Here is a 72,089-nt window from a genome sequence, read left to right as displayed (position 1 = left end):
GGAAAATTCTGCAAATGTACATGAAGCTCTCCATTTCCAAATGTGTATAGGGGGTCACAATGAAAGGTGATCATATAAAAATGTTTGAAACTTTCTAATGCTTCAGGACCCAAGAACCCATCAGAACTGATTTGGGCACTATACATTCACAAATTCTCCTTGAAACAAATCTCAGATGGTTTGTACCTCTCCAGTCCAAAACCCTAAACCCTAGTCTAAAGCATGGGTTCCGGGTTCCTCCATCTTTATTATCAATCTCTGCAAATAATCTTGATACTTGTGTAACATTTGGGTTTAATTTGGGCCATTAAATCACAGCCCTGAGGTACAGGGCGAGGGGCAATGAGATGTTGCATCTCTTAGCAGGATGCAGTGAGCACTATTCTCTACATCTGGTCAGTTCTGCTGGCTGTAGTAAGGAAGAGGCGGGGCTACAGTTCTCCCCTTCCCACCTCTTACCCATAAGCGAGTACTCAAGGTAGCTCTACCTCAGAGCAGCCCTTGTGCTCTGAAGAGCTGTAATTATACCTGATCTCTGTGCAGGGGACATCAGGGAGGGCAAGCTACTTGTATACCCCTCCATCCTGTGCACCCATTCTGGTCTGAAATGGTTAACCACTGCTGAACCTTATGTAGTATGCCGAATACTAATGGTCTTTGTTCCATTCGGCATTGCTTTACGATAGCCCATTTTATGCATCTGTTTATTTCAACAAAGATTAGCTAATACTGTTGTTTATTTTCTTTAACCAGAACACTAAAACGCTTATTATACATAGTTTAAATAATTAATTCCTAGACACCACATTTTTTAGGCATAAAAGCTTGGAAAAAATAGCTCATTTTGAGTGGGAAGGGTAACATGATTTTATCCACATTTGTGTCTTATTGTTTTAAACGTGGAATAGGAATGACAAAACGCTGAGACAATTACACATGTAAAAAATTACTTGTTCATTTGATTTTTCAGGCTGGTTTCACTTGTGAATTTATTCAAATTTGTTTGGATAAAGCTTCCCCCTCACATTCTGCTTTATATACAGTAAAAGCTGTTTTATCCGTCACTTCACTAACCGGAAAGCTCTATAAACCAGCATTTCTGATCTTCATAGGAAGTCCGGTTTATAGTCCGGTTGGCGTGGGGGCGGCAGGGGTTTGGGGAATGGGAGGGGGTGCAGAGTGTGGGCTCTGGAAGGGAATCTTGGTGCAGGAGGGGGCTTGGGGCACGGCAGGGGGTGTGGGGTGCCGGATCCAGGCGCCGCTCACCTTGGGCGGCTCCCTGCAAGCGGCAACCTGTCCCAGCTGATCACTCAGTTTGTTAAAAATGACTGTCTAATCTGTCCCTGTACGTCATTAATGTAGCAGAAGAGCTATCTAGGCCTACATTTTCAAATGTGATTTGGGTGCCCAACTTAAGATATCTTAAAGAGGCTTAATTTTTAAGACACGGGGGCTCAGCATTTTATGAAAAAATAGAGCTCTCCAAGATTATTCAAGATCTGCATCTAGAAATTGAGGCACTCGAAGTATAGCCCCTTCTGAAATTTTAGGATTAGACTTCTAAGCATGTTTGAGATCTATAAACACCCCCCACAAACTTAAAACAGATACAATCCAGTATTCAATACAGATTTGCACTATGCTTGTAACCTAAATTTAAATGCCTTTAAAAAAAATATTCTGAAGGTAATGGATGCCTAAAATACATCAGCTCCGTTATCAAAGGAGTAGGTTGTCCCCACTGAATACACAGTATCAGTGTTTCCTGATATGCATATTATCGACATTCTTAGCATTTTCCTAGTGCTGTTAGTTTGGGTTAGAACGACTTATTGTATGCCCAGTGTCGAAAGATGAATAGGCCTATCAACCAAGCAGCATAATAAATCTGTTGGACTGTGTATGTCACACTCCACCCCTCCCTCTTTCTTCTTAGTGTATGATATAGCTTATTACACCATGACAGCTGTTAGCAGAAAAATGGTGCGGTGGCCATAAAAAGTGATTTACACCGTATTACCAAAGCAGCTACATTTAACAGGGTGGGGGCAGCAAACAAGTGAAATGTGAAGTATACCATATATATATTCATGAAACACGGGAAGCTGTGAAATGCTCAAACTGACAGTGAAATTCTCCCTGGGTCTCCACCGCAAGGTTGGACTAACAAAGGGAGTAATTGGTGGTGATAGTTGTGGGTGTTCAGAATTTCCTAAATGCCACAGCTGCTTTCACTGGAATATCAGAAGGGTATTAAATTAATCTCCTAATATGAATGCAAAGATCCTTCCCATCAAACTATATAAAAAACAAAGCAAAACCCTAATTCAGGGTGGAGGCCTGCAGAAAGAGAAAAATGCACCAAGCAGGAAAGTTAATGTTAACCTTCCGCTACTCAGAGGCTGAATAGCAACCACAGCATAGAAAAGATGAGCTAAATACAATGGGACAGATTCTCTACTTCATCACCCCGTTTAATGCTGATGTAACTCCACTGAATTGCACTAACATTAGGGTGCTGTAACTCCTCCTTGGATGTTGAAACTGTGAGCGCTGGGGAAGTCTATGAGCTTTGGTTTACAATATATCTTCTGCAAATCAACATGGTCTAGTAACATCTTTGGCATTCTTGCAAATAAATGATATAAAACATCAATCTGGGACACAGAAGTAGGTTTAGCGCCTCCGTGGTCAGATCATTCCTTGGTTTCTGTTCAACATATACTGTGTACATACACTATAAACACACACACAAATATATACACACATACTCAGGCATCGACTAAATGTGACGTTTTTGATGTTCTTTCCGCTGAGTCAGTACTAAACCAATACTCCACCCCATGGTGCCTAATGGGTAATGGAATTTGGTCAGGTCAAGGAGGTTAATAGCCCTACTCTTGTGAAAAGTGTCATGGGATCTTTCATCATAAGTGGTCAGGACCTCAGGTTTCAACTCATCTGTATAAAAGCACACTGACTCCCTAGAATCATGAACTTTAGGTATAGATATAGTACTGAGATAGAGGGAAATGAGCCAGGTATTAAAGCTTTTCTAGACAAACAGTTAGTGCACAGTAAACTAGGATGTAAAATCCACAGTGTGCTCATATGCAACACATTAACTGCCGACATGGACGCTGCTAGCGGGCACAAAAAGTTCCCTAGTGCACATTGGCATAATCCTGTTTCAAAGCAGAATAGATCAAAGCACATTATGGATCTTTTGGTGAATGGTAACAGGGTCCAAACAGACAGAATGTAGCAGGCTAGTGAGCTGTATATTTACATCCCATTTTGCCACTCACTGGGCGTTAATCTTGACAAGCCCCGAGTCTCCCTTCCATATACTTATTAGACTCAGTGAGCCTGAGTTGATGGACATTGATGAAATAATAGTATGAGGGGGTATAGCTTAGAGAGGAACCAAAGCATCTATTTTACTTTTTGATTTGAATAACTATGTTCACGGAACTGCAGTCTGATAGACATATGTGCACAAATGCATCTCATGCCACATTCTCATCAAGATTGGATTGTATTAATTTTGCATACAGCAGTTGCCTTTAAAAATTTATCACAATATTCCTTGTAATATTTACTAAGAATAAATAATACCATGCTTAACTTTATCTATTTTCAAAGGTCATATTAGAAATTTTTAAATGATAACTGCTGTAGCCTGCCTAAATTTCTGCTGTACAAAGAAACCCAAAATGACAGCTGAGGAGACATAGAGCCAGTTACAGAAGGTAGAAGCTTTGGACCACATGCAAAGGCATACCTGTGACTGGCCATAGATTATTATGATTGCATGAACAGTCAGGTACAGTACTTGCATGTACAAATAAATGGCTAGAGAGAGGTGTAATAAACCATTTATGCATGCAATTACCTAATTTGTGCACACAGTCACAGGGTAGAGGAGAACAATGACTTAATCTTCCACTTACTTTCCTGTTGTTTTCGTGCCACAACTCTTTCTTTCCTTCTCGTTGGCTTTATATCATTTTACCATAGCTTACGCTGGCTTACCAACTTGAAAGCAACAGAGAGTCCTGTAAGACTAACAGATGTATTGGAGCATAAGCTTTCGTGGGTGAATGCCCACTTCGTTGGATGCATGTAATGGAAATTTCCAGGGGCAGGTATAAATATGCTGGCTAGAATCAGTCTGTAGATAATGAGGTTAGTTCAATCAGGGAGGGTGAGGTCCTCTGCTAGCAGTTGAAGTGTGAACACCAAGGGAGGAGAAACTGCTTCTGTAGTTGGCTAGCCATTCACAGTCTTTGTTTAATCCTGATCTGATGGTGTCAAATTTGCAAATGAACTGAAGCTCAGCAGTTTCTCTTTGGAGTCTGGTCTTGAAGTTTTTTTGCTGTAAGATGGCTACCTTTACATCTGCTATTGTGTGGCCAGGGAGGCTGAAGTGTTCTCCTACAGGTTTTTGTATATTGCCATTCCTGATATCTGACTTGTGTCCATTTATTCTTTTACGTAGTGACTGTCCAGTTTGGCCAATGTACATAGCAGAGGGGCATTGCTAGCACATGATGGCATATATAACATTGGTGGACGTGCAGGTGAATGAACCGGTGATGTTGTAGCTGATCTGGTTAGGTCCTGTGATGGTGTTGTTGGTGTAGATATGTGGGCAGAATTGGCATCGAGGTTTGTTGCATGGATTGGTTCCTGAGTTAGAGTTGTTATGGTGCGGTGTGTGGGTGCTGGTGAGAATACGCTTAAGGTTGGCAGGTTGTCTGTGGGCGAGGACTGGCCTGCCTCCCAAGGTCTGTGAAAGAGAGGGATCATTGTCCAGGATGGGTTGTAGATCACTGATGATGCGTTGGAGAGGTTCAAGCTGAGGACTGTAGGTGATGGCCAGTGGAGTTCTGTTGGTTTCTTTCTTGGGCTTGTCTTGTAGCAGGAGGCTTCTGGGTACACGTCTGGCTCTGTTGATTTGTTTCCTTATTTCCTTGTGCGGGTATCGTAGTTTTGAGAATGCTTGGTGAAGATCTTGTAGGTGTTGGTCTCTGTCTGAGGGGTTGGAGCAGATGCGGTTGTACCTCAGTGCTTGGCTGTAGACGATGGATCGTGTGGTGTGTCCGGAGTGGAAGCTGGAGGCATGAAGGTAGGCATAGTGGTCGGTGGGTTTTCGGTATAGGGTGGTGTTAACGTGGCCATCACTTATTTGTACTGTGGTGTCTAGGAAGTGGACCTCCCGTGTAGATTGGTCCAGGCTGAGGTTGATGGTGGGGTGGAAGCTGTTGAAATCGTGGTGGAATTCTTCCAGAGTCTCCGTCCCATGGGTCCAGATAATGAAGATGTCGTCAATGTAGCATAGGTAGAGGAGGGGCGTGAGTGGACGAGAGCTGACGAAGCATTGTTCCAGGTCAGCCATAAAAATGTTGGCATATTGTGGGGCCATGCGGGTGCCTATGGTGGTGCCACTGGTCTGGAGGTATATATTGGCACCAAATTTGAAATAGCTGTGCGTGAGGATAAAGTCACAGAGCTCAGCAACAAGTTATGTTGTGTCATCATCAGGGATACTGTTCCTGACAGCTTGTATTCCATCTGTGTGTGGGATGTTTGTGTAGAGAGCCTCTACATCCATGGTGGCTAGGATGGTGTTTTCTGGGAAATCACCAATGCATTGTAGTTTTCTCAGGAAATCAGTGGTGTCATGGAGATAGCTGGGAGTGCTGGTGACATAGGATCTGAGCAGAGAGTCTACATATCCAGATAGTCCTTCAGTGAGAGTGCCAATTCCAGAGATGACAGGGTGTCCAGGATTTCCAGGTTTGTGGATCTTGGGTAGTAGATAGAATAATCCCGGTTCAGGCTCCAAGGGTATGTTGAATTGTTCCTGTGTAGGTGTAGGGAGTGTCCTGAGTAGATGGTGCAGTTTCTTAGTATATTCCTCAGTGGGATCTACACGGGAGGTCCACTTCCTAGACACCATAGTACAAATAAGTGATGGCCATGTTAACACCACCCTATACCGAAAACCCACCGACCGCTATGCCTACCTTCATGCCTCCAGCTTCCACCCCGGACACACCACATGATCCATCGTCTACAGCCAAGCACAACTAGCCAACTACAGAAGCAGTTTCTCCTCCCTTGGTGTTCACACTTCAACTGCTAACAGAGGACCTCACCCTCCCTGATTGAACTAACCTTGTTATCTATGGACTGATTCTTGCCAGCATATTTATACCTGCTCCTGGAAATTTCCATTACATGCATCCGACGAAATGGGCATTCACCCATGAAAGCTTATGCTCCAATACATCTGTTAGTCTTAAAGGTGCCACAGGACTCCCTGTTGCTTTTTACAGATCCAGACTAACACAGCTACCCCTCTGATACTTGATACCAACTTGAAAGTTACTATCGCTTACATCACCCCTGAAAACACCTGTCTGTGTCTCACGCAATCCCCTGAGCCATCCAGTTCCTCTGTCTGTCTATCCTGGGTCTCTCTAATGTGCCTAGCACCATCGTAAATAAATACTGTACAAGAATGTGGGGAATATCTAACGCAGTGGGACAGATGCTGGGGTCTTTACTTCACCTCAATGTGAGGTTACTTGAATAAAGATTAAGGACTTCAGGATTTGTCCCACCGTGCTTAAGTGGAATTCAAATGCCCCAAAACACTGTTCCTACCATTCCTACTTTTTCATAGATGTATGGATGGATTACATACTGTAATTAGGGTATTGTATTACTGTATGTAAAACATTTCATCAGTGTGTATATACTTGTACCAGAAATCCTACATAAGAGTCAGGATCCCAAAAAACCCTTTAGGTTTTAGCTAATCACATTCCTTGAGATGATGGCAAAATAGTATTGCTACATTTGTTTTCACTGTGTCCAATCACAATTATCTTCTCTTGAAAAGAGTGTTCAGTTCACGTCCTAACTACATACATCATGTCCAGCGACATAAATACTTACCAGTATAATAAGATCTTATATTTACATAGCGTCGGTCATCTGAAAAGGCTTTAGAAACTGAAATACAAATCATATGCAGGATACTGAAGTGCAGCAGTCCTTAGAGTAAAATGCAGCAACTATTTAATAGCACAGAATGACATTACACAATAATTTGTCAGAAAGTAAGAATACTCCATGCAATCGACACTTTAGATAGCACTTGCCTACATTGCGACACGCTGCCTATGTGATTTTTAATTACCACAAGTGTTTACACCCCTACTTGGACAAAAAGAGCCAAGAGCTTTTAAATGACCACAGATGGCTGAGACTTAATTTTTATGCTTCATGCCAAAGTCAGTACCTCCAGCAGCATAGTGCCACTTTCCACCATACTAGGGCATCAGTTCAATACTGACTCAGAAGCAAAAGTAGTCAATACCACTCCCTGAAATGTTTATGGGTTACTTGGAGATCTCTCATCCAAGAACTGACCCGCCCTTCCTAGATTGTAAGAGCTGATGCCATGTGGCTACAAGTAGAACCACAGTATATAGCTAAAATCCTATGTATGAGAATTCTAAATGTATTGTACTGTAATTGTTTGCAACTGCATTTCCTATATACTACTAATGTATCAGCAGAATATTCTCTATAGCCTGAGGTTAGAACAAAAGGAAAGATACCCAAACAATGTGTAAAATACAATGAGCTCACAGTATAGCTGTCATCATTCCAGAGACCTTTTAAACCTGACAGTGTGTTGCATCTGAATTAAAGCAAAATGTTAGTTGTGCTGCCAAAACCAAAGACTGTTGAGAGAAAACGCTGACGAATGAAGAACATACTGTGTTGTAATTTTGAATATATTTGGGGGTGAGGTGTGCACTGATTATATATATATTGAAAAACTAAAGGAACTTTCATTTCTCTCTTCTTCATCTTGGTTACTGTGATGTGGTCTTTTTGATGTAGGAATATATATTCATAGATTTTAGGCCGGAAGTAACTGTTCTGATTATCTTAGTCCGACCTCCTGCATAACACAGGCCAACAGAATTTCTCCCAGTAATTCCTGCAACAAAAATAATTATACTTGCCCACTACAGAAATGACACTTAGGATCATTAGAAAGGACTGTGTGGTATCAGATTAGAAGTTCTTCATGCAGATTGAAGCAGGAAACATTTCTTTTTTTGTTATTGCTTTTTATTTTGAATGGCTGTGTAAAGTGTATAGATCAAACTAGATGGCTGTGTGTTCCAGTCCCCATGTTTTTCCTGTTATGCCAAGTTACAGGAAAGGGTTTCGTAAACCAAAAGACTGGGCCAAATGGAAGGTACTCTTTGTATTGTGAAGAGATGCAATCAGTTTTCTGTTCAATAGTACAGACTTTCTGTCCCTTCATCTCTATTCAGTAATTGCATAAGATAATGTAATGGCCAAGACTGCTTCCAGAAGAGGGGACGTATTGATCCATTCACTATCTTATGTTGATTACCTGTGATTTAAGAATCCATGTCCTTTCTGGTTGGTGAAGTCCCGTGGGGAAGTAGTACTACATCCCTTACTTGTCAAGGTCTCTCTTAGAGAAGACAGGCTACTTATTGCTTTGAAGGAGGTCATTGCTAGACACTGACAACCTTGCTATTTGTTTGCCAGGATGATATCTTCCCTTTTTTGGGTAAGACTGTGGAGAAGGTTGTGGTGAGACAGATCTCACAGTATCTAGATGCCTTTGATTTTCTTCATCCTTGTCAATTGGGACACAGACTTAGCTATGGCACAGGGACTGCATTGGCCAATGATCTCCTCCTGGCAATGGATGAAGTCCAGGTGTCCATGGTAGGATTATTCGATCTCTCCACTACCTTATACCTAGCTGATCACAAGATGCTTCTGACTCACCTGTGAGAATGTACAGGATTGCTCTTCAATGGCTTCATTTTTTTCTCTCTGAGAGATTTCAATGGGTAGTTGTGGACAACTGCTTCTCTTCCCAAAGAGCTCTTAAATGTGAAGTGCTGCAGGGGCCTTTCTGTGACTCCTCCTGCTCTATATGTATATGAAGCCATTATGAGGATGAGTAAGGAGGCATGGAGTCCAGTGTTTTCTGTATGCTGACAACACCCAACTGTATGTCTCTATCTTGTCTGATTCGGATGCTGCACATCAGTGCCTCAGACACTGTCTAGTCAAGATTGGAGCATGGATGAGAGCGAGCTGACTGAAACTCAACCCAGGCAAGAGTGAGGTGATGATCGTGGTTTGGAGGAAGCATCCAGAGGGGAAAACAGAGGTAATATGAGTGTCTTTGATTGAAGGAGTACATCTGCCATTAGTTACTAAGGTTCACAACTTAGACGTGGTTTTAAATCCCCAGCTGCTGTTGACAACCATATTACAGCAATTATCCAGTCAGTTTTTTATCATCTGCTTCTGGCTAGGAGGTTGCAACCTTTCCTTTTGGAAAAGGACCTTGCCACTATTATCCATACTTTTGTCATCTCACTGAAGCTGGTGCAGGACACAGTGCCTTGCTTATTGAGTGGTGCTTCTTGCTGGCAGGGTATTCTCTGTGAGAGCTTCAAGACACTGCAACTTCTTCCTCCACTGGTCCAAAATTGCCCCAAATACATCTGTTTGATAGGGGCTCTGGAGAGGGCTGAGGGTATGCTGGCTGAGTTCCTGTGGAACTGATCTGAATGCTGCTGAGATTTAATTTAATTGTATTTACTGTATACATAATTCTGTTGGGCTTCCTACAGCCTTGGATAGGAATCTTTATGATTTTAAATCTAGATAAATAGATAGATAGAAATACCTGGGCTTCCTGTCCAGCTCCAATTCCAATTCAAAATTGGTTTGCTGGTTTTCAAAACTCCTCAGGGACTTGCTCTCCATTACCTCTCTGACCCCATACTTACCTACCTTCTTGCTTGCTGAATATAACTCTACTGTTGCCAAGCTCTACTTGGCACGTCCGAGAAGGGTAGCTTTAAGCACTCCACAAATCCCACAACTTTCTGAGGACTGGTTTGTCCCTCAGCATAACCTTGAGGATCCTCGCTGCTCTAAATTAGGCAGGCTTGTACAGAAGTCCCTAGGTACCTTACACCAGCTGGAGATTGCCAGAGCGCAGCATACTTGAGTCCCTCCCACTCCTAGAAAAACACACTCCCATATGGGTGTGTGTGTGTGTGTCTAAAGCCAGTGTTCAGAGGGAATCCTCAACTGCCCACCTTGGACAATTTTCTGGTCCTTGAGTCCCACAGAGGGGCCCCTATCTGGCTGCCCTGTGTCTTCCTCCTGCAGTTCTTCATAATGTAAGGTTGCTGTGCTTTTGCTTACTCTTTTATAGAAACTCTCCCCCCTTTTCTCTTCTGGCTACATTCTGATCTCACTGATACTTGTGAAAATCAGGAATAAATCTAATGAAATTACTCTGGATTTACTCCTGTGTAACTGAGATCAGAATTTAGGCCTCAGATTCATTTCTCTTAAGCCTAGCCTTTAAAATCTTCCTTTTCTCTTTAGCTTAAGAATGCCATAATGTTCAACTGTGCATTAAGGTATGGCTTTACTCTGAAAAAAGTGACACTAAAAATGGCATAGTCTGTAAATAGTTTCTGCATCAAAAGTGATCATTTTATAAGTAAAAAGCAGTCTTTTCTAAATACTAGCTCTGCAAATGCACTAGGGTTTGAGGGTCAAGCTAGGTTCTCTTTTCTGGCACATCGTCATCATATACTGCAGGCTAGTTTAGGACTTCCGAAATTGTAACCCCATTGACCACCAATTTCTTCAAATGATGCTTTCGTGGATACCTGTCAACCCCATTGTCTTCAGTGAATTTGCGTAGGTGTAACTGATTGGAGCTCAGTAAACCTTTCTAGGGACTGTGCCGAAGATGAAACAGAATACAACTCATTTATGGTTCTCACTCAAGACTGGCAGGGCTAATGGAAGTAAAAAACAGTAAAAAAAGACATTTTTGTTATCAGATATAACTGTGAATACACAGAAGAAATAGTTCTGTTGAGAACAAATCGCTCCTTAGGGATGTACCTTCACTTTTCACTGCCATCTGAGGCCTATGTGAGATGCTAGTTCTGCATATTAATGATTAGCAGTCTAAATTACCATGAAGGATGTCCAAGTCCCAGTCCCTCAAGGTCTTTAACATGCAAATCTGACTACTTCATCTCTTCTGTGCTGCTAAATGTACCAGGCAGGTCTTCATTCTCCATTGCTGTCAATAGAATGTCTATGAATTTAAAGCAGAAGTACCTGGTTTGGGGAAGCGGTAGTCTGTCCAACTACCCCGTCAATCAGGGATATGCCTTGGTGGCAGTCTGTCTGTGAAGGCATTAAGTGGAAATGGGGGATGGAGTATATTATAGCATGAAGCAAACTTGCACATCTCCTTGCAGTCAAAGGTCTGTCTTTGATTTTCCTTTAGAAATGTATCAAAAATGTGGCATAAAAAGTACAGCTTTTGTCATATTGAGAATAATAATGTGTTAGGAGACAAAGGAACAAAGGCTGGAAGTTGAGGGAATTTTTTTAAAAAAAGGAAAGAAACAAAGAAAAAATGAAGATATGAAACAGTTGTGTTTAGTTTGAAAAATCCTTCATCTTTCCCCTCTCCTCTCCTTCTCATTTAATATACTTGAAAATGCTGTGTTTGGAAACCTACATGAATCTAAATTTAGGCCCACTGTGACTTTAGTCTGCATTTCTTTATCATGGCTTAGTCTTTCATATATCATTTTGTGGAAAGACTGTGTGGCAGGCTAATGGTCTATTGCCCATGTCTTGTTTTATAAATATTTATTGCCCACTGGTGTGTTCATATCTTTGAAGTTACACCCATGTCTCCTTTTCAGTCTACACTCCCTCCTTTTCCCTATGGAAAAAAAAAACACCCTTGTATAACACTAACACTTATGTTTATACAAGAATGCCTTAAAGGCCGTTCTTAATTTTTTTCTTTTATCTACATCTTCCCACATCACTCATCTTTGTTTTGTTTTGGGTTGTTTTTGTTCCCCCCTTCTTACTTCTTAGACGGTGTAGGCCAGGAATAATAAACTAAACAGCATAATCTCTGCTGCTGTTGTATGAATGCAGCAGGCCAGATCTGGTCATTCACAAGTTGACTTACTCACAGATCTGGCTTCCAACGGGTGCCTACAGCCTGTTTGACTAGAACAGCTAGCAGGAGTTGAATTTGAACTTGCTGGAGGAAACACTGACTAGCCGTTGAGTGAGAGATACTCAAAAGATCATCATCAGAGACTGAAGCTGACTGGCCTGGGGGATTGTGTCATTTTGCGATTCAAAAGAAAAGGAATTTATAAAAATGTCATTAAAATGAATAATATTTGGATATAATTAGATGGGTAACAAAGCTGGCTGATTTTGCTGCACCATAGGGGGGAGGGATAGCTCAGTGGTTTGAGCATTGGCCTGTTAAACCCAGGGTTGTGAGCTCAATCCCTGAGTAGGCCATTTAGGGATCTGGGGCAGAAATCAGTACTTGGTTCTACTAGTGAAGGTAGGTGGCTGGACTCAATGACCTTTCAAGGTCCATTCCAGGAGATAGGATATCTCCATTAACTTATTTTATTTTATTTATAGTATCATGCCAACCTCAGAGGCAGGGGGACCAGATATTAGTCCAGTTGTGTTGCCAGGAAGCGAGCCAGCGTGTTTTGGTAGGATCCCCGCTGACCCAGTGGCAGGACCACCGGCCACTATTAGGGTACTGGGTGGGGACCTGGTGGAGTAGGGGGGACCCAGGTTCCCCAACCCCTCGGGTGGACCCCATTCCCCCAACCTACTCACCCTAGGCCGGAAGTCCTGTGCCTTATTTGTGATCTGCCCCAGCCAGGAGGCTGTGGGCTCCTAGACTGTGATTGCTGTGTGTTCCAGCCCAAAGGATGAAGCTAAGGATTACTTGCTGCTCTATCCCATCTAGAGGGCAAGAGCTTAGGGTTGCTGTCTGCCCTAGACAGGAGGCTCTGAGCTAAAGACTGCTCCTTGCTCTGTCCCACTCAGAGGTCCAGGCCTATAGACTATGTGGCTCAGCCCCAACCAGATGGCCAGAGCCTCTAGACCACCAATTGGAGAGGGAATAGACAGTCCTCAATAAGTTTTACTCCTGGGAGAAATCTGTGCCACTACACAGGCGCAGAATTCATATCACCTGCAGATTTCTTTGCTCCCCCATAGAAAAATGAGGAAGCAAAAAAATTAGCAGGGGACACATGCCTCTTCCCCCGTAGCCTGGCTGCTTCTGTTCATGTGCCTGAAGCAGCTGGCAGAGATGTAAATCACCACAGGGGTGGAGGGGCTGGGTGTGCATGTCTGGGGAGACGTTAATCACCGCGAAGGGGCAGGGCTGGGTGGGAGTGTGTGCAAAGGAGCAAGAAAGACTCTCTCGCTCTCTATTGCATAGCACCCAGCGTGAAGGGGTAGGGCTTCAGGTTGTTTGGAGGAAGGCCTGAGGCAGGCTCTGTCCCCTGAGGCAGAGCAGAAATATAGCAGCCAGCCTGCTTAGTTGTTTGTTAGTTAATAGGTTCCTATTGTTAGTTAATTGTTCCCATTCATGGTCAATTCCCCAGGAGCATAAAACACATTGTAAAAGTTGTAAGGCTCTTTTACATTCCCAGAGTGGTCTAAAGGAGCCTTATTGTAAATGACAGTAAAGGAATCCTCAGCTAGGAAGATCTGTGTGCTTTCTGGCTTTTTTTAGTCCTGTGCCAGAGAGGCACAATGGGGTTAGATTACAGCTCGGGGTCTATTTTACTTACCCATTTAAAGAAAAAAAGACTTTGATAAACATTTTATTTGCCCTCTAACTGTCAATAAAATGTCAGGGCAATCAGAACCAAGCACTTTCCAAAGTATCCAGCCAGGATTATAACTGGAATGCAGGGTATTGGTTACCAAGTATTTGTAACTTAACTCTCATGTGTTTAGGAAATGCTGAATAGTTATAGTGACTTTTTTCTGTATTGTAGTTTAAATAAATTACCAAAATAATTGAAACTGGTTTGATTATATTGCATTATTTTGACAAATAAAATATGCAGAATTTTGCAGAACTTTTAACTTTTTAGTGCAGAATTCCCCCAGGAGTAAAGGTTAGAGGCAAACAGTAGAAGGGAGATTGGAGATTGTATTTTACAATGGAGATAAAATGGAAGCTCTTTCCACAAATAACTTAACTCTTGGTGATCTTCCTGCTTTTCAAAGGCTTAGGCAAATGGCACTCAACTTTGAATAGCCACTTGCTTGGTTTATACTCCTATGTATGTTGTCTTCTGTTAGATTCTCAGCTCTTTGGGGTTTCTTTGTATTCAGTTATCTTATTGAAATATAGGACCAAATTCTGCTTTCAGATTACCAGTGTAAATCTGGAATACACCAATTGCAACAGGACTGGGCCATAATCTGTAGCTTAACGAAGTAAAGGAAAGACATTCTTGCTTTTCTGTATGTTGTGGAGAAGCAACCTGCGCATGAGCCTTTCTTAGGGAGCTGTGTTGGTTCCTGAGGCCAAAGTTCCTCCCAATATTGTTCTGAATAAAACTGTTACAGCGTTTTAGAACGCGTTTTGGTCTCTTGTCTTGTGAAAGCACAGCAGGTGACAGATATTTGTCTTGTAAGAGATAGAACAACTTCCTCATCAAATGGACGCAAAATGGCTAAGACACACCAAAAAATTGTGCCATAGCTCCCTGGCATTGAGTTGCTGTGTTTGATTTGAATTTTTGACATTGCGATAAATTGTGATAGCTCTATTCAATGATAAAGTAACTGTTGAGCCCCTCAACTTCTGGTGGGGAGGCTTGGCGGCATCTCCTCTTTTTCAATTCCCCATTATAGATGCTGTAAGCCAAGGTGCCCTTCTTGGCACCTTGATTACTGAGAGGGAGATAAGGGGTGTTCATTCTCTTTTTCTCTGGATGTGGGAAGGATGAGTGGAACCTTACAGTTAATTTAGATTCCTCTCTCTCCACAGAGTCTAGCTGCTGGCGTCTTGCATGCTACCTTCTTTGTCACTCCCTATTCTGTTTTGTATACAGAGCTATAGTACAGCTATAATGCTATAGTATTCCATGCTCCATTTGCTCTACTTTGAATCTCCAGCAGAAAGAGCAGGACAGTAATGAGGCCCGTGGAATCTTTCAATGCCACGTGTAGGACCAAGAAGAGATGCAGGCAGCACATGAGACACTGATTTAGGTCACTCCTGTAGCGATCTGTGTGGAGCTTGGAGGGTGGAGTACAGGTTGTAGGAGGAAAGAGTTTGGAGGAGGCACCAGCAAGTTAGTCCGTGTGCACATGGCTTCAGTGATAACTGCAGTAGCAGAAACTCTGTAAATAGTTCTCATGATAAAGAGCTGGTTTAGTTTTAGCAACATTAAATCCTCTCATATTATTACCGACTATATGGTACATGAAACAACTCCCACAAGACAACTAACCCGCAGGGCCAGCTCCAGTAGTTTTGCCGCCCCAAACGGCGAAAAAAAAAAAGAAAGAAAAACAGAAGTGCCAGGATCTGTGGAACCATTCTTCAGCACCACTCTGTTAATCTAGTCATGTCTATTTATTAATTGTTTAATCTCTCATTAATATTTGGCAATTTGTTCTTATGATAGTGTACTGAGCATACTTAATTTTGCCAGGGATTGCTCCATCAGTGTGGAATGCACCTCCTTGGTCTCCATTGTTCATTAGATGAAGCATTTCAGCAACAGTTAAAACAATAGCAACCATACTTAATACCAGTGTAAAAGATAAAGTGATGTACATGACCCTCAATAGTAATGTAAGAATTCTGGATGACACCGTGCTCCTATCTATTATATGCTTCCACCAGGGGTAATGGCCTGATGCCTCAGAGAGAGGAGAACATGCCATAATACACCAGCTCAGTTATTCAATACTAGGGGAAAGGTGTGGGGGTACATTTCTTCCTGACCCCCTTGAGTGAACAATGTGAGTTAGATTTCACTTTTATCACTGTTAGTCACTTTGCACCTTGGAGCATAAAGACTGATAGCCCTCATAGCCTTGTTTTGCTAGTGCAACTGCTGGTACCATTTAGATTTCTTTTGCTGGCACAGCTGCAAATGATACATACATATTAATAAAAGTATTCAGTCCCTTATTGAAGTCCTGCGGCATTGTTAGTGCCAATGATTTTCTCTGGCAGTTACTGTTGATTTGCTGAAAAGTGGCATTCAAGTTAATAACCTAGAAGAAAGGAAGTCAGTTCTCCTGGCTCTGCAGAAAAAGTTCTGATTATTGAAAGGCCAACTGAAAGCAGCATGGAGTGCACTTGAACACCAGGCAGGCAATCTATCATAAAGATGAACCTCAATATTCCTGCTCCCTGCAGCTTGTTATATTGGAACATTCCAATGGTCCATCTAGCCTGGACTAGCTGTATTCATAGGCAATAAGGACTGCTAAATAAATAAGATAAAACCCCAGAGTTTATAGTACTGAATAGTGAAGTACTATACCACCAGGGGAATTTCTTCTTTAGCCCAGCTGGTTAGTTGATTGTTTATGCCTATTTGAGCAAATCATGAAACTGTTGATCAGTTTATACTTTAATTCATATAGACTAGTAGACCTTGTAGTTTTATCTTGCTATGGTAACTCCTAATTCTCTTTGTTTTTGTATGTCTTCAATCCTTTTGTAGTTGCAGAGAAATATGACATGGAAGAATTACCAGTCTCAAAATGAGCAGATGTCCTTTGCTTTCTTTTTCAGACGTGGGTATCTTCCACTAGCTAAAAAAATGAATGAATGAAAATATCCCATCACCCCTGGGATCATGTACTTGAATTAATAGATAGTGCCGGTAGAATTCCCAACTTTAAGATCTGTTTTACACGAGGAGACATCTGCCTGTATCACTCTTCTGTCTCCCTTTTTCGGTTATTTTCCCATCTCCCCACTTTCCCAACTAGGAATCCATATTAAGGGACGAGTACACAAAGCTCAGTGAAACTCCCTTTATTTATTTCACTTGTGTTGTTGCTGTTGTTGTGTAGGGAAAGAGCAAGATAACAAAAGGAACAATGTAAAATAAAATTGTACCGGACCCAAACATTTTAACACATGAAAATCCCTTCCCAATGCAAAGACTCTTCCTCTTCTCTCGTTCTGCCTTTTCCTTGCATTCTCCTGCAGCACAGGCATTTTCTCTCTGTAAGCCAAATTCATCTGTGATGTAACTTCACTGAATTCATTGGACTTACACCAGGGACAACTTTGGTCCTCTGTCTCAGGCAATTACAGTAGGAATAAATTGGTCACGCAGGCAAAGTATCTGACAATTAGTGCGCTGAGTTATTCCTGGCAAACCAATAAGAAAGATTTAAAATAAAAATCCCCGAACAGGTCTTTTATTTAATGTAAGGCGTAAGAATCTACTGGGAGCTGATGAATACTGCCCACTAACTGTACAAAGTATAGGTAGCATGCCTTCAAATATCAAAATATCAGATGGAATGCCATGAAAATAAATAACTTCTAATATAAACAAATGAGAACATATCAAACTGTTACCTCTTTAAACATATTGTACATTTAAAAAACAGTCCTTCTACACAATAAATATTAAGAAACCATTGACATAGTTGAAATGTACTCATATAAATTAACAACTTTAATTACATTAGCCAAACAGACATTGGTTAAAGCACTGCATGTAATATGCAAAATAATAATAATAATAATATCAACAACAAAACACAAAATGATAAAAACAAAATAGGCTTCATAATATCTTGGCTTTCATAATTTATATATATGTATATCTATACTGGTGTGTGTGTGTGTGTGTGTGTCTATGTGTGTGTGTGTGTGTATATATATATAGTAGATATATATAATACACATATATACATATACATATATATCTTCAACCCATCATTAATTTATGGTTTTCAAAGTGTTTAAATACAAAACCCCATTAAGAATTAACACAAATTCATTGTACCTCCAAAAAAAAAAAAAAAAAAAAAGCTATATAACCCAGAAGTTGTTTGTTTCTGCCCATGGAAATATGAATTGTAATTGTTCATGTAAGACCAAAATCCTATTTCTCTTACTCAGACTGCATAGCACATTACTCCACAAATAGTCCCTTTAAAGGCAAAGACACCAGTTGTGGAATAAGGCTCTATTAAGTATTAGCAAGTGGATCAGAAACTGGTTCTTACATTGACCCATATTATTGATTATGATTAATGTGAGGTTTAATTTAAAGGTGTTAATAACGCTAACAGATGCCTTTTTATCTACATTTTAGGAACAGATTCTGCCACTACTCATGTTGAGTAGTAATTACTATATGTGTACCCCCATTGAGCTCAATAGGACTATTTGCAGAGTAAGGCACTCTTCAGCATGAGTAAGAGTAGCCCTTCATTTTTTTAATTTAATATATAGACTTCTATGGGTGATTAAGCTTCTCCAACTCAGAGGATGCTGCCAATCTCACCTCGAGTTTGTAGTGTTACCCCCAAATTAACTTGATGATCTGAACACAAATAATGGGGTATTTATGATTCAGTACTAGTTTCCAGTGATTGTTAAGGGACTGCTCCTATTGAAGTCAATGGCAAAACTCCCATTCCCTTCAATGGGCACAAGTTGGGGCCCTAGATCAGCATTCTGCTGTGAAATGTAAGTGCAGAAAAATCCCAAAAGGAATCATAACTATCTGCAAGCATTTCCTTTTACTAAAGGCCCAGAATACAATCACAGATAAATACATTCGTCCTCACTAATACATATCTCAATGTTGTACTTAAAACAGGCTCTCCAAGTTGTATGTACTGTTAATATCTGACATTTGTAGATTTTTTTTAACATGGGAGGAGACAGCATTTTGGAAGGTCTGACAAATTTTACAGCACGAGGGCTGGAGAGATACTGAAGAAATATATTTTTAATTTTCAATTTCACAAGGAGTGGCTTATATGGAGTGGAATACATTAGCATTTAAAAGCCTTTCCTTTTGCTTTTCTTTTACTGTGCTGCTACCTAAAAAGAGAGGTTGTTTTCAAGATCACATCCCCTCAAAGAACTTGTCAAATGTGGTAGCAATTTATAATGCTATTTTGAGGACATGTAGATTTAATTAAATCAAATTATTACGGGGAGAGAGGGTTGATCAGTCAGTCTTGATTAACATCCCAATTTCTGATTTTATCATATAGGTTTTCATTTCCCTCTTCTTTAAATAACTCTGACCACAAATCAAAACCCCATGACTGAGGCTAGAGATTGAAGGGAGAGAACCTTTTAAAATTTGGAAACAGGGTGTACATATGAATTCAAGCTACTGAGCAGGGCTTGGGAATAGTTACTTATTGACTTGAAAACCTCCCACTCTTTCCAATATGTATATCATGTAACCCACCCACCACATCTAAAATCCTCTTTTCTTTCCTTACTTGAGAATTTTCCCATGCTAGTTTCATGTTTTCCAGAACCAGTCCCCTTTCACCACATATAAACTTGTGGAGGGAGTTGGCTTTTTGAGCTATACTACATTAGCATTTTTTTTTAAATTAGACTCTGTCTGCTCTGGCCAGGAAAATCATGAGCCCAGTCCTACTCCAACTGAAGTCTATGGGAGTTTTGACATTGTCTTTAATGGCAGAAGGATTGGAATTGATGCCAGCAGCTGCTATCTAACCAAACTTAAAAATAGCTCTTGCTAGCATGAAGTTGCTAACATGGCTCCCTTTACCAGTGTACATAGAGATTAACCATGCTGTAAACTGGTTCAAAAAACCATTCTATAGTCTCATGTAAGTGGGAGCTAGTTGATGTTGGATGTGGCATCATTCATGCAAATAGTTTCTCTCCCCATACACTGTTTGCAATAAACAGAAGCTAAGCGGCAGTCTGAGAAGTCAATGGGACTACTGACATGAGCAAGGTTTCCAGGAGGGCTACATACACAATTGTAGAGTCTGAACTGAAGCCCATTGAAGTCAATGGGAAGCTTTTCACTAACTTCAATAAACTTTGGATCAGGCCTCCAGTGTTCCAGAATCCGAGTTGCCTCCTATTGAAATCAATAGTAATTTTGCCACTCACTTCAATGGATGCAAGATCAGGCACTTGGTTTGTTTAATTTGCAAAGAGAAATTATTTATGTATTATTTTTAGCATTGGCAATTAGTAACCCCTTAAAAAAAAAAACTCCTGTGAAAAATTTAAATCAGAAAGCCTTGATATCTTATAGAATACTTTAGTGACAAATTTAGTGTTTACCTAATTGTTACAATTTTTACAAAGTTTTTTTTTTTTTTGCAAACTGCAAACAAGTCTGTAAAAAATGCATTGTATAAAAAGTACATAAATGTATAACCCATTAGCTGTACTATGCAATCTAAATACTATGGAATAAATTAGATAGAAAACTTAGCTATAAGCACATACGTTGATATTTATTCAACAGAGGAATTTTTTTTCCTTTTTTTTTAAATCTCAATTGATTCATACAAACGTGGGCACACACACACACACACACACACACACACACACACACACACACACACACGGAGTTTTGGCTGACAAAAATGAAGGCCCTGATTACACTGCTTAAACACGGTTCTTGCCATAAAGGTGCTAACACACTGTATCCCTGGCCAATGTCGACAGGGCTTAATTGTGCTATAAAACTGTTTTTTTTACAAACCGTGCTATCGCCAAGATGGGGAACCATATTCATGCTTTTCTAGCAAGAAGTGTTTTTTTAAGCACAGCTCACTAGGATGTTGCTAACATGGGGGCTTGGTCCTGCAAACCTTTACTCACACGGGTAAGAAATTGCAGCATCAGGCCTCATGGTTTCCAAACTCAGTGTAGACAAGGCCTTAAGGTTCCTCCCATTCCCTCTAACCTTTTCCCCTACCCAACAACAAATGTTTTTACTTCAGCATTCTTTTAAATATGACAGTGATAGAATTTTAAAAACCTATCTACCTATGCCCTACGGGTTGGACCCTTCAGGTTAGGTGTTGACACTGAAAATTAGGTCTTATAGTGTGCAAACTCATCAAGAGTCGCCAGACTGGAGAGCGGTGGTTGAGACAGCCAGTTAAAGACTGTATTTAAAATAGAAATAATACCATAGCTTTCATTTTGCTCTGTGTTCTACCAGGGTGATGGTGGGGAGGGCCCAAAGCTGCATGCAATATGACATCAGATCTTGCTAAGTGGTACACTGGAGCTTTAGATTTCTTGTTACGAGGGACTGTTTTAAATGTGTTCCTTTCCACGCAATAAAAAATAATCTTTTAATACACTGTGCTTTGCACACAACCATTCATTGCTTTAAGAACATTAGGGTGAAGCCTGAAGTGCTTATACCATGTGTATATATACGTATATATATATATCCCCCTTGTATGAAGTTGTTTTCCTACAATGTACAGCTGCTGTACATCAGGAAAAAGTCTTAGTGTCATGAATGTGAAAGAAGTAACAATTCTATCACAGATGGGCCTGAAATAGATTCTTGGACCCAAGCACCCCAGGACTTTCTAGGGGTTTGAAATCCACTGCTAAATCCAGATCGCAATGTTATGTTTTGGGCAATATTTCAGCCTGAATGTAATCAACCTAATTGTCCCCTTAATCTAAACCCTGACTTGTTACTTATGACCGGTACCAACCACAAACAGACTGTTTAGAGGCTCACATAAATGTCTTTGGTGTATGTGTCTATTCTTTTTAAGGTACAAAATAATAATAATTATTATAATATAAATAACTATTTTGTGTGCTGTAGCAGTTCTTGTATAGCCCACAATAAGTGCAGCTCTCAATCCCTCCTACTCCCAATCAACCTCCCTCGAATATACTTGTTAAATAAAGATTAGACAGGTCAAACACCATTGTAGTGCAAATAGTAAACGATTAAAAAATTTTTTTTTACAAAATATAGAAATGTTCGGCTCCAGTAACTGGACAAACATGTTCCTTTCAAGTATCTCTCATTGAAACAAAAAAAAAAGTTACTTCCATTAAATAAAGTCTTTCTGTTTTTTTTTTTTTTTTTTTCCTTTCTCTCTCAGGTAAACAGTTTCAAACCAACTAGGTTGCATAGTTCTAATGTTGTAAGCACCTTAACGAAATGTAACTTTGTATTCTTTCTTTCATTCTTTTTCATTTTTTTTCTTCTTTTTTGTTTTTTTTTTTTTGGGGGGGGGGGGGGTTTGCAAATGTAGTGCAGAAGATGAAGGTGTGAACACCTGCGCAATATTGTCCCTTTACCAACATAAGTAAGTGTATGTATGTGTATATTTGTGTGTGTGTGCGCATACGTATGTGTGTATTTGTGTGTGTGCTCGTGTAACACACGTGCACACACAGGCATATATATATATATATATATATACACACACACACACACACACACACATATGGTACATACACTCTCATTATGTCCTTGGTAAATTGGGGGGAGGGGAGAGGGGAAAGTGCCAGTGAATGTAGTGTTCATACACATGGCTTTTCTAAGAATTTCAATGCCATTTTGGACTCAGAGTCCAAACTGCTGCAGGTTAGGCAAGCTGCTACCAGGGCTTGAACTGATGGGTAACTAGGAGAGGAAACACAATTCTCCTTGTAACGAATAATGTTTAACATACTATATAATAAAATATGGAACATATTGAAAGGAAGGGGAATCCCCCTCCCCACACTGCTATTCAAAAAATTTCTCATTCAAGCCCTGTTTGTTTATGCGCTCTTTTTCTTCCTTTGTCTGTCTTTAGTCTTTTTGAACTCCATGTGTTGTCTTTTTTTTTTTTTTTTAATTGTTTCATTTGGAAAGATTAAACCAAAGTCGGGTCTTTCCTCTACTGCAGCTTCTTTTCAATTTTCCACACAGACAGCAGGCCCTTGGTGTGAGTGTGTGTCTATGAGCAGCCACACTCCTCCACAATCATATTCTGAATGTCCTTCTTGATGATGTTCTGTCCATCGTCATAGTATAGCATGGACATTGGTCGTAGCTTGGTGGGCACACAACATGACTTGAGGTTGGAGAAGGGGCTGTGGCCCCTCATGCGGTAATGGTTGATGACCGTGGAGTGGAAGGATAATGATGAACCAGATGTGCCCGCTATGTGGCTGGGGCACTCACCTTCACAGTAGTTGGCATGGTAACCTGTGGGAGCAATGATCCAGTCACTCCATCCAATGTCCTTGAAGCTGACGAAGAACTGCTTCTTGCAGCAGATGTTGACCTTGCCGTCACACTCCAGGCCCCGTCTCCGTCGTCTGTGCAGGCGGTCATCTGAATGCCGGGCAAGCATCACTAGGAAAGGTCTGTGTGACTGCTCTTTCTCCTCTTCTACTGTGGATTCTCCAACTTCCTTCTCTTTCCCTTCCCCATCATCTTCTTTTTTCTTCTTCTTGCCCAGCAGCACCAGGCTAGCTCCAGTCTCCTGGCATTGGTCACAGGCAATCCTTACATCAAGGGAGCTCTTGCCTTGGTCCAACAGGTATTGCACACTACTGGAGACAGGAAAGATGTGCCAGGTACTTTTACGGGTGTCCACCGCCTTTTCAGAGATGAGAGTCTCACTTTTATCACCCTTCAGCCCTCCATCCTCCATTTCTTCTGCCCCTTCAGAGTTGCCTTTGGGCTGTCTCTGCTGTTGGTACAGTCGGATGGTCACTTTTGTTCTGCTTCGGTTAGCCTTGGAGACTTTCAGGAAGAGCCACACTTCAGCACGCTGCACTACCGAGAGGTCACTGCCTTCCTTGGAAATCTCAAAGTGCAGCATTTTTTTAGCCGTGCCTGAAGTTGATAAATAAAAACAGATGGGAAGAATCGGTTAGTATGTATTTTTCATTCCTTTGATAAGATTGTATTGTCACCAGAAGAATAAAATTCCCTAAGTTATGTTTCTATTTAATATTCTGAGTGTTCCCTACTGTGCCTTGCTAACCCCCTCTGTCTCCCGCATCTCTTTGATGTTATCTTTTCCTGCACTGGAAATTCTCTATTTACTGAAGTATTTGTTTTCCTATTTTTTTCTCATATAAAATTTTGTTATGGGAGCATTAATCATACATGTGAATTCATGCAGTGCATTTAATGGCAAGTGGGCATTACTTGGTGTGTAGGGGTTAATTTTGCTCGGCTTTCTCTTGTGATTGCTATTAACTGACAGGGAAAGTAATCGCTGTTTAAAAAAAAAGCCCATGAAAATATATAATACGCATCCAAATCTGTGTCTAGTGATAAAAATTGGGGGGCTAGATCCATGTCCACAGAAGTCAATGGGGGATTTGCCAAAGGAAGCAGGATCTGGCCCATATAAATCATCATCATTCTTCATTAAGTTCTTACACCAAGGAAGTATATGCCAATAGTTTCAGAAACCTAGCAATACTTAAATATCACTCTTAGCATTCAGAGATTCACAGATCTATACATTTCAGGAATGGCTTAGTGTTCTGCAGCCAGACACTTAATCCTGTGAACTACTAGTTATAGATTCTGTTGTTAATTTAACATAGTGTGCCCGTTGGCACATCCACCAATGTAATGGCAAATCCACCAATAAATGAGTTAAAGAACCTTCTGAAGAAGGTTCTCTGGCATAACTATATAAACTTGCTGGGATGCCAGTGATGATGATTATGCTGGGGAGAGGGAGTTTCTTTGATACAGATCTCATATCCCTGGCGGAAGTTAAAGTGAACGATGAGGGCTGTTTTATGGTTTGATCACTAAGCATGAAGAAGTTAAGAGAGAATGAATTGGCTGGTTTTTAAAAAAAAAAGAAACAGAGATGGTTTGTGTCTAAGACTACGGCATTATGATTTGTAGGAAAGCTGGAATTTTTTTTTTTTTTAGAGAAAGAGAAGACCAGCACCCTGCGGGTAAAGGACTACATGTTTTCTTTCTTGGGCAGGCAGCAGATGTTTGGAATTTATAGATGTAAAACTTTTAAATGGATAGGGACAGATTCTGAAACCCTTATTCAAACTGCATCACACTTGTGGAGCAAGGTGTTGAGTGAGGTACTCTTCAATGCGAGTCAGGGTATCAAGGGCAACCGCTGATCAAGACTGAAATGGTAGGACCAAAGCATCAAAAAGGTCACTTGAAAAGTGCTATTGCATCAGCAAGGCTGTTGATCCTGGCTCTTCTTCATCAAAGAATTCCACAAACAATTATTAATTAGTTATCATAACGCCCCTCAGATGTATCCCCATTTCACAGATTGGGAATCTGAGACACAGTGTTTAAGTGATTTACCTAAGGCCACAGAGGAAACCCTGTGTGAGAACTCAAGATTTCCTGGCTCCTAAAACCCTGTCCACACTGCCTTCTAAGCTACCTGTTGCTTTCTTTTTTCTGTGAAGTCCTGATACAGATGTATTCAGCTACTCCAGGTGGAATTCCCAGGTCAAAGAGACAGTAATTTCTAAATTAGAGTGGCCAGAGGGCACACTGTTTTATTTTTATTTTACTTCCCAGTGAGAGTATGAAATTGTGGACTTGAACAGTCCTTGGGACAGAAAAACACATGGATTGTTTCCCATCGACTTTGCTGATACCTGTCTCCAAAGGGGGTTAAATAGGTTCTCATGGACTGTGGGGTAAATGTATTGCTTTCAGAGGTGTATCTTTTCTCAGTTAAAATTAGTAAGAAGTTTTGGGAAAAGAGACCAGAGAGTTCTAGCGTGCCAATCCAAGCTGACAAAAGCTTTGAGATGTGAGGTTTTCTGAGAATGACCATCACTTGATAGTAATTAAAAGGAAATGAGTTAACCCTTTTTGCTATTGCATGGCTGGTGCTCATGTTTCCATTCTGGCAGTAAACAAACTATGGCAAAGCTGTCTGCTTTATAAGTGCGGAAGGTTTTTGATACAGATGGGCATTAACCAAAACTCCATATATGCCAGAAATTTGGAAAAGTTCAGATCTGGACCCCAACTTTATAGCTTGCCCAGGTCTCTGTATTGGGCCAAACCAAAACCTAAATCAGAGCACCCCAAAACATGCAAGAGTTCTGGACCAGGAATTGAATTTTTGTGGCTTATTATGGTCTATCTCTCAAGAAGTATGATACACGCACCCCCTTTGTTACGCGCCTGAACTTCTGAGCAAAGCATTTAGAATAGTGTAACTATGCTGCAGGTTTGGATTTGGATCTGGATCTAGATATGAAACACATTTAAATTCAAGGGAATTCAAATCTAGGCTTTTGGTTCTAATGTATAATGAGAAAGGGGCTTTATAAAGAGAGTACTTATTAAAGGGTTACTTAATACTGTTAGGTGTCCAGGTGCAATATTTAACATTTCTGTTCTTAGCATTATAACGGGAGCTGATAATAATTATAAAGTGACATACTTCCATCTGTAAATAGCCACAGTTACCTTATATGTAGGCTGATGAGTAGTATGCGTAACAATTTAGTTATTCAGTTTGGACAGATGTTGCATGAAAGACACAAAATCTCTAGATCTTTTAAAATTAGTTTTTCATAAGTCCCCATATTTCTGAAAGTTGAATTAATTACTTAATGAAGTAATAAAAAAATGGACTAATACAGAATGAAGTATTTGAATAGACTTTCAATGCTTTTGCCTTACCTCACTTCTGAACGGCTGCTGCAAAGTAACATAAGATGAGTCTAATGCCATAACAGCATCACCAACATTATTCGAGATGTTTTCATAAAGAACTATGGATTTAAATTCCAAGGAAAGAGGGAGATGCAAAAAAATCAAACTGTCCTAATGCTTCTGTATGAAAAAAAAAATTCTATGCAGTCCTCAAGCCCACACTATTTAGCAGAAAATTCTATAATGTTAAAAAAAAACCCTTTTTAGGTCTGTTTTCAGGAGGCCAGTATGGAACAAAGCTGGAGGGAAAATTAAAATAGTGGTGGGGAAAAATCAAAACTCTCTTGAATTCACCCCAAATCCCAAATCAACTAACTATGATCTTTTGTAATCCGCTTCTGAGAAAGAACTAACAGTACAAATACTGAAGTCCTAACTTGGTTTGTACAAAGTCCCTCTTTCAGGTAAACTCTCATTGTAGTCAGTGAGAGTTTTGCCTGAGTAAAAGCTGAGTTAGACCTCAAGAATTGGCCCAATATGAATGAACGTTCACCATATTAGAGTCTTTATTTAAAAAAAGCCACATAAATATCCTAAGAGGAATCACATCTCAAATGTTTTAGGTTAGAGATTCTGCAGTCCCTTTTTCCCCAAGCGTTGCTCAGGGATTTAGCTTCAGTTAAACCTTGCGTAATGCGTAATGCTTTGGAAATGTACACTGCCTTTATATATAGTTGTCTAATGAAAAAGCATGCTGTAGTCTGTCTGATAACTGAAGGTGCAAAAGAGATCTCACTAAATGTTTTGGGTGGTATCATTTCATCACAAGCTCACAGCAATACTTTCGTTGTCCTCTTTTTGTATTTCCTTGTCTGCTGTGGCTGATTTTCAATGGACTTTTTCCATTTCTAATCATCCTGCTCCTCCTGCCTGATTCATGTGGAAAGTCCCACAATCCAACACTGCTGACCACTTCATCCCTTCTGTGTGATACTGACAAAATATTGGATTGTGTTATCACAGGAGAAAGTGCTAGAGAAGGGAGAGATGTGCTTATTCCAGAACCCCAGATCTGAGTGCCTCTCACCCCTTAACAAAACATTGGGGATGTTTGTATCTGATTCCACATCTCTACTTCCCAGCTGTGGCCGGTCTCTGCCACAAAGAAGGTCCTGATTCTAAAGAGCAAACAGGAATCTTCTAGCAAAGTTAAATATGTTGGCAAAAGTTGTGGAGAAAAGTGAAAAATAAAAAATAATTTATGTTATGTGGTAAAAGCTTTTATAAGGAAGGAATTATTCAGTGGGAGGGAAATAGAACAACACTATTTGATATTTTAATGAGAGTTTGCTATCATCTTTTGCCCTTCAATATTGCTTGCACACAGGGCCGGCTCTAGGCACCAGCTTAACAAGCAGGTGCTTGGGGTGGCCAAGGGAGAGGGGCGGCACCTGCGGCAATTCGGGGGCAGCAGGTCCCTCACTCCCTCTAGGAGCGAAGGACCTGCCACTGAACTGCCGCTGCCGATTGTGGCTTTTTTTTTTTTTTTCCCCAATTGCCACCGCCGGTCGCGATCGTGGCTTTTTTTTTTTTTGCTTGGGGCGGCAGAAATGCTGGAGCCGGCCCTGCTTGCACACCTTTAAGGACAGGAGCCTGAACATGTGGTGGGAAGGAAGGATGCATTTAAATCCTCCATGTACCAAGCTGCAAAAACTGTAAGGGCAATCATAAGGCTGCTTATGTCTGTGTATAATGACCTAATATGGAAGAATTATTTTTTTTCGACTGCGTGGAATGGGGGCAAGGGGACAGGGAAGGTGGCAAATCACTAGAAAAACCCATGCCAGAGCTGGGAGGTGAGGGACTTTGAAACCTCTTCATTCTTCAGAATTGGCTTTTGTGTGCTTGGTGTCCCCCAGGAGAATGCAGAAGGAAAGCAGGCATGTCACAGATAAACAGGGGCTTTGCCAGTGGGTCCAGGCACTTTGTGGCCCCACAGAGCCAATCCCCGCATGAGGCTGCATTTACTACTCCCTCTTAGGTCTCTCAATAGAAGCCACAGGATCGCTGGTGTTAAAGTGCACTCTGAGGCTCATGGTTCCTTTCCTCACTTCTGCCAAGTTGAGTCCCTTAGTATGCAGTTCCAGCCTACTGACTTCAGATTTAGACTGTGCCTCAGGATAGGGCCCTGTGAGTTTGCGCTATGTGCACCTACACAGGTAGGGCCTAAATTATACAACTTAGAAGATCTTTTTGAATAAAATGATAATACATTTAAAGCAGGTTCCTTAACCATTCCTCAACCAAATGTTATTAAATGATTAAGTCTTTGTTTCCCCTCCTCCCAGACCCAACTACCACCCATGGAAGCAATTATACTTCCTACCATTACAGTGGAGCTTACTCTTAATACATGACATTTAAATTGGCCATGGAAAAATGTTCACTGTGTAAGAGAGCTCTGTGACTTTAAATTTCCATTCTTCATTGCTGTTTCATTTTGAGTCATTTTTATGTTATACTGTAAGTGAACTATTTTTCCCTACAAAGCAAGCTTTTTTTTTTAAGTTGCTAACTTTACTACTGCCTATGATTAGATTTGGTGGTGGGGGGGGGAGATTTGTACAGTGTGCCAATCTGTAATTACATTCAAAAGCATCCTTCTCTTTACTCCTCATTTTCGTTCCCCAGGAGACAGAGAAAAAGAAATAGGTTAGTAGAAAGGTTCTTTCGGAGGGAATGAAGAGAAGAGTGTGGTTGAGAGATAATTGCTTGAAAGGTTTACTAATGACCACTAGAGCTAGAGGAATTGTTCACAGTTTATCCAGTGAATTTAGCCCTGTTAACTGTCTGGCAATTATCCCTAAGCAGACTGATTATTACAATTTTTTCATTATTCATGATTATTCAGTGGCAATTTATGTGGATGTATTTCAGTCTATGGATCACTCACAATGATTCTCTCCAATTATTCATTATTCTTCACGTGTGATTGGTCACCTAAGTCGCAGGAGTGTGTTTCTGCTCCCGGACTGGATAACTGTAACTCTTTAAACGAGGGAAGAGCGATTCTGATGCAAATAGCAAAAACCTTGTATTCATGTTCACATACTCGTGTCTACAGGTGAATACAGGTATTTGCAGGAAGAACAGCCATTCCCCAAATGTTCATGCGAACAAAAACCCATTCCCATAAACGTTCATGAAATGGCCAACAGGAAAGGGATAGGCAAGGTCGTCTCCTCTGAAATTTGAGTAAATTCAGCTCTACTAACTATTGACTCATATTTTATTCTATCAGAAATTAACGTGTTACTTATTATCCAAAAAGGAGACATTCTGCACTTACAACATAGAGTTCCTTCACTAGAGCTAAAAATCTTCCCTCATGAGTTTGTGTGTGTGTGTGTGTGTGTGTGTGTGTGTGTGTGTGTGTTTTTTCAAGGGCGTTGTAGGGGTGCTTTCACCAGTAAGGTTTTTGCAATGTTAAGTTAAAATGGTTCATTGTATTGCAGAAGACAAAAGAACAATTTGTGTGATGTTAATAATACTGCAGATTTTAATTCTAAACTGTCACTCATTCCATAAAAATATTGCACTTTTGTGCAACAAGGGCCAAATCCTGTACTTATTGAGATGAATAGCAAAATTTCCACTGACTTCAAATGAACTAGCATTTGACCTTAAATGAAATTGTTAAAGCTCTGTTGCCACAAACAATATTGACTTCACGCTTACAAATACACATGTCCACATTTAAGGACACCCGATCACAGATCTATGCACACGTTTACGCAGACAGGCCAGTTTATATACATATGGACACTGATATGCATCCATTTATACATAGGCATGCATGTGGCCGTGCATACACATACATTTATCCAGGCACCGAAACCCATTTACACAGAAACACTACATGCATACCCATGTCCAGGCTTGCATGCCCTGGCACATACATGTACATAAAAATACATAGGCACACTTATGCATATATACAAGCAAATGTGTGCCCACACAGCTGTATTTGCAGACACAAGTGCACACATGTTTGCACGCACAGTGATGTTCTCGCAGATACCTTTTCTAGACTAGTTCTCTCCCTCTCTGATTCACCTGCACTTTCTTAAACTGTTCCCAACCAAACCAACCCCTAGAGAAGCTTCTCATTTTGTTTCAGTAAAATGCATTTAATGAAGAGGGGTTTTCCTCTCTTAGAAGTAATTTGCTTTCATTTGTTAGACTTGGAATCTTTGATAAAGTATGCTAAAGTGGAAAAAAAACAACAACAACAAGGGGAAAGAGATTTGTTTTCTAAAAGCCAAGGAGACTGCATTAGAAAAATTGTGATAAAATCAGCTCAGCTGATGATTCACGGTCACATTTCTCAGTGTCTGTTTAAAAAAAAAATCATTTCTGATCTCTAGATTTCCAGAATGTAAGCATCCAGCAATTGATCAGATTTATCTTTTCCCTTCCTTTGCCTGTTTCCTTACATTGCATTATTTTTCTGGTAGCCTTCCACTCTGGTGAATTTCTGCCTTTTAAACTAGATGGAAGAAACAAGATCTCCACTCAGAGGCTACAGATAAGCACAAAGATCTTTGGGATTCAGGATCCAATTAGGTAAAATAGCAGCTTGAAGGCAGGTTAACTTGCATGAACTGAAAAGGCTTTGGAAGAGTGTGCCCTCTTGTGGCCATTGAGTGCTTTACTGAGCACAGAAGGATGTGCACTTAAATAAGCATCTTTTAAAAAAGCCATTGATTAAACAATTTAAGAGGGATAAATGACCCATCCTCCTTTTTTTCCCCCTCATCCCCACCAAACACCTTGCTGTTAATGCCAGGGCTGGCTATCTGTCTAGGAAAAGAGATGTCTGAGTTTTTACTGTCAAGTCAATTCACGTCTAAATTTGAAAGGAAATGACGCAAAAAGATAAAACTGATGTGAATAGCTATCACAATTCTCATTTATTCTCGATATCTCTAATGACAAGCTTTAGGATTTCAATGCTTATAACTCCCCTCTCTTACCCAGTGACTGATGTTAGCAACCCTGTTCAGTGCTGATTTAGTTGCCAGGATCAGTATATGCACTTGGCACTATCCCAGGGCTTAGTAGTTGATTGGCTAATAAGCTATCTATTTAAAAAAAAAATAAAGGGCTTAGTAGCCAACCAGATTTTATAAGCATTGGCTATCTAAGCAATGGAAACTTGTGGCTATGCTTGTCAAGAACATATATGTCTGCCCCCCCCCCTTTTCTCTAACACAACTGTTAAGACCTTGAAGTAAACCACAGCGTTTTGGCAAAAGGATGCTCACAGTAGAACTAATCTCAGTTAGTAATCTTAGCTGGATATGTAAGTAGAAAATCATTTTCATGTTTTATTTGTTAGAATGCCAAGGTACAGAAGGGTTCTTTTGTAAACTTTTGCCCAATACTCTTGGTCATTTGTTTTACAAAGATGTGCCTGGAATTGTAGCAGTGAAAAATACCTGCCAAGACTTCTGCTGATCTCAAGGATATGAGGACACCTGTGCTTTAGAAGAGTTCAATACATTTACTCTAGTCCCTCCCCCCACCTCACCCCCACCCATTTATCTGTATCCTCTCCTATTTTTCATTTTAGTCTCTGTGTTTTATAAAACATCAGCCTGAATATAGATTTTGAAGAACAGAATAGACGCACAGAGTAATGTGGGCACACTTCATTTTCATTGTATAGTTGTGTGCAATAGCTGGAGACGATTTCACAATGAAAAGTGAAATATCTCTTTTTATGCCTGTGAGTATAGAATAGCCACAATTCCTGAGAGGGTGAAGGACAATAGGATTATGTGTGGTCACACCCACACAAACAAAAATCGGAATTCTTACTCCTATTTTCACTAGCATTTAGCTGATTTAACTTGTGTCAAGCTTCCATTCATTTTCATTGATTCTCTACTGCTTCCTTTTTAGATGATGGAGGTTTCTAGTAAGAGTAGCAAGAATATTATCCAAACTGAAAGAAGAGTATATTTAGTCTCATACCTCAATGTTGTAGACTCTTTATCAACTGTTTTCTTATTAATTGTTATAGGCATTGAGGATTGCCCAGGGATCTGTGTTCTGTTCCTGGCTCTTCCACACACTTCTTTTATAACCCAAGAGAAGTTGCTTGAATTCTCTTTGCCTCAGTTTCCACATGTGCACAATAGGGCAAATAATACTGCTTTAGGATTTAACCTCCATCTTTACAAGTGAGTATGTGTCAGCGAGCTGACGTCAAGCTGAATTAAATCATTAGTGTTTTGTATAGCACTGTGAGCTCCATGGATGGAAAGTGTTATTTAACTGTAAAGTATTATTAATAGATCTTGAATTTATAGAGGAAAATTATTTGTTCAGCAGGTTAAAGAACTGACTAGCAGTAATGACGCTACTGGAAGTCATTTTTTTCCATTATAAACCTAGACTCTTGTACATATCTACTTTATTCAACACTTTAAAAAAAAATTCCCTTACTCTCCTTTCAACTAAATGTCCAGTTGATATGGAAAAAAGGCCCCAAACATCTCTTAGAACATACCTGCCATGGCTCTAAGAAGGTGGAGTGCATCAATGCAACCAAAAAGGCAAGAGAATAAAATTCTGCACCCTGCATTCTGCTAAAGAACTAGATACCACAAATCTTGTTAAATTAATTTTGTTATTAATATTGATTGTTATATGGACGTAAATCAAATTGGTGTTGTGTGAGCATTCAGTAGTTATTAACAGAGAGATTGGCAGCTGGACTATTGGCCAGTCTGTGGGCAATGGCACAATTATTTTTGGTCATGTGACTCTGAGCCAATTGGATTAGGAGTTGCAATTTAAGGCTGTCGTGTTTAATAGGCATATATCAAACTCAGAATTCCTTTGCATCAGGGCTCAGAAAAGACAATAATGAGTTTACAAATAATTGGGACTCACAGGATGAACAGAAACCACTATTCATTCCATATGTGTTCCACTCTGCTTTGAGAGGGGTGCTGAAAACCAGGTGCGGAGCCTGTTCATTAGCCTAGCAATTTCTTTGCTTCCATAAGTCCATTCCTTAAACAGGTAGAAAATCACAGCTGCTTCAAGTGCTCACTTGCACTGAGATCTTCTATCCAATGTTTGAAATGGCGAGCACACAAGGGAAGAAAAGCACGACTCTTCCCAGGGAAAGAACTGATAACGGCTGCATTGACAAGAACGCCTAAGGCAAGGGCTTCTTGTACAGTTGGAAGCCATACAGCCGGCAGGAATGTCTGCTCTTAAAAGCATGCACACTTCTGTGCATGGCTTGTCTGCAAACAGAACATCTGAGTCAACAGGTTTTCAGGACTGGAAATTCTGAGTGTTGTCTTAATTGTTTATACTGCCGCAGCAAACTTTTAAACAAAAATGCTTGGAGTTCCTGTGCATACTTTGCCTACCATATGCTGTACCAAACAAAACAGTGACATTCTTTTAAAACTGTCTTGGCAACAAGAAAAATTCTTTGGCTAGACAGCATCATAAAAACAGTTGCTATTAGCAATTTCATACCTTTTCAGATTGGTGATACAGCTATAGGAAGTTGTAGATGATCTTATGTATATGCATATACATATATTCTATTGTACTGAGTTCTGGTTCTACTCATTTAGGAGAGAACGTTACAGCGGCTTTCTATAGGCGCATGATGAGGTTTTGAGCAACTAGTTAGTAAATTCTATATACTGAACATTTTATTCTTACCAATTAAAGAGAGCAGAGTAGTTCAAAGTGAACACTGTCAAGGTTGCATTCTTTGGCAGGGAGCACTTAGGAACAGAATCTTTCCTCCTTTTTTTTTTTTTTTTCCAGCATGCAAAAGTTAGCATTACAAATTGGATCATCTACAAGTATTTGTCCTGGTTCTATTGAAGTTTATCTGACAGTTGCTGAAACAATGTATTGCCTAGGATGCTGTGCTAATTAAACAACAAAAATGCCCTCTCGCTTGTCTTAAGTTAAATATTCTCCATGTGGTATAATACCTACTTGGTATTTTTTTTAAACAAGGAAGGTTTATTTTAAAAAATAGTATTTAGATCCCTTTCTTTCATCAGAAACTTTCTGAGAGGTTGCAGCTCTTTCCCTTTCACCATCAGACCCAGGATCCAGTACTTCAATGCAACTGCTCTGGTTTCACGAGCAGTTTGGAAGATTCCTTTGCAGCCTGACTTTCTGCTCAAGATTGGTTAGATAGCTTCCTTACTGTTTGGCTGTGTGAGTTTAGCAAGTGTAAGCAAGTAAGCTGTATCCAAAACTTAATCAAATTCTTTTACAGTCCTTTTCTCTTTGCCCCCCCCCCCCCTTTCACCCTATAATCTTACAGGAAATATTATTGTTGGGGAGAAGAAACAAGTTATTTGCAGTTCTGGCATAGAAAGATATATTTTACAGTAATTTTTTCTAGCACTCACCTGATTCTGCAAATGTGATGATTTCTGAAGTTTGCTCTACAAGTTCATTCATTTCTGCTCTTCTTCCAATGTCATCCTCTATTTCCACATAGCCATCCTCTCCCACCTTTCCTACGTGGAGTTTTTTTATGGCGTTTAAAAGTGCTGCCTTGGGCACCGGCTGGGTGATGTTAGGTCTGTCCCTCAAGTGCAACATGTTCAGTATGTGCTTCTTTACTGCTTCCACCATCTCAGGCTGTGAGCTTGGCACATCCTTTGAGAGTGTGGCAAGGGCACACGATGGGCAGTCAGTAACTGAACTGTGCCCCTCAGACCCTGGGGTTGGAGAACTCCTCGCTATAATCCAGCAAAGCACCAACAAAAATCCTCTCTTCAAAAGCAAAGGCATCCTGGCAGCAAAAGTTGTTGTGATTCCCTTTTTAAAAGGCCCTGCTTTTCCTCTCTCTTCACACACAGGTTTTTTGTTGTTTGTTTGTATGTTTGTTTTTTTCCCCTCGCCTCTTCAGCAAATTCTCTGGAACAAGAATAGAAAGTTTTCTGTGAAGTTTTGTTTGCAGGTTCCCCCTCTGAATGCAGTAAGTGCTGTAGATGTTTGTGGCTGTCAGGGAGAAGAGTTCTGACTCTGTCTCAGAGTAGGAGAGAGACACACACAGAGAGAAAGAGGACGGATTGGCCTAAAGTGAGTGAGTGAATGAGAGAGGGAGGGAGTTTTGTCTGTGAGTAAGGGCTATGATTAGGAAAGGGGGAGGAACAGCCAAGCTGCCTTCCTTATGCTCATTGCTCCCTAACCCACACCTCTCTTCAAATATCACCACTCATGTTTTCTGCCCTCCCCCACCCCCCTTTGCTTTTTTTTTTAAATCTTTCACTTCTTTTGACTTTACTCTTTCTCTCTCTTAATTTTTCTGTTTGAGTTTCCTTGCTGTAATTCCCCATCTTTTTCTATTTTTTCAACAACATTACAAGCTTAACGGAACAGGAGAAAACTGAATGAAAGAAAAGAGTACACCCTGTTGATAAGCACCTTGTTTTTGCTCCTGTACAATATTAGATGTTAAATAGTGTGTGTGTGTGGGGGGGGGGGGGGGGGGGAGTATGAAGACAAGGAATCTGAATGTTTGGAGCTTAACATTGTTCTGTCCTGAATGAAAAAAGAGAAAAGATGCTACTTTTCCATTTACTTTTTAATGGTCAAAGTTATCAACACTGGCAAGAAATCTGAAGGGAGCAAAATAAAACTTTTTTGTTGGGGGGATGGGGGTGTCGAGGGGAGCTATACAGTACATTACACTTTTTCCAGCTGCACAGTGCAGCCAAGCATAGAAAGACACAAGCAGGAGACAGTACAGCACATATCTGTGTCATATTAAGATACTGCCTTCCTATCCAAATATATGCCTCATTCTACCCTAGTGTTCGCCCAGAACTTCTCAAACAGATACATTTAAGTTTGGGGTTAGGGTGACCAGATTGCAAATGTAAAAAAACGGGACAGGGATGGGGGGTAATAGGTGCCTATATAAGAAAAAGCCCCAAATATTGGGACTGTCCCTATAAAATCGGGACATCTGGTCACCCTGTTTGGGGTTAATCAAGTAATGACTGAAAAGTGCTTGACGGTGAAACATGCTATATATAACCTGGCCAAATCTTAAAGCCCTGATTCAGTTTTTACTCAATCCCTAATCAGGCAAAACCCTCATTGATGCAAATACAAAATTTGTCTGAGTAAAGTCTTCTAGATTTGGCCCATTGTTTTTAGAAAGCACTTTTCTTTTGTTTCATTCATTTAAACCACATAGTATAATCATGACATCAGAAGAGGTGATTACATAGGATGAGTAAATCTAAAATACTAGTAAAAGCCAGATCCTTTGCTAGTAATCATACACCATTTAACATCAGCTGTAGATCTGGGCCCATATTAAAAAATCATTATCTTTGTCCGTTACAGCACCTCACGTTGTCCTGACATGCTTTATAATCTTCTACTCTACTCACCTTAGCAAGCTAAGAAGAAACACTTAAGTGAGAAAACTTCCTTATAAAACTTCCTTTGACGTTATAATGAAAAACTGGAAAACTGGATTTATCACCTCAAACTTTCAAGATTCTTTCTAACTGCCTTTTAGAGAGATCTTTAAGATCACTTTTCTTCTTTTTTTCTTAGGTGCATTCTTTCTTTTATTCTCACGCGCATACACACACAATTTGTGTTTTTATATATGCTCATCTTTTATCTTACAACTAGTACAGTTCCGTATATTATCATCAAAAGTATTTGTAGTGGGAAGAAGTTATAAATGTAAGCGTTGTGAGATCTGCAATTCCCATAAAGCAATTACAGGCACGAGATCTGAGAGGAAGGGCAGGCAATAATATAGTGAAAATAAATTAAATATACAGAAGTATTTGTGCAATCAACAAGACTTTTGCAAATGTTACATAGTGCAATTCTTTTTTCAATGGGGCTCTTTTATAAGAGTTTTTCTCTATTAAAAAGCATCTACAGTACTCCCTAATCTGAGCACTACTGACCTCAGTTACTATACTGTTATACTTAAGGGTCTGTCAGCATTTCCTTTATAAACCCTGCAGCCATTCTTATAAACACATCTTTGTAACATAACCCCTGCTATATATAAATATCTAGGGTCTCATGAACAGCCCAAAGTCTGTTGTAATTACAGTAAGTTTGAAAGTGAGTCTGAAATAGGACTAAAAGTTTAATTGACTGAAAATATAATTTGAGATGACAATATACATTTAGAGTTACAGGTACTGACAGGTAAAGTAGATAAGTATGTATATAAATATGAGGTATTAACATATCCATATAAATTCTTATGTAGCACCCATCACAGTAATATCTGACATATAAGTACAGTATGGATGTACATTGCTATAGAGGTATAGGTATATATAGTTAGTTTCTCAACCAGTGTGGTTGTTTAGCCACGTGTTATATATATGTACTATTATATATATGTTATATGTACGAACATATCTTGGTGTTTATTGATTTAAAGAACTCTACATTACCAAAGTTTTGAATCAAATATGTAGACTGGGTGTACATATATACATATATTCTGTACTGTGCACACTTAAATATGTTTAAGTTTTAAAGTCCATATTACTCCGATAACTACAGACAATATAATTCATATTAGTATCTAAAGTTAAATAAGCTGTAATTTTTTGTGCATACATTCACTAAATATATCCATGACAACATGCAGATAAAATGTCTAAATTTAAAAAAGAAAAGAAAAAAAACTCAGACTTTAAAGTTTTTACCTCTCTGTCTTCACTCTCTCTAGGAGACTGTGTATTATGTGTCAAGAACTGCTCAAATTCCTCTTTGTGGAACAACGTGAAGCTGTATACTGTAGTTCTCATGTGTATACTCACTCACACATATTTAAATGGGTTGGAATACTGTGAACTATTAAATCAAAATTAGGTGGGTTGGAATATTGTTTTTGATTGGTTTATCCAACTGACATCATCAATTGACTGACTGTTTTCCTGTGTGAGACATACTTCTTGGTAATTAGCTGATGTCTAGTATGAGTGTCATGGATTCAAGTGTCATGGATTCAAGTATCGGTATTAAACCCTCTTCCAATTTAAAGTATACAGCTTAAAAAAATCAGACGGAAAGTAAACATGCTGAGTCAAAGAGGCAAATTTCAACTTTTTATTAGATAAATATATACAGATAAGCGTTTGTTAGTTCAATCACAGGATCTGTCAGCCATTTAATTACTAATTAGATAATTGTCTTAGTCTGCTTTGATGGTAAGAAAACATTGAAGATTCTACTTGCAAGTTCTGGTTTTAAGAAAAGTCAGGAAAATGAATGATTTTATTCAGAATCAGTTTGTGATGGGTATAATTCTTTACTAGCTAAGTTTTACTTCTTTATTAATTTAGGGATGGCTTCTAAAGCTGTTTATAACTTTGTTTGTTTGTTTGTTTTGATCATGTTGCTCACATCCGATTCTTCTTGTTTCTCTGCATGCAGATTGCATCACATATTTAAAAAATAGGACATCTAAAAAATTTTATAATTAACAACACATACTGTCTGTCTTGTAAATAATGTTTGACTTGGCACATGTAAAAAAAATGGCCAGAATTTGATCTCACATTAGTGAAAATCAAGAGTAACTGCATTGAGGTCGATTGAGTAACACCAAAGTAAAATCGGTGCAAGGGTCAAAAGTGGGCCCAAAATCTTTCTTTTTTTGTACTCACACATTGTTGCTGGTTCTTTTGTCATTCAGATTATGGTCCTGGGGCCGGATTCTGCAGTACTTACTCATCAAAACACCCATTGACTCCCCATCCTTCAGAATATATTTTCTAATTGTATTTATATATTTTCGTTTGTAACATGGGTATGAACATTTTTTGGAATATGACTAAGTTGATCAGGAAAACAAGTAGAAATATTAAACTTGCATTGGTACAAGGGAATGCTCATGCAGCATAGACTCCCGTCTGAATGGAGAATGGTCGAAGAATGAGCCATGTTCACATGGTAAGTTTGGTAAAATGAGCAAAATTAGGACTTAATGGGAACCATATGACCAGATAGGTTGTGTTGTTTGCAGGAATATGCTTAAAATAAGCCGTTCAGAGTGCCACAAGCTGCTGAGTGTAGGCTCTTGTCTCTTGAAACCGGTTTCAGTAGGCATTCAGAATCATAATTGTTAGGGAGAGCATTTTCCTCTTTAGAGATAGTGAGAGAGATACTTGAAGGAGCATATAATTTCATTACAGATGAGCACACACACATATTTACTCTCAGGACAAGATCTTAAACTCTGGAACACAAATAAAGCCAGGGAAAAGAACTTTTTGAGCATGGAATTCTGTTTTCTTAGAACTGATTTGGTTTTAACTAGCACCTCTCACACCCTAAAGTATCCACACAAACTTCAAGGGGACTGAGATTTGGTTCTAAAAGCTCTAAAAAACAAACAAACAAACAAAAGTTCTTTGTAATAACAAGTCTGATATCAGTAATGCAGTGAATGTCTGTGAACGAGGCAGCTATCATGCACTCAGTAAGAGCTCACACAGCATTGACTTTATGGATAGAGAAAAAGTTGGCCAGGAGCATAGTCGGTTTATCTTGTACTCAGGACCAACATATTGTGAGATCTTTAACTTCCTCCTCCTTGTTAAACTTCTCGTCCAAGTACGATACCTGTACCAATGCAGCGACTTTCCTCCGAAGTACTGCACTCTAGTGAACAGCCACACAAGGTAAGACGCTATGTTGCTGAGGTATACAATGAGCAAGACTGCTACCAAGTAAATCATGCTAACATCCATATGATATATGACAAGGATTTCTAGAGAGAGATTAAGGGCCACATTATTCGTTTCAGTGCATGTTCTTCGTTTCCTTAGGGAATTGGTATACAGCTTTACCAAAAGCTTTATGAATGCTCTATTTGATCACTACTTTTTTGCATGCTTATTCCTTTTTCTGTTTTTTTTCTCCACTCCATCCTGCTCTGTTCATTTCATTGTTGTCTTTTACTGTACCTACAGCAACACCTGCTGGTAGTGTTCCAGGAGCACTGCTGGAAAAACCCGCTGATCTGACCCTTCACACTGGCTGCCATTAAGCAGTGTCAAGTCATATTAATGAGCTGCTTCTATTTTTACCCCTTCCCCCCAGGAAGGGAAACTGCTCCTCAGAGCAACTCTTGATTTTTTTTCTTTTTTTTTTTTCTTTTCCTTTTGTTTTGTCAGATCAAGAATCCAGAAAATGATTGTTCATTTAGTGCAGTTGGGATTTCTTACTCGGGCTCTGGTGTCAGCGGTTGAAACCACATACAATCTGAATGAGGCTGGACCTACAAGTTGACTTACAGGCATGTTCCATTTCCGTGGTGAATCAAAATGAGCGAGCGAGAGAGAAATGTTAATATACCAATAACCCGCCTTTCCTAATTGTCTATTTTAATCCTACCAGCCACTAGCAAAATGGCCCACTGCCATTTTGTTATTCACCTAGTGGAGGTTGCATGATTTAGTGGCTATTTTAGAACCCTGAATTGCACACAAGAGTATTTGCATGTCTCCACTCTTGCTTTGAAGAGCAGTCACTAGAAAACACATTGGCACAGATTGCTGTGCGAATCAGCTGGAATGTCACTCTGTTGTACCTTATTTTACTGTAATTGTGAAAAAAGATGTGCCAGAAACTTATATTTAGACATTTTATGTTTCCACTTTTATGTAAATTGACCAATTAGGGCCAGTTTTGCTGCTGCTAATTCTAAGGCTTATGTGCTGCTTTAGAGGGGCCAGTGTTTTCAATCATAATTAGTGAGCTGGTCAAAAAATAAAGTTCATCTCAGGATAAAGGCTCAAGTTCAGAGGGTGAAGTAAAAAATAGCTTTCATGTTCTCCCCTTTGTTTCATAATGGTTGTTGACATACATCTCAGGGACCAAGTTAACTGTGTGCTATTTGATCAGGGTCTGTCCTTGTATGAAGTCAGTAGAACAAGAAAAGCAAGTATGTTCATTTTGTATCTTGAACTATATCTTACGCCTTCCACTCATGCTATTAATTGATCTCTTTCCTTACAGCTCATTGAACAATGAGCTATGTCTTTAAAAAGAATATTTTTATGTTTACGTTCATGGAGCACGTACGTTGCTGTTTTCCTCTCTAAACTAAAAGCCAGAAGATACAAATGCATAAAGCAGGTGACACAGAAAATGTTATCAGATTGAAATGAAATGACACAAACGTGGTGTACAGTCAGTGTCTGTTTAAAATATCTCAAGGGGTGGGAAAAAAAATCTATTTACAAAAGGAAATTATTTGTGATTTATGAAGTGTATAGTTTAATCACGACTGTGTAGCGTAATCGAGGTGTTTGCATTAGCTAACATGCCATCTAGTTCTTATAGCAGGCAGATCTCCATTACAGATCTAGGCTAGCTATTTTCTTTGAGAAACAGCTCTGTTATGTGGAGAATGTTGAGAGCGATATTTGCTTCAAATATATTTTGAGAGACCATGATTAAGGATCACATCAAATGGCTTAAATTAAACATGGAGACTGGCAAACTTTGCCAGTTTCCTGGAGAGAGTCTGAGCCTGTAGATCCTATTTGGCTGCAAGTTCCATGAAAAGTTTATGGCTAGAGATTGAGCAGCATTTAACATTTAAAGGTGTTTTAAAGGTTATTAATTAACATATCATTTAAGACTCAAGGCCTATTCCAGGAAACATGCATTGGTCTGAGGTGCCAGAATCATTCCTTGTGTAATTCCAATGAAATCAATAGAGAACCATCAGGGATAAATTTGGCCCAAGGGCAAATTTTAAAACAAAATATTTGGTAATCAGTTCCTTCCTTTCTTGCCTGATAGATCCAGGGATCCATGTTCTGAGTTCCTCTAACTGCAATTAATGGCATCATAGCATCTATAGCAGTGTCAATTCTACCGCTTGTTCTGTTTTAGCTTTTAGAACCAAATCTCAGTCCCGTTGAAGTCAATGACTCATGTGGGACCAGACTTCAACTGGACCCAGATTTAACCTGTAGGGATGAGGCCAGACATTACAGGATAAAAAGAGCACCCAGAACTCAGGTGTTAGGTAAAGGGCTTTGTGGTTCACCTTTAACTGATGCCTCTTCCGGTATAATAATGCTTCGTGATTTTAGAAAGTCCAACGAGTGTTTGTCTGCTCACAAATGAAGGGCCAGATCCATAGCTGATGTAGATGTGAGGATAGCTCCATTGACTTCATATGCCAATTTACATCAGATAAGAATCTGACCTGAATCTTTCTTTTATTTCTAAAGCATTACTGCCTATTATTAACAATCTGATATTTTTAAAAAAACTAGGTCCCAGTTTTCATCTGATTTTAAACATGGTCTAAATTCATCCCTGGTTTAACTCCACTGATGGCTGGAGTGAATTTTGCCTACGTTTTGGACACTACTAAATCTCTTGACATGTCAGAGGGATAGGAATGGAGCTCATAAGCGCTGTCACTTTCACAGACCTTCAACTGAATTCAGCCCAGCAGGCCCTTCCACGGGGTCCCGGTGGTGGAAACTATGTGCAAAATTACACCTGCCAAATGGGAGGCCTACTAGAGGCCCATTCAAAATCAGGCCTTTAAAGTTCCTTTTAATGGTTAGGGAAACAGGTCTGCAAACCATAGCCAATTGCTTAGTATATCGGTTCCTCTTCAATAACTTTTGCGCTCCAACTATGAATTTAGAAACAGCTATTTTCTTTATTCATTGTCTGCTTATTGGTATCATGCCCTCATGATGACTCCTGAGGGTGGCCCGCTAAAAGGGGTGACATAAGGTAGCTCAGAATAAAGTTTTTGTGTGCAAGCTGGGCTCATCAGTGTTTGCATGCACACATCTTTTAATTGCTCCTTTGAAATTGCCCATACAGGGACAGTAACCAAGAATCTAGAAGTACAGTATCTCTTGCATGCGATAAAATCAACGAAGTACTGTACCGAGAGGTTTCTTATCGAGCAGATTTTTCTTGGTTAGTTCTAACATTTTGTTTTTTCTTAAACTGAATTTAGCTCCTCTGCTCAGTGCCAAATTGGCAGCTTTGAATACTATTATTCTCTGCTTATTCACAGGAGAGGTATAGCATAGGCAGAAGCAATACGAGCTTGCACACCCTTTTTCTTGTGTGATGAAGAGGTTAGTTCATTCTCTCGGCCTGTTCAGTTCTTGGGACTCAAAAAAAAAAAAAAAAAAGCTGCCAGTTGTGGTTTCATGATTTGGACACCTGTTCATTGAGAGCAGAACTGAGACGACTGACTCATTTCACATAAGCCACCAAATAGCCATCCTGGAAATGATATTTAACGACCACTGATGTGGGTTGGATTTGAACTGGTGCTATAGCAGTGGAAAGTGCCATAGCCAAATATTTTATGGCTAATCCCCTGAGCCATCCAGTCATTCCTGGGTAGGACTTTGAAGATGAAAAGCACTTTATAAGTGTTTAGTATTATGATTCGTTAGCTTTGATCACAGACAATTGGAAATGTTTCCTCCACCAGTACAATTTTAACAAAAAAAGTACATCAAATACAAAAAATACATATAGTTAAGTTGAAAAATTAGGCAAATGCTTTTCTTTTGTTTTAGACTGCTTTTTTTCATAGTCTTTGATAGCTGAATCATCATGCAGTGCTCTCTTTCCTATGAAGCTGCAGAGCGAACCGTCTGAACTGCGGGTGTGGGCTCAACATTTAAATATTTATGGGAAGCACATTGCATATCTCATTCTGGAAACAGAAATGGGCCTCAAGGTCAGAATTTCCAAATGACAATTGAATTTGGAAGATGTGAGAAAGTTACAGGATGAGTTTTGATTTCAGACAGAGTACTTAGGCCAATCAACATTTCTGACCTAATGATACCATTTATCTTCTGTAGTGTTACTGGTGCAGAATAGCCGCCCTATACTCTTCTAGAGATGACTGTACTTCATAGGTGGATGAGTAACATAATAGGACAGATTCTCTGCCCTAATTCTCTACCTTTGTGCTATACAGGTAATGCAAAGGGAGCAGAAACTATCCACAAAATTCTCTGCTGGGAATACCACCAACACTGAGGAGCTCCGAGCTGGTGTAGAGCCAAAGCCAACTGGCACAAGTCAATGCAGCTCCTGGGCTGTTCTAACCTATACATGGGCCAAGAATCAGGGAACTGTGACTGGCTCCCTAATAGATACCTTGCTGGACCAAATCAGGAGATATTTTCCTCAGAAGTATTATTTATTGGACATACCTATGAGAATGATGCCAAAAAAATGACAGCACATATCACATGATAGAAATCTTGTTGGCAGCAAAAAGTCCATCTTGTTAACACCCTAAACTGGGACCAAATGCATTGCTTTCTTCCAGACAATCAGTTCTTTACTGAGTTGATATCTAGGGATACAGTATCAGCAGATCGCTAAATATAAATCTGAACTACTTCTGGACACATCTGCTTGTGCATCAAAACCCCTGCATTTGCACATATAAATAGGTTGTTATTCATCTGTCTTCCCATTTGTATATGCAATTACCTGATTTCCATTCCAGTTTTTGAAGACAAAATTATTGCATGACTAAATGGGCACTTACATGTGCAGTTACCTCATCTGCCATGCAACACGCTATTTACACTTGCAAATACAGAGTTTGGTGGGCACAAATCGATGCATTTACAAATATTGTGGGGCATTTTTAGAGATCTGCTCCAAATGTGGCCCTTATAAGAAAAGTACATTGTTCACAAGGACATTTGAGGTCCAAGATTAGGTGAAAATACACTAAGAATACCAAAGATCTTATATTACCTTATTGGATTCAGCAACACCAATAAGTTAAGCATAAAAGATAAAATAACTAGTGTCGGATAATAATACTTGGCATTTATATAGTGCTTTGAATATTTAAAGTGCTGCACAAAAATTAACTAATTAATGTGTGTGAAGTATGTGATTATTATTATTCCCGTTTATCTGTGGGGGAAGTTTAGACACACAGAGGTCAAGTAACTTGTCCAAGACCACAAAGCAAATCTCTGGCAGAATGGAGATAAGAACACAGCAATAGTCCCTAGGCCCCCCACCTCATTCTCAGAAGACTATGTTGCCACCTAGTCATGAATGGTGAAATGCCAGCAAGACCATAGAAGATTAGGGTTGGAAGAGACCTCAGGAGGTCATCTAGTCCAACTCCCTGCTCAAAGCAGGACTGATCTCCAGCCAAGAACATCTTTAGGACACACTCAGCTGATATATGATTAAGTATTTAATTATCAGTAGTATTCCTCACTCAACTTGTGGAGGAGATTCCAAATGTTACCATTGGGATTATCAACTAGTTCATTTTAGTAGCCCCTATGTATTTTCCCCACAAGATACGTCTGATGTCTGAGTGACAATGAGAAGCCTCATAATGTTTGGAAATGTAAATGATTAGAATGTAAACTCCATGTTTGTTTGTTGTAGTCAGAAAGAATAATTGTTTAATAATCAAATATCAGGGGGTAGCCATGTTAGTCTGTATCTACAAAAACAACAAGGAGTCTAGTGGCACCTTAAAGACTAACAGATTTATTTGGGCATAAGCTTTCGTGGGTAAAAACCTCACTTCTTGCATCTGAAGAAGTGAGGTTTTTACCCATGAAAGTTTATGCCCAAATAAATCTGTTAGTCTTTAAGGTGCCACCAGACTCCTTGTTGTTTAATAATGCCAGGCTTGGGGAACCTTTAGTTACGTATTGTCATATCTCCACAGCTTCCAGTTAGTTATTCTATCACTGCCTCACAGGGGAATGGGAGAGGGGAGGAGTTGAAGGTAGTCCCCCTTTTATCAGTACAAACGTTCCCTGCCTCATGTGCAAGACTTAACCTGATAGAAAGAGTCCAAAGTATCTGACCTTCTGTCCGGGCACCTCAGAGTTCCGTTTAGGGCTGCACAATGCACGTGCTGTTACTCGACAGGGGTAAGAATTCAATTTACACTGGCAGTGCTTTCACAAGTGCATTTCAGTTCAGTTGGTAAATATTTCCAGGTGGCCAGATCTAATTTAGGGAGGTCAAGTTTGCAAAGGTTAAATAGCAGGCAGGATTTCTATAAGTCTCTATCAGTTTGGAAAAGGAAAATGTAATTAAACACAACATTCTTCCAGAGATTAACTGGAGGCTCTGCATTCTACACACCACGTTTAACTTTTTTAGGGTTGTTGTTGTTATAATCCATGCTCTAAAGATGCATTTAGTTCCTCTTATAAAGACAGCCTGGAATTAGCAATGAAGAAAAAAGTCATTATAATATCAGCAGATGAGACAGAAAATGAGGCCCAAATAATCTTGTGTCAGAACTGGTTGTGGGGTAATGTTTGACCTATTTTATGAATAGAAAAAAGACAAGAGCATGCTGGGGGCCAACCAAAACATCATTCGACTATAAAATTAAGCAGAATAAAAATGGTGGTTCCTATTCAAACGTTCCACTGGAAGCATCCTTCAAGGGCCCTTTGTTTCGTCAGATGCTGTTAGCCCCTTGTTAGTCATTGCTAAAGAAGAAAAAACAACACACAACTAAGTTCAGTCAGTTTGCTCAGCTGCTGCTGATGTCACTCTTGCCCACTAAGAGTAAGTTACTGTAATAATTCCCCTCCCCCGCTTTTATTACTCATAAGTTTGGAGAAAGCAGAAAGTGGGTGACATCATTATTCAAGAAGACTGGCTAACTCATGCTTAGCGTTAGTCAACTTTATTATAACGTGTCTCATGTGTCATATGAAAATAGTTACCAGCTCTCTTTCATGTCTCACCAATCATCCTTTTCTCCCCTGTCGGACAGTCCTTCCCCTGTTTCAAACTCCTGCTGAAGTCTGATATTTTCAGAAAGATGACCTTTAATCAACACTAATGAAATGCAGTGACATCCTCATAGGAGAAAGACACTTTCTTCGTAAAACATCAGTGAATTTTCACTGTAATGAAAATTGCAGCTTCTATATTTAATATATTTCAATAATACATAATGGATTATCACTATATCCAACATGTGATTTCCCTATAGGTGGATTCTACTGTACACATACTAATTACTTAATTATTGTATCCTAAGTGTATTTTCTGCTAAGTCTCTATTTTGGGTCACTTAAACTCTATCTATCTATCTATCTATCTATAATAGAAAGGATGCCAAATTTCTAGAGATTTCAATAATTCTTTTTTAACTTACGTTTTTAAACAGATATTTGTTATTGATTTACTAGGTAGCCAGTATTTTTCTAGTATTGCAAACCTATATCACTGGATATAGTCACTCCCTGCACATATAACTCCATTTTTCAGTGGTTTGGGACCCAAAAGAGATCCCCTTAATGTGAGGGAGGCAGGAAGGGAGTAGTTAGGAGGGATGAGATAGAAAGAAAGGGAAGGCTTTAAGATGAGATACAAAAAGAGCAAATGATTCATCTATATTGAGATAGGAAGAGGGGGTGACTCTTCCAGACAGACTGGCATCAGAAGTGAGACAGCACCTTGATTATGAAGAGTCATGGGAAGGAGACCGCAAAAATGTCTGTGACTGAATTAGTGGCCAGGAGTAGACATGACACACACACACACACACACACACACACACACACACACACACACACACACACACACACATACATACATACATACATACATACATACATATATATTGTAGTTGACGGTGTTTCCCCCATTGGAGGAATATTATTTTTCACTTCAGGGAGAGGGAATGGCTTGGGGATTGGATATGAAATACTGTCTTAGGAAACCTTCCATCAAAGAGTCTGATTTGGACAGGCTCAAGCCCTAAATCATCAAATACAGCCTACGCTGGTAATGACTAAAAGTTGTTTCCATCTGTTGTCTGCATTTATGTGAAATGAGTTTGGTGGTCTCAGTTGAATAAAACACCACAATAGGCTGTAGTTATAGATCCATAGATTTTCAGACCAGAAAGGGGTCATTATGATAATCTAGACTGATCTCTTATGTACCACAAGCAGTAGAATTTCACTAATTCCTGCATCAAGCCCATCCCTTTTATTTCTATTAGAGGATATCTTTTTGAAGAACATCCAGTCTTGATTTAAAGGCTTTAAGTGATGGAAAACCCACCATATCCCTTGGTAAAATATTCCAGTGTTTGATTGCCCTTATTCTTAGCAATGTACACCTTATTTCCAGTTTGAACATATCTAGCTTCAACTTCTAGCTACCGGATCTTGTTATACCTTTGTATGCTAGTTAAAGAGTCCTTTAGTATCACATAACTTCCCCCCATGTAGATACCCTAAGGGTAGGTCTACACTTACCTCCGGGTCCGGCGGTAAGCAATCGATCTTCTGGGATCAATCCCGGAAGTGCTCGCCGTCGACGCCGGTACTCCAGCTCGGCGAGAGGAGTACGCGGCATCAACGGGGGAGCCTGCCTGCCGCATCTGAACCCACGGTAAGTTCGAACTAAGGTACTTCGAATTCAGCTACGTTATTAACGTAGCTGAATTTGCGTACTTTAGTTCGAAGTGGGGGGTTAGTGTGGACCAGGCCTTAGAGACCATGATTGAGTCACCTCTTAACCTTCTGTGTAATAGACTAAATAGATTGAGGTTCTTTACTCTTAAATCAGCCCAATATGTTCACAGAAGGAATACTTGCTGTATTATATGTACTCGCATGATAATACATACAATGAAATTGTACTCATAAAATATAATTCACCAGCAGGCAAGATCACATGGCTGGATTATGAAACAATATTCCATTACAAATCATCACAAGGATTAGCATGACTTCAGTATTTTATGTACATATCAGATGTTTATTTGTGTAGACACTGTATAGATATACATACATACATGTGTGGGGATGTACACATACATGCTCACACACACACATATATATATAATATTACACACACACAAACTACATTAAAAATACATTATCAAGGTTGCAATGTCAAGCACTTACAAGTGAAGAAATGCCAGAATTAAGGTTCTTCGTGTGTTTCTCCACATGGATCCCACTGTAGACAAATGAGCCCTGTGCACACAAGCTTGGACTCTTTGACCAGTACATGGAAGCTGCGCCTGTGCCCTGAATATCCTTGTCTCCCTCCTGCACTGCAAGAATATAAAGGGCAGAGCAGCCCCGCTATGACTCTGTTCTCTCTTTCTGCCCATGACATGACGATGGAGCCACAACGTGTTCTACTCTTTCCCCTCAGCTTTCTAGTGCAGCTTAGAGATTTAGTGTTGGTTAGTTGGTTGTAGTTTCATTATTAAGTTTCATTTGGCCACCCGGTGTAAATCAAGAACAACCACCATCCCCAAAACCAAAAAGACAGGTTTTTTTTATCTCTCTCCTCAGTACCTAGTCTGGTCTGATGACAGAGACTGGTCTCCAGATTTTAAAACCTGCCCTGTCTATGAGGCAGCTATGACTTTTGATGATGGGCAAATGAAATGACTCTTCTATCTAGGGGAAATTCATATCCCTGACAAGTTCTAGCTCTTTCTCTAAGCACTCACACAAAGCCTGTGATGCTCATCTCAAGTTATTTTTGGTGGAGAAATCCATGAGGAGTGCATTTGACTCTGAAGTCCCACCTTAAAAACAGTCCGTTGCTCTTCCTAAAACAGATGTAAGGCTAGGTCTATACTACCCGCCTGAATCGGCGGGTAGAAATCGACCTCTCGGGGATCGATTTATCGCGTCCCGTTGGGACGCGACAATCGATCCCCGAATCGGCGCTCTTAATCCACCAGCGGAGGTGGTAGTAAGCGCCGCCGACAGAAAGCCGCAGAAGTCGATTTTGCCGCCGTCCTCACAGCGGGGTAAGTCGGCTGCGATACGTCGAATTCAGCTACGCTATTCACATAGCTGAATTTGCGTATCTTAAATCAACTCCCCCCTGTAGTGTAGATGTACCCTATGAGCAACTCTTCTGACTTTTCCCAGCCTGCTCTTTCTAAGCCTGACCAGCACTGTGAATCTCCGGTACCCACTGACTCATGTCCCTTGGCTTCGGTACAGCACCATCAGTCTTTAGCAATCAGTTGCCTCCATGTTGGTACCAATGTCATCGGTACCATCTTGACATCTTTAGTACCATATTGTGATAGAAATCTTCCACTTGCTGGAGTGTCTACTTCCATACCAGTATTGATGGTGCTGACTTCAGCGGTACCATCTTCCTTGGTGCAGAGTTCCTCAACTCCGGCTTCATTTACAAAACCTGCTGGTCTGATGATTACTCTGGAACCAGAATTTCCACTCTTGGGTATTTTTCCATTGTCTATGATGTCCAAGTCTCCCCCTATCATGGAACCCAGAGTACCAATTATAAAAATACCATGGCACCCATTTTCTTCTTCACCAGTCTCCACCTCTAAGAGCGTTATGTCTGGATTTCCTCAGCCTGTCTCAACTCCTCAGAGATCTAGAGGAATTTTTGTTGTCAACATCTTCTTCTAGAAGTCCTTTTCCTACAGTGTCTTCTCATTCTCCAAGATCTGTTCATGAAAGGGACATTAGGAGAAGTTTTTCTCATCATAGAAAATGTTTCTGAAAGATCACAAATTTCATGGATTCCATCTCTGTGACATTATGGACTGCCATACTGCCAGCAGATCCGTATCATTCTTATTCTGTTCCTTATTCTACAGGGCCCAGATCTAGGGACAAGTTGTTGTCTTTTGCAGATCTATCTAAAGTGATTCAGCTATCACAACATGAGATCCTTCAGGAGCCGAGTCAGGACTTTCACAGTGAGGAGGAATCTCAGGGAGGAGGAGGATGATCATCCTGCTGCACTGGCTATATGAAACTGTTATACTATCTGTGTCTTCCACAACAGATGACTTCAAAGCATTTCAGGACCTTCAGTCATTCTTTTAAGAAGAGTCCATTAGAAACAGTCCAGGAGGGTTGCCACAAGTTATTTGCTGTATTACATCCAGTCTTCCAAGACCACCTAGCAATGCCTATTTATGAGGGTATTCTTGAGCTGACCAAGGACTATGGTAGATCCTAGCCTCCAGCCTCCATCTCAGCCTCTCCTAAGAAAAGTAGACTGGAGGCCCCCAAAAAGGATCTTTTTTTCAGCTGCTCTGTGCTGAGGGTTTGGTTGTGGCAGCAGGTCATGGAAAATCTTTGCAGCCTGGTGCTGTTAAATCCATTCCTAGGGATAAGGAGCCCAATAAGCTTGATATTTTGGGGAGGAAAGTATGCTCCTCAGCAGGCCTGCAGATCCACATAGCCAATTACCAGGCTTTGTTGACTAAATATTGTTTGTTACAGGGGTATCAGATTCTTCAGTTTGTTAACAAACTACCCCAGGGATCCAGAGATTAATTCAGAGCTATTCCTGCGCAAGGTCAGCTGATGGTGAAGTCTTTGTTTCAGGCCTCTTTGGATGCTTCTGACATTGCATCAAGATCCATGGCCACTGCAGTCACTATGCACAGAGCATCTAAGCTTCAGTCACTAGGCATTCCAGAAGAGGTCCAGACCATAATGGAGGATTTGTCTTTTGAGGGCCACAATCTTTTAAATTTGAAAATGGACAAGGTGCTTCATTCTTTAAAAGGCAAATGGGTTACCCCTCGGTCTTTGGGTCTCTATAGTGTGACTCAGTGGAGAAAGTAAGGAAGGCCTCAGGCTTTCTTGAGACAGAGCTCTCCCTCATCTTATTCCTATCATCAGAGAACTCCAGACTCTAAGAAAAGACCTCACTTCCAGGAAAGAAGAGACCCTTCTTCTTCTACTGTATCTGTGTATTCTTCATCTGGCAAAGACGCCATGGTTGAGAGTCCTACATGGATTTTCGAGGGTCCTTATTCCTTTTCTCCTTCCTTTCTCCTAATTGCCTTTCAGTTTTTGCAAATGGGTTCTATAAGTTATCCATAAAGGGTATGCAATTCAAGTTTAGTCTTTGCCAGCTTCGCAACCCACTAACCTGTACCTCTTCAGGGACCACTCTCATGACAGCTTGCTGCTTTTACAGATGGACACTCTTCTTAAGCTGGATGCAGTGGTGATGATGCCTGGGATTTCTGCAGCAAGTGGTATATTCCCACTACTTGCTCATTAGAAAGGAGAAGGATGGTATCCTATATTAGATTTCAGATGTTTCACCGAATTCATCTGTCTCTTCAAGCATTGGCTGGTCACCCTTTCTTCTGTAATCCCCTCTCTAGATCCATCAACTGGCTTGTGACTCTTGTCTTTCAGGATACTTGCTTGTGTGTGTCGATCCACCCAGCTCACAGGAAGTATTTGCATTTTATGGTCAACTACATTTATTGCTAGTTCAGAGTCCTACCCTTCGGCCTGCCAACTGCTCCAAGAGTTTTTGTCTTTTGATGGCAGTGGCTCAGCCTAAGAGACAAAGCCTTCTCAACAAGGCTGGGGGAGGGATAGCTCAGTGGTTTGAGCATTGGCCTGCTAAACCCAGGGTTGTGAGTTCAATCCTTGAGGTGGCCACTTAGGGATCTAGGGCAAAATCAGTACTTGGTCCTGCTAGTGAAGGCAGGGGACTGGACTCCATGACCTTTCAAGGTCTCTTCCAGTTCTAGGAGCTAGGATATCTCCGTTAGTTAGTTATAACAACTGGGTTTTTTTGGACCACTCATCACAGAAGGTCACAGAGGACATTCTCCATCTCTTCTCTTTCACTCCCAAACCTTCCAGAGATCATTTCTCAGAACCAAGGTCTTGCATTACATCAAGATTCAGCATTGCTACGTCATGGAGACTAGCTGGCTGAGTTCTTTTGGCAAGAGCTCTTCTGCAGCAGTATGGGGTATTTTGATTCAGAGCAGAAAGACTTCTACAGGAATGACATACAGAGTTAAGTAAAAGCATTTGCATTGTGGGCCATTCAAAGTTATCTTCAACTCATGGAGTCTTCTATTCCTGATATCTTGGACTATCTCTGTCTTTAAAATACTCCAGTCTAACAATCAGTTTTATAATTAGAGTGCACTTAGCTGCTATCTCTGCATATCTTCTGCCTGTTGATGGTCATTCAGTTTTTTCCCAGCCCACTCTATTCAGATTTCTAAAGGGCTTGCTTCATGTATTCCCACCAGTTAAGGAGACTTTTTCCGATCTGAGGCTTGAATACGAGTGTTTCTGTCATGTTCATTGTACCACATATCCATTAAGAGAGCGTTTTTGATGTCTGTTACCTCAGCTTATATATCAAACAGGTCTCAGTGGCTAGCCCTCCATACACTATATTAAATAAGGAACGAGTTACTTTCAAACTGCATCTGAAATTTTTACCAAAAGTGGTTTCAGTTTTCCTGTTAACCAATTTATACAGCTACCTGTGTTCTTTCCTAAACCTCATAGCTCTCCTGTGGAAGCTAATATTGATACACTCAATGTTCATAGAGTTATGTCCTTTTACCAGCTTAATATGTTCAAAGCATAGCTCCCATTGACTTCAGTTGTTGTGAGATTCTGCAAATCAGACCCCAGGGTATCAAGTCAGGCACCCAGAAAATGAGGAACACACAAATTATTGATCATCTGTGGGAAAAAATTGTTTTAAATAACAAGAACTCTGTGGCAGAGGCAAGGATAAAATCCAGTTCTCCAGGTCAGCATTCAATTTTCATAGCCATAAAACCACCCTTTCTCTTCTGCAATCCTCTGCCTTATTCACTGCTCACCTTCCAGCTTCTGTAACAAATTAGGCCATGGGTCCTACAGACAACAGCCTCTTTTACTACAAAATCCTGATTCATCCTCAGGGAAGGCCCATCTTGTGCACTGACTGAGGCAGGAGTCCTGTGGAAAAAGTAGTATGTGATTATGTAATAAGATTCCATCATACTGTTTAAATACAAGGGACATGAATGGGTTATCTAGGGAGGTGGTGGAATCTCCTTCCTTAGAGATTTTAAAGGTCAGGCTTGACAAAGCCCTGGCTGGAATGATTTAGTTGGGGATTGGTCCTGCTTTGAGCAGGGGGTTGGACTAGATGACCTCCTGAGGTCCCTTCCAATCCTGAGATTCTATGATTGTATGATTCTATGAACTAGGGTTGCACAGGCAAGCTTAATTCTGGTATTTTCTAACATTTGAATGCTTGACTTTGCAACCTTTATGATGTTCTTTTAACATAGATGTTTGTGTTTAATTTCCTTGGCTTTTAGAAAAGCAAACTGGAAAAAAAAAACAGGAATTCCATCCTGTGGCATCATATTGACACCCACATGGGTCATTAGCAGGGTTGAAAACTTTAGATTCACTGCACAGACCTCTGCCATTTGAGCTAAAGAAAATACCTGATAGCTGTAGGTTGTGATCTAGCTGACAGGCAGTAGAGCGGTTGAGTACGCAAAAGTTGGGAAATGCCAGAAATAATTTGTCCCCTTTGTGGATATGCCTTATAATAGAGTCATTTATACTTTTATTGTAATACTATACCATGTGGCATAATACTTGAACACTGACATAAGCTCTCTGTGCTTCAGTTTTTCCATATATAAAATGGGATTATAAGTACTAGTACCCGCTTCCCAGGCTGTTATAAGGTTATTATTTATTTAAATTGTGGCAAAGCCCAAAGGCCTGCATCAGGCACCATTGTTCTAGGTGCTGTGCAAACATCTAGGACAACATGGCCCCTGCCCCAAGGATCTTACATTCATATTTAAAAGAAGATGCACTGAGTGAGTTTAACCAACTGCGAGAAGAAAATGGGAAGGAAGGTAAGGGTAATGGTGATAAGATCACACGCTAACATGGGCTAGCTATAGGCACAGTGTGATGGTTTAGAGTAATTTAAAAATATTATTATTGCCTATTTAAACAAATAAATAAAATTTGCTATCCCCCAGCTGCTTCTCTGCCTAGCCACCATTAGTTGGATGATGTTTTGTAGGCACCAGAGCAAAGATGGGTCTTGAGGAGGGATTTGGGGGAGAGTTTTGTGGCCTTCCAAATATATTCACAGAGGGCATTCTATGAATAGGAAGCAGCATGGAATTAATGCAGAGGCGTTTGTATGAGATATAAACAAATGGGCATTTGGGGTGGCACCTTTGTGGGCATGGAGGGGCAGAGATGAGGCCGTAAGAGGCAAGAGCAGATAAGTCATTTAAAAATATATTTATTATAATGTTTGGGATCCTTGATTATATACATTCAAAGTATTTGGATTCTGACAATCCGGCTGCGATAGTTCATCATGTACTATGTCACCAGCTAAATGGGTCAGTTTTAGATGGGAAGGTTCTGGGGAAAATACTCCAGTGTTGCTGGAAGACTTAGGGATTAGTGATTCAACAAGTTACATTTTTGTTCCCTAGTCAGTACAGGAACAATACCCCAGGTGTTAGGGGGCACATGTTTTGGTAGAGGTACTGTCTTCTGGATCAGTGGTTCTCCACCAGGGGTATGCGTACCCCTGGGGACATGCAGTGGTCTTCCAGGTGGTACATCAGCTCATCTAGATATTGTTTAGTTTTACAACAGGCTACATAAGAAGCACTAGCAAAGTCAGTACAAACTAAAATTTAATGCAGACAATGACTTGTCTATACCGTTCTATATACTATACACTGAAATTTAAGTACAATATTTATATTCCAATTGATTTAAAATCATATAGTAAAAATGAGAATCATATGGTAAAAATGTAAGCAATTTTTCAGCAATAGTGTGCTGTATCGCTTTTGTATTTTTGTCTGATTTTGTAAGCAAGTAGTTTTTTAGTGAAGTGAAACTTGGGGGTATGAAAGACAAATCAGATTCCTGAAAGGGGTACAGAAGTCTGGAAAAGTTGAAAGCCACTGTTCTGGTTGACCAAGTTACTGACCACTTGCGGTCATTAAAGGATCCAATACCTATGGCATGTTCCACAAAGATGTTGCTATTATCTCCAATGTATTGGACTAATTCCAAATAGTTGTTCAATTCTGCCTATCTTAATCACTGTCACTTCAGTTGGATATGGTATTTTCAGCTTAATCATTGTGCAGAGCTGCTGTGTGCAGGTAAAAAGTTGCCATGTTCCTCCTCAGAGCTAACTGCACTCAACTAGTGGAGGAAGTGATTACTATACATCCAGGGTTCCCAAACTTGGTTCGCGGCTTGTTCAGGGTAAGTCCCAGCGAACCGCAGCTACTGGGCCCTGCGAGCAGCCGTACCTGCGAACACTCAAGTAAACAAAGCGTCTCACAGCCCACCAGGGGCTTACCCTGAACAAGCTGCGAACCAAGAATGGGAACCGCTGCTATACATATAGTTTGTACAGTCAGTTAGTGAAGTCTGGTAAAGCTCTTAGATTAAAAATACTGTACAAATGTAAGATTGTCATTCACAACTGGGCATCCTAGGAAGGATCAGTTTGAGACTGCCTTAATAATGTGGATGATTCTGGATTCTTAGTCTGATTTAGTGCCCAAATTTCTAGCATCTGTCTGTTTAGTTTCACCTTTCAAGCTGTATAGACCAAACTCATGTGAAATTAAAAATGTGCCTGTTTGCTGCAGGTACCAAGGAGCAGTTGATTAACATAGTACAGAAGTTCAGTACAGTAAGTATTCAGTGTGCTTAAAGTCACTGATTATGTATTGATTACACAGGGCAATATGTCAAATCACCATCCCCATAACCTCCGAATGGAACCTAGCTATCTCGTGGGACTGGTGGGTTAGTAGATACAGCACTAGTCTTTTACCTTTGTTCGGCTTCTAAATAAAATCAGTTTATAGCCCTCACTTCTTGTCAGATGGTAATTTGTATCTTGAGACCTAAGACAGCTCCTCATAATTTGCACCAATTGACCATCTCTGGTCAGGAAAGATTCAGGCCTGAGCTAACATGGAAACTGAATTATCTCTGGCCACTGGAGAGAGAGTCCCTCCAGGTCAGGGTTGAGATCATTGCTGGAGCTTTTTTGGAAGCTTGCCAGTATTAGAATGTGCTCTGTGCTTGTCATTGAAGGGATCCATCCTGTAAAATGCAGAGCACCTCTCAGAGATGCTAAGCACCGTCAACTCCCATTAAGAGTAGCAGGTGTTGAGTTGCTCTTGGATGTAGTCAGTAATGTGCAGGATTGAGCACTACCTGAATAATATAGACCAGGGGTCGGCAACCTCTGGCACGCAGCTCGCCAGGGTAAGCACCCCGGCGGGCCAGGCCAGTTTGTTTACGTGTCGCGTCCGCAGGTTCGGCCCATTGCGGCCTATGGGGGTGGCGGGAAGCGGCACGGGCCGAGGGATGTGCTGGCCGCGGCTTCCCGCCACCCCCATTGGCCTGGAGCGACGAACCGTGGCCAGTGGGAGCCACGATCGGCTGAACCTGTGGACGCGGCAGGTTAACAAACTGGCCTGGCTCACCAAGGTGCTTACCCTGGCGAGCCACATGCCAGAGGTTGCCGACCCCGATATAGACTGTTCCTATTTATTTTTAGCTTTCTCATCCCTAAAAGGCTTCAGATTTAATAATGAAAACTCCCCTAAAAATCACACAAAGTGGACAATAGTACATGCCAATGGAATTTAAAAAACTTGTCTATGGAGTGCTGAATTGTTCAGTCAAGATTTTAATATTTTTCTCTAAATCAGTAAAAATGAGAGATTTAAATACTAGTGAGTAAATACATTTTTAATGCAAGGCAATATGTCCACCAGGAATCATAGAATGTCTCCTGTACTTAAGCACAATATCTTCTTCATATTTTTAGGAACCCTTTTTATTTTTTAAGGCCTAGTGAGAGCTTAACATTTCTCTGAGTGCTCGTTGAAATTAGAGATAACCGAACGTTGAGATAAGTGGATAGCATTTTTTTAATTCAGTGAAGGCCTTCATGTGTATATCCCTGTCAGAATTGATGAATGAGCTCCCTGGAGATGCTGAAAGTTCCATTCAGTGTATTTATGGAATACCTTCCATATACTCCAACCACATTTTTTTATCAGCCTGTCAGGATCACAGGAAAGAACAAGAGGCTATAGATTCCTCTTCATGTTCACTCATACACAGTTGTTTTAGTTTGTATTCAGTGAATATGGCAACTTAAAATTGTTAGGATTTCTGTCTGGCAGCGGCACTGAAAGCTGCAGTGGAGACATCTCATACGTTTTCCATTAACAGTTACTTTTGCTCTTAGACTGAAATCCGCTGCTCTGCTCACAGAACAGGCAGCTGCTCCATGTACTGGAGAGTTCTTCTAGGGCTGGGAGGGAAGAAACCCTTCCCTCTCCCCAGGCCGCAGAGCAGCAGCAGTTGCTCTGCAGCTTCTTTTCCAGCCTCACATCTGAAGGTAGCCTCTGTGCTGCTTGCACCTTCCCTGTGTGGGTGACGAATGGTCAGTGGATCCATGCAGCAGCAGACTGACAAGCTGCCACCAAACTCCTAAATTCCCACTGTGCAGCAACATGCTGTCCCTGTGCAGCGGGACTGTACTATGTAGAAAGGATGCTCACCTCCTACATAGACTAATCTTTCCAAGCCCCAGCACAACTGAAAAACACTTGTTCTGATACGTGAAAGTCATCTGCAGCTGTTCAGGAAGGGGTATACCTTGGGCCTTGCTAAAGCTAAACCAGTTTTCATCTATTCCCTTCCCTTTTTTCTCTTCCTTGACAGAGCTATCAGACTGCCTGGCTGTTGCTCTTGCTGGAAAGAATAACCTTTAGGAACCCGATCCTGCATCCTTTGCATATCCAAAGCAATCGCAGACTTCAGAGAGTGTTATGGATGCCCAAATTCGCCATATTTATCAATGTGTCATTTGGATATGCAACCATTTTCCTGTAAAAAAAAAAAAAATGAGACGATTTCTGAATCAAAATGGTTCCATTCCAAATTGAAAGTGGAATTTTAAATTTTAAAATTGTGCATATTTTAAACTAAAATGTTGCCATTTCATTGAATTTCATGGAAAGTTAAATTTGAGGATTGTGAAATCAGTCTGGTTTCACACAGTTCTAATAACCCTAGCTATTATGAAAGCCCCTACAATTTTCAGATCATTTTACTTTTCTGATGTGGTGCAGTAGCCAGATATGAACGAGTTCTGGAGACTCTCTGTGCATACATACATGTAGTGAATGACAATCCCTGTCTCCAAGAGCTTACAATTTACAGTCTAAAATGTACTATAGTGATGGGTGGGTGTCTTATAAGTACCTATATGAATCAATACTTACTTGGATAGCATGCCATTGACTTACATGTCTCAGGGTTGATAGAGATTTTGGGGTCATCTAGTCCATTCCCACACAAGTACAAAAGTTATTCCATTATATCTTCCTCTTCATTTTCTCCTGCATGTACCCAAATAATGGAGTATTGACAATTTTTACTGAGTAAATTATTCATTGCTTGGCTGACATCATAGCTAAGATGTGTATAATCCACATTTTGTATTGACTAGTTTCAGGCAATAACTCTTCTTCTTACATACTAGAACTGCCCTAATCTAAGCCAGTTGTTATGAGACAAGAGGTACCAACTTGAATCTGTGGTTATCTGGAGGCCAAGTCAAGAGACCAGATTCTGTCTTTGGTTACTATCATACAACCTCATGGACTCCAAAGGGATTGCACAGATGATACAACAAGTAAGAATATATGGACACAGGGACCTTTCCTGCTTTGTACATCCATCACTTGACTGTGGTTGTCAATGTGATTGGTACAGTTATTCATAATAATACTTAGCACATATAAAGCACTTTATCACTTCAAAACACTATACAAATGTGAATCACCTTCATGAGGTAGGTAAGAAGTAGTATGTCCATCTTGCAGCTGGAGAAATGATGCACAAAGGCAAAGTGACCTGCACAGTTAGGACTAATTGGCACCCTTGTTGGCATTCTCAGCAGAGAAGCCAAAGATTGAATGGCAAAGGAGACTAAGATCTAGAACTGTTAGAGATTTATTGTAAGGTTATTCCTGTGCTGGGCTCAGCCAATCCACAAGCCACAAACTGGTCTGGTGACTCTCAGGGTAAGTATTTAAGCCTCTCAGAAAGAGCAGCAGGTCACTCTGCTCAAGATCACTCACGAGCTTAGAACTCTTCCCTGCCTGATAGTGGCAACAGACTTCTCAAGCCTTAGCCTGCTCCAGCCTTCCTCTTGCTCCAACCCTGTTCCTAGTTCAGCTCCAGCCTCTCTCTCATTCTGGCCTCATTGCAACCCCACTCTGAACGCCCCATTCTGGCTCTGACCCCCTGGCTCTGACCACTAGGCATGACCCTCATAGACTCATAGACTTTAAGGTCAGAAGGGACCATTATGATCATCTAGTCTGACCCCCTGCATGCTGCAGGCCATAAAACCGTCCCTACCCCTTCCCTGGACTCTGCTGTTGAAGTCCCCAATCCTGTTTTAGGTGACTTCAATCGGCAGAGACCCTCCTGCTAGAGATCCCTGCCCCATGCTGCGGAGGAAGGCGAAAAACCTCCAGAGGCTCGGCCAATCTGCCCTGGAGGAAAATTCCTTCCCGACCCCAAAAATGGCGATCAGTCAGACCCCGAGCATATAGGCAAGAGTCACCAGCCTGACCCCTGTCAGCCATTATACGATTTACCTACCATTGTTTGGTTTTCCTTGACTACTATGTTTTACCATTAAACCATTCCCTCCATAAATTTATCTAACTTAATCTTAAAACCAGACAGGTCCGTCGCCCCCACCGTTTCCCTCGGAAGGCCGTTCCAATATTTCACCCCTCTGACGGTCAAAAACCTTCGTCTAATTTCAAGCCTGAACTTCCCCACGGCCAGTTTATATCCATTCGTTCTCGTATCCACATTAGTACTAAGCTGGAATAATTCTTCTCCCTCCCTTGTATTAATCCCTCTAATATATTTAAAGATAGCAATCATATCCCCCCTCAGCCTTCGCTTTGTCAGACTAAACAACCCAAGCTCCTCTAGTCTCTTTTCATACGACAGGTTTTCCATTCCTCTGATCATCCTAGTGGCCCTTCTCTGCACCCGTTCCTCCTCAGCATGGTTTCTGATATCTAGGGTTGTAGTGATATGTACTTCCGATGACTGTATTGTATCTTTCTTACGGATAAACAAGGAACTTTAGTCTCCATGGCTGCCAATCTTTTGAAGGAAGGGGGGGATGCATTATTAGTTCAGTGAAGTTAGATACAGAGAGTGAAAAGGTGAAATACAAGGTTAAAGGAAATAACATGAGAAACGAGTAAATCAGTTTGTCACTTGGTTCAAGGGTTCTCACTCCTGTACTTTAGCACCTTGCCTTAACCTGCAGTGCTTAGCTTCCTTACTTCCTATGCTGGTGTGTTGGAGTTCACCAACTTTTTTCATCCATTAAACAACAGCCACTATGATGCATTAGCCCTTCTGTCTTTGGTATTAATACATTTAAATTACATGTGCCCAGTTGCCCATTTCAAACCTGCATATATAAGAATCAGAATAATTCACACATTGTGCAACACTGTACATCCTTATAAGACACATATGTGGGACATCTCTTTTGCATAAACACACACTTACATTTCTGAACATGCATCTTACCAAGACACACATACGCACACACAAACACACACAGATTCACAAGAATGGAAACAGCCCTGCTTGTTTGGGTACTGGCAATGGGAATCCTCAGGCTAAAGAGACTCCCAGAAACGCAGAAGCAGGAGAACAACAGATGCACTAGAGGAAAGATCCCAGACCTCCTTTACAACAAATAACTCATGTGCAAGTACAGCAATAATTGATTAGATTGAGTGTCAGCTTTGTCTGAGTTGGACACACACACACAAATTGTATCCCAGATTAACAAGACTGAAGAGCTCATTTTCCACATAGTGCATAACACTGAGTTTCATGCTTTTTTTAGTCATTGGTTATGGGGATCAGGATCCAATTAAGTCAATGTAGGTTTGGAAGCTCCCTCTTAGGGAAGTTAATATGTGTGTATTCCTGTCACTGTGTTTCTGTGATTATGACTCTCTTTGTATTAGAGATGGGGCTGAAACAAACCCCTAAATATAAACTTGGGGGGTGGGTAGTATTTGGATCAGAATTTTGTGGTTCAACTTCATCTCTTCTTTATGTGTTTGTGTGATTGTGTGTTAATGATTGTGTTTATTTGTGCTGGTACATGCAATTGTGTGTGTATTTAGAAATGTGAAGGAGGGAAGTCAGGAGACAACAGGGCCGGTCTTGTATTTTTTTGCCAAATCAGAGTTTCCTTTCAATTTAAAGGCTCTGCAAATGCCACTTGGGTGCATTTTAAAACAAATTTTTCTGCCTGCCAAACTTAGAAGAAGGAAAATCTCTAGCCAGTGGATTAGGAGCTAGAGTCAACCTTGTAATTTATCAGCTGCAACTACAAATCATGCCGGTGTCTGAGAGCTGAGGAAAAAGAGGTTAAATAGTGAGACAGTTGCCTTCTGACATTTTAACACTGTGCTTCAAAGCTGTTGTGCTATCAAGATTAACTGAATTTTCTCTTAATGGTAAACGTACTGGGCCAAATTAATCTGTGGGGTAACTCCAGTTAAAGCCAATGGAGTGTCACAAGGGCAGAATTTGGCCAGTTACGCATAAGCCCATTTTCCTTTCATTTACAGAGTTCGGACTTGCAAAGCTTTCAGTCAAGGATAAAACACTGTATTTGTTTCTTTCCATTTGAATGGTTGTGGGGGAAGAAATTAAATTGTTGCAGCTTTTCTTGGTACGTGGCTTCACATATTCAATTGCCTGATGTAACTTTTTATTCTCAGATGTCTAGATGGTTAAAGTCTTAAAAATGACCTTGGCAAATGATTTCTCTCACTTCCTTTGCTTGTTCCGAATGTGAATAATCCCAATTATTTCAGTGCTGGTGATTTGTTTTTATTTTGGATTTCCTTGACCCTAAGAGGCTTGCAATAGCAGCTTTTATCTTAAAATGTTTAAACTTGATAGAGTCACAATAAGCTTGTATCTGTCTGGCTATCTAGATACCTATCTATCTGAGTACTTATATGGCCGTTATTTCCATAAGCTCTGAATGCTCCACAATCATTACTGGATTTTATTCTCACAACCCCCCTGTGTGGTACAAAAGTATTATGCACATTTTACAGTTGGGAAACTGAGGCATGGATTAAGTGATTTGCCCACAGTCTTACTGGAAGGCTGCAGCTGTGCCAGGAATTAAACCTGCATCTCCTGGGTCCTAGTATAGTGCCCTGGCCGCTAGATCATCCTACTTTTATGACTCTCATTGCCATGTTATTTGAGCAATTGAAAAACCAAGGCAAGCAATGGACGGTGGTGGAGCCTTGGTGCATGGGGTTCTGTGACCCTGCAAAAGTTCCGCAGCACTATCTGCAGTGGTGCACGCTCTGTGACAGAGCTTGGCAGCAGCATCACCAGTTCTTTCAGGCGATTCTGCCAAGCTGGCAAATACACTGCAGTGTGCAGGCCCAGTGTCAGATAATGCCAGTTCTTTGCCTTGTTAGCTTTTATGAAAACTCTTGAACATTTTAAAGGAGACATTTTTCTAATGACACATCTGTGTGTAAGTTACATTGTACTATTGGATATGCACAGTAAAGTAACGATTAAGGGAAATCGTCCATTTCTGTCTCTTTTTTCCCCATTACAAAGTTGTTAAAGGTAGTAGGGCTTGACAGCATAGCATAAAGGAAAGGCAGTGCATTCCAGGGGATAGGATACTAGGCTGAGTTAGGAGACCCAAGCTCTATTTTCACCCAGCTCCTCCATTGTCTTGCTGTGTGACCTTGGGCAAGTCAATTAATCTCTCTGTGTCTTATTTTCACAGCTGTAAAATGGGGATAATGACCCTTACCCATCTTCATGAAGCACTTTGAAGTCGCTGGTGCTGAATGAGAGGCAAGATATTGGGGGGTATTATTGACAACCTGCTCACAACATAGGTCCTAGGCTTTTCTTGCTTCCAGCTCTCACATGTTGCTCTTGCAGAGTGCTGTGCCATCACAGAGTGTTTATGGGACAGGAAGGCTACACATTGCTTCTCTCCCCAAAGTAGCCACTAGCCTAACATACAGCCTGACAGAGGAAATTCTGTCTGCATGAAGGCACCTGACACTATAGCTACTGTATATGGATAGACAGGACAGAAGTAGATTTAAAGGGGAAACCGTTGCCCCAAATGAAATGGGAGGGTATAAAATATCCTAATTGCTCTCCTCCTTGAGTTATAATCTTAAAGTCCTGCCTTGGGGAAGGGAGAGACTTCCCTTTAGCACAAAACTTGGTCTGTCCAGAAAAAGAGGAATGGCAAAAAGAAGCTTTCCTAGAAGACTGAAGCTTCCTCATTCTGTAATTTGTGAAATCTTGCTCAGTCTACATCATTTCTGTGTGTGTGTGTGATGGAGAGCAAGCTAATTCCCATGAAGTGAAGACTTTTAATAGGAGATCTAATTAAGTAGAAATGAAGATTAATAGAACTGTATGTATTTATTTAGACTTTGAGCGCCCTCTACTGGTGAAAATTCAAACTGGAGTTTAACATAAGCACAAACTGGGGGATATTTTTTTTTAATCAAATTCTGTGTTTGTTCTATATTTTAGATGAATTAATGCAATTTAATCAGAATTTTTCATAAGAAAATAAATTTTAGATAAAATAGAATAATGATAATTTGATGTTGGAAAACAATAAAGGTGTGTGTTACACTGTTCGTTGTATGAAAGATAAATGTCTTATCTTACCCATGAAATGACAGAGTTTTCAACCCCTAAAGCAGGGCTATTAAAGATGAGTTCCTATCCTCCTTGTAGCTGAAAGTCTTTGCTTTTGTTTGTTATATCATTCATTGGCAGGGGGATGGGCTGGATTATGAACTATTTTTTCCATCACTGGTTTTATTATCATAACTTTCAAAGAGATGGCCTTCTCCTAGGTTTGCCTGTTGGACCTATTGAATCTGTCTCCCCTGTTAATGAGGCATTATTTTGAGCTGTGATTCTCATGTTTTCCAAGCCTCTGGTTCTAAGAGTCTGAACCGCTTCAAAAGGGCCCCAAACAATCAATCTCAGTCTGTGCCGGTGATTACGTTTGGGAAGTAGGAATCCTTCGGGAGTGGTGTTAAACTTTGTTTTTCATTCAGAGGGGAAATAACCTATGGCATATCTCTAAGTTTCGATGCTGTGCCCATCACTATAGAATCTTTGCACCTTCCAAAGAGAAAGTAACCAGAGTAATGTTTTTGCAGACAGGTCTCAGGGACAGATGTGATTTTGTTTAAAAAAACATTTAATGTCTTACGTTTGGTGCAAAGTGTTTCATTCCAAAGGGAAAATAATTGGCTCTTCTAAAATGTCTTTATGAACCATTATAGAAGACATTCTTGTCAGAGAGGCTTCAGCAGGATGCAGCGATGGGGATGAGACTCATGAAGATAGGAAAAACAGGAGGACAGTCATTTGCTCTCGAGACCAGTGGAGACTGGGAGCACCGTGAAGGAAGAAGGGAACAGTTAGGTTTTTACCTGGCTATGATGGAAGCACCTGAGTGGGCAGCAGTTCAACTAAAGTCAACTGTTCTTGGCTAACGATTGCTGCCATGCTATGGGCCTAATGCAGAGGAGGTTGAAGGATGTTGCATCCCATGAAAAAAATAGTGTTTCTCAGTGTGAAGGCAGATTCAGCCTGTCACGGTGCTGAGTTCAAAAGTCTCAGACACTGGCTGCTAGACTCTGGAATCTGGTTCCTGACTCTTTCACCAGCGTAGGAGAGTCTCCCCATGAAAAGAGAGTCAGTGATTGTGTAAGCCTGGAGAGGCCTTGTGTAATGACAGGGAGCGGGAAGAAGGCAACCCTTCTGGCATACGGGTCATGCAGTGCTTACAAATTGAGGTTGTAGGCCAGCCACAACTGTCCTGGAACTACTGTTGTCTTTTGCTTCCCAGAGCTGTGTGCTGACTCTGTGCTTGCTTGTCTATTGCAGCTCTTCTCCTGCTGCCATTCCTTTGCCCTGTGGAACACTTCTCCATTTCAGTTTTGTGTTGCAGCTATCTGCAGGAACTGGAGAAAATAGATCTAATTGTGTTCTCAGCTACTACACTGGTGTATGGTTGTGTCCTGAGCTGCTTCTTCTAGAACACTTGCTGCATTCATCTATCTATCTATCTATCTATCTATCTATCTATCTATCTATCTATCTATCTATCTATCGTAGCTGCTTTATAAATACCTGTAGTAGCTAAAGGCTGTTAAGAGGACCACATGAAACCTTCCTGCAGTGTCCAGCCTATGCTAGGTCTGCTGCAATGCTGCATGCAGTACCTAGGATGTTGTTTAGCTACACAGTGGGTGTTGCCCTCCCACCCCATAAAAGACAGTAAATATAAATTAAAGTTGATTTTGCCCTTTTCAATGAAATCTCTGAAAACAGAATTAATATTGGCCAAAAAGTAACTAACTTTAAATGGGGTGTCTGAAAAACCTTCATCCTTTTGGAATTGGAATCTAAAGCTGGAGGCTAATATGTCCATGGAAAAAAGTGTGTGTCAAAGCAGAAATAAATGGAAAAATTGGGGTGTCTTTTTTGGACTTCCTTGGGAAATGGTACAAAGATCAATATGTTCTCAGCATCAGCAGGAACTCTAATGCCTGAGGGTCATTGTGTTGCATTCCTGATGGTACAAAACAGGGGTCGGCAACCTTTCAGAAGTGGTGTGCCGAGTCTTCATTTATTCACTCTAATTTAAGGTTTTGCGTGCCAGTAATACATTGTAACGTTTTTAGAAGGTCTCTTTCTATAAGTCTATAATATATAACTAAACTATGTTTGTATGTAAAGTAAATAAGGTTTTTAAAATGTTTAAGAAGCTTCATTTAAAATTAAATTAAAATGCAGAGCCCCCCGGACCGGTGGCCAGGACCCGGGCAGTGTGAGGGCCACTGAAAATCAGCTCACGTGCCGCCTTTGGCACGCTTCATAGGTTGCCTACCCCTGGTGTAAAACAAACTAGCTGAGGGTCTGCTTTTGCAAGGACCCATGTCCTCAGCTCATGTCATGAGCTTCATTGAAAACTGAGGGTGCTCAGCACCTCCTAAGACCTTCAGCACCTCACAAGATTTTGTATGCTGTGGAAAATAAACAAGGATGTATGTCCAGTTTTGTAAAAAGCAATGTTGGTGTGAGTGCTCATGAAAGGTGCCAGATTGACATTGCTGGACCGTGAAGTGCTCTATTTATTCACAGAACACGTATTGGCAGCACGAGCTCCCCCATGTCATCCCATAAATGTTTCTCAAACATGCTTTGGAGAGAAACAAAGGTGAGAATAGTTCATTGTCCATTAAATCCTGATCTCTCTGATAAGAGTAGTGATAGTGGTGCCACTTGTGATGGTGTTGTTTTATGTAGATTTCTGTCCAGTGGCAAGAGGACTGCAATCACTACCCGCATTTCACACAAGCCAGTAAACAGATCACAGATGTCAAAAAGTTCCAGTTGCTGGTGTAATATTTTAACACCAGGTATTGTTTTCTGTTTGACCAGCATGGATATAAGCGATAGGTAGCAGCTGCACCTGAGATTGATATTTAATCAAAGAAAGACTTTGGCAGAGAGATCAGATTATACTGGTGAAGTTCACATCAGAACTGACAAAACTATACTCCTCCTAGCATTTTACCTTTTCCACAGACAGTACCAGAATTACAATCAACACTGGAAAATAATGAAGAAAGTTAATTCCACTTTCTAGACCTCAAGTCTTAGCTTAAGTTTTGGATGAAGATTTGAGAAAGGATCTTATTTATCTGAACTGTTTCCTCCATTTCTAGTCACCTCTAGTGACTAATAGGGGTTTCTTGATCGTTGCCAGTGGTCATCTTCTATTCCACAGATGTGCATCTCTGTGTGTGAGACAAGGTTTGTTCTGGATGACACTCATGAATGGAATATGCATGTGTCTGGAGTGACTCTGTTGGCATTGATGTAGAGTCTCTCATTCCCTTATCTGTTGTTGCTATTACTTCATATTTTATAACAGTGCATATAGGCCTCAACTGACATCAAAGCTGTGTTTTGCTTGGCACTGTACACACATATAGAAAGAGACAGTCTCTGTCCTCAGGAGCTTACAGTCTACATAGACAAGAAAAATGAGGAGGGGGCTGAGAGAAAGGAAGTATTATTAACTGTATTTTACAGATGGAGAACTGAGACCCAGAGAAATTACATAGCCTGCCAAATGTCACACAAGAAGTCTGTGACAGGCACCATGAACCCCAGTTCAATGCCTTAACCATAGATGCTCCACCGTGTTCCTTTAAAAGCCCAGTTTTCATCACTTAGTTCTGCATTGACTGGTATCTGGGATGTCACAGATATTCCACGTATATCTTTGTTACCACAAAGTGTCCATTTCCACAATATACAATCACAAGTCTACCGTGGGCTGCAAATGCTTCCTGACTTCAGGCTGTTTTTTGTCAGTTCACAGATGGATGGTTTGCTATAACAACATGGTTGTGGCTATCAGTGCAGGCAATAGTCCCATATGTTTCTCATACTAACATTCTTAGGGGGGTTTTGCCTTTCTCACAGATGTATTGGTAAGTCTGCTGTTTGCTTAGGTTTGAATAATTGAGGTTGTACGGATAGTAAAGACCTTGATCATTTGCCCATTAGCATCAGTGCCAGGTAAACCAATTTCTTTATTGGCTTTACAAAAGAGGGCGTTTATTGGTGTAGTTCTAAGATCCAGCAGGACTAGATGCATATCCTTATTAGCATATTTAGCGGGGTTATTTTTTTATTTCTGAATGGTTTTCTCAGTCCTCCCATTACTCTGTGAATATATTGGTGAACTGGGGGCTATTGTCAGTAATCTGAATCCCTGGTATTCTATGCCTTGCACACACTGTGATTCAGTATTGATAACCATCAACATTTTACAACTTGTTTATTAGTTTTGGCCTTTTCGTGGATTTTAGAGTAGGAATCAAGTAACATCAAATAGATTTCTAGGTCAAATTCTCTCTAGCCTTTCCCATAATCTCTCTGGGATTTCATGAGCCCGATCAGCACTTTCACTTGAGTTCTTTGGAAGCTATTGTGTCAGTTAGCTAAGTATGTACAACAGGCCAAAACAAAAAATCTTTCTTGCCCTTTGCTAACATTTTTCAGTACATAGATGAGAACTGGGTTTTGTTGAACATTTTTACTCAGTTCTGCTGAAACAAACAGTCATTTTCCTTCTAGCAATACATTGTCTTTTCGCTAATTCCTTCCTCAGATGGCCACCTTTGGGGATGTGACTGCTGGTTTCAGTTTATGCAAAATTAGGGGGAGGGCATATCTGTGGGGTTTGGTTTTTTCTGATTTTGAGATAGGAATAGGAAAGTGCTCCACTTTCAGCTGGTGTTGGACTGTTTATTACCTATTAAGAGTATGACTAGTTCCTAACCCAAATTACATTCCACACTGAGATCACACATTCCGTTCTAAGTGATGCTATAGATAAAAGGATTTTTAAACAAACTTTCAAGAGATATGTGATGTATTTATATAAATTAAAAGTGTACATATAAATTAGTGAAACTTCAAACAACCAAGTAGAGTTCTTCTTTTAAATATGGGTATAATATCTCTCTCTTGCTTAGGGATTGGGAAAGTGGTTTCAGTCTTGTATGGAGATCGCGGTATAGAAGCAACTGACTGCCCTTCCTTCATTAAGCATGCACATAGGCCTTTGAAAGAGATATACAGACAATGCAACTGGCTTAATTAAATCATAATATACCTCTACCCCAATATAACACGGCCCGATATAACACGAATTCAGATATAACGTGGTAAAGCAGTGCTTCCGAGGGGGCGGGGCTGCGCATTCCGGTGGAGCAAAGCAAGTTCAATATAATGTGGTTTCACCTATAATGTGGTAAGATTTTTTGGCTCCCGAGGACAGCGTTATATCGAGGTAGAGGTATAGTTGAAAATGGTGATCAGCATTTGTAGTGGCTCAAATGTTTGTTTATTTGTGTCTTCCTTATGCTACACAATGTCACTTGTACTTTCCAGTACTTTCATTAGGGCACAGGACTTGACTGTACAAAGTACTGAGCACTCTGATCTAATCCAACATTTGGCCTGATCCAACTTTAAGTACTTGAATAATTCATTAAAGTCAATTGAGTAACTCATGGTTATTCAGCTGGGCACATGCTTAAGTGCTTTGCTGGATTCAGCCAGACTGCTCAGGATTTTTCAAGCCCTTATTAGCCATAGACTGATTTGGAATGAATTTAGTCACATGATCCCCATATAGCTGTAGATCTAGGCTATGTTCTGGAGTGAACAGTCCAACTCATAGACTCATAGACTCTAAGGTCAGAAGGGACCATTATGATCATCTAGTCTGACCTCCCGCATGATGCGGGCCACAAAAGCTGACCCACCCACTCCCGGAAGAATTCTCTCCCTTGACTCAGCTGTTGAAGTCCCCAAATCAAGATTTAAAGACTTCAAATCACTGAGAATCCTCCAGCAAGTGACCCCTGCTCCATGCTGCGGAGGAAGGCGAAAAACCTCCAGGGCCTCTGCCAATCTATCCTGAAGGAAAATTTCTTCCCGACCCCAAATATGGTGATCAGCTGAACCCCGAGCATGCGGGCAAGATTCTCCAGCCAGACCCTCTGGAAAAAGTTCTCTGTAGTAACTTTTAATAGGCCTAAACTTCCCAACGGCCAGTTTATATCCATTCGTTCTCATGTCCACATTAGTACTGAGCTGAAATAATTCCTCTCCTTCCCTGGTATTTATCCCTCTGATATATTTAAAGAGAGCAATCATATCCCCCCAATATTCTTTTGGTTAAGCTAAACAAACCGAGCTCCTCGAGTCTCCTTTCATACGACAGATTTTCCATTCCTTGGATCATCCTAGTGGCCCTTCTCTGTACCCGTTCCAGTTTGATTTCATCCTCTTTAAACCTGGGAGAGCAGAACTGCACACAGTACTCCAAATGAGGTCTCACCAGTGCCTTGTATAACGGAACCAGTACCTCCTTATCCCTACTAGAAATACCTCGCCTAATGCATCCCAAGACCGCATTAGCTTTTTTCATGGCCACGTCACATTGCCGACTCATGGTCATCCTGCGATCAACCAGGACTCGGAGGTCCTTCTCCTCTTCCGTTACTTCCATCTGATGTGTCCCTAGCTTATAACTAAAATTCTTGTTATTAATCCCTAAATGCGTAACCTTACACTTCTCACTATTAAATTTCATCCTATTACTATTACTCCAGTTTACAAGGTCATCCAAATCTCCCTGCAGGATATCCCGATCCTTCTCCGAATTGGCAATACCTCCCAACTTTGTGTCATCTGCAAACTTTATCAGCCCACTCCTACATTTGGTTCCGAGGTCAGTAATAAATAGATTAAATAAAATCGGACCCAAAACCGAACCTTGAGGAACTCCACTAGT

General features: G+C 40.4%; 1 protein-coding gene across 1 annotated transcript; it reads right to left on the bottom strand.

The window, feature by feature from the left end:
* Positions 1-22,804: 22,804 nt before the first annotated feature.
* On the bottom strand, positions 22,805-35,726 carry INHBA (inhibin subunit beta A). Its single transcript, XM_054019133.1, has 2 exons — positions 35,072-35,726; positions 22,805-23,816 (listed from the first exon to the last, which is right to left on the bottom strand). Exons 1-2 carry the CDS (start codon positions 35,457-35,459, stop codon positions 22,930-22,932), a joined length of 1,275 nt encoding a protein of 424 aa, XP_053875108.1. The 5' UTR covers positions 35,460-35,726; the 3' UTR covers positions 22,805-22,929.
* Between the last annotated feature and the right edge of the window lie 36,363 nt (positions 35,727-72,089).

Source organism: Malaclemys terrapin, chromosome 2 (genome assembly GCF_027887155.1).
Source record: "Malaclemys terrapin pileata isolate rMalTer1 chromosome 2, rMalTer1.hap1, whole genome shotgun sequence".
In the NCBI taxonomy this organism is placed as follows: domain Eukaryota; kingdom Metazoa; phylum Chordata; order Testudines; family Emydidae; genus Malaclemys; species Malaclemys terrapin.
Note: the sequence above shows the minus strand (reverse complement) of the source record. Positions and strands in the feature narration are given on the sequence as shown.

Coding starts and splice junctions, on each gene's coding strand:
- INHBA (XM_054019133.1), bottom strand. CDS start 35,459: ATGCCTTTGCTTTTGAAGAGAGGATTTTTGTTGGTGCTTTGCTGGATT. Junction 23,817..35,071: donor CATCACATTTGCAGAATCAG/GTGAGTGCTAGA, acceptor TATCAACTTCAG/GCACGGCTAAAAAAATGCTG.